Source organism: Electrona antarctica, assembly GCF_951216825.1.
Source record: "Electrona antarctica genome assembly, chromosome: 6".
NCBI classification, from domain to species: domain Eukaryota; kingdom Metazoa; phylum Chordata; class Actinopteri; order Myctophiformes; family Myctophidae; genus Electrona; species Electrona antarctica.
In genome coordinates, this window is record NC_136811.1 from 35,513,087 (window position 1) to 35,585,175 (window position 72,089).

Below are 72,089 nucleotides of genomic sequence, written 5' to 3' on the forward strand. Positions count from 1 at the left end.
CAGAATGTTATCAAGAATGAGTTAGTATATTGAACTCCAAGAGTGTAAAAAATGACCCATGAGTGAATTGGTACATGACAGCAATCAATCAACTATACAGTTATATATCAAACTCCCACTTTGAATTGTTCACGGCTGCAGTTTGGCTCCATTCCTCACATGACAGATATGTTCTGATTCAGAGATTTGACATTTAATCACTTTCAACCAGGTGCCCCTATTTTTGGCATGTCATAAACATTTCAAAGCATATATGAATATCAAACATTCAAAAACAAAATCTAAAATAGTAAAAAAGAACAGATCTATCAATGCAACACGTTGAGAGCTTGTAGATCGGCTATCTTTTAGTAAGTATATTGGGCTTAAGTGACCATTTGAGTAAACCTAAAGGGTGATTTATACTGCCAGTGCCACATCAGCTTGTAGATGTAGATCAGCTATTTTCCGTGCGAGACACGGCATGCAACCAAGTATAAATCAAGCACAACTTTCCAGTATTCAGCACCTGTACAAGTCTTTTGCAGAGCATGCATCCAGCCCTGTCATTCAGTTGCCATAGGCCTATTCAATAGACACCACCTTGATTTACAAGCCACCTGCGGCTGCTCACTATAAACAAAGGGTCAACGTGCATAATCTGTACATGCTCATGCTGTTGCCCTTCCTTGGTCCATATGGAGAATATTTGTCTAAGGACTATATGCTATATTTAATCTTGTTTAATACAGTATGTGCTTAATCATCGTCATCATCATCATCAACATCATTAGTCAAATACAGCAACAGCTAGCTTTTATAGGTATATTTGCTTTGAGTTACATGTCTTCTGCCATGGGCGGGAGCATGACAAAGGTGTATTGAAAATAGAAGGTTCTTGATTCTAGGACATGGGCAGGAATGGAAAACACACACACACACACACACACACACACACACACACACACACACACACACACACACACACACACACACACACACACACACACACACACTCTCTCTCACTCGTGGCTTTGCTCAAACAATGGTAAAAACAGATGTCGGGTCCTGGCACACTGTCAGACGTGGCCTGTGGCCTCGAAGACAGACAGAGACAGAAAGAGGGCATTGGGGGTGGGGGGTGCAGAATGACCTGGGAGGAAATACACGAGAGCTGAGTAAAGTCCGCCTCTATAGCTCTTGCTTCTACTCCAGAAACTGCCTCTTTCTGAATGACCTGGGAGGAAATACACGAGAGCTGAGTAAAGCAGTCCGCCTCTATAGCTCTTGCTTCTACTCCAGAAACTGCCTCTTTCTGCTTGTGTATTTTATAAACTCTTTGTCACAATACAATATTATTTTAACCTTCGTGTTCAGGTAAAACAAAATTAGGCTCAGTTTTATTGACCTTCCACCATCACCATTGCCCAGGGGTGGGTTTTCAGGTTTGACAAAATGTCCACCTAATTGGTTATGTCAAGCTACTGATTGCATGGCAGCTATAAATGTCACTTGATACAATGGTGAGCCATTTTCAAACACACAGCTGAGAGGCCAAAGGTTGACCTCAATGGAGGCTCTCAACTTTATAGGGGCAAAGAGGTCATCTCCTTCACGGAGAGTCTTTGGCCTCAGCTCGGGTTTCTTGTTGTCTTTCCCTCCCTTGTTTGTTTGTGACAGCATGTGTCAACTGTCCTGGCAAGCACAAACAAAATGCCCACTGTGACAACTATTTGGATAATCTCTCTTGCATGCAGATGAGTGTTTGTATAAAGCTTCATCCGCTCTATTTAGCAGTGGGTCCTTATAAATCACAGCTGTGATCGCTGACTCCACTGTCTGAGGCCAACCTGACACCACATGCACATTTGACATACTGTACGAAAGCAAGAACGTCAGGCATGCAACACGTCACCTTTTTTGCTTGAAAATCAGTGGTTTTTGGCGAGTGACACTGTGTACAACTTAGTATAAATTAAGGTTGAATCCCCCCCAAAAAATGAATCATATATATATTTTTTAAGTTTAAAATGAATTAATAATAAATGTATACTGAGCTCATTCTAATCCATAATATTGCCTGGGGATGTTGGTAAAAAATACTCTTTATAGTCTACTCTTTATGGCGTTCCTATCCAGAACATCTGTCAGGGTTATCTGGGAGGTTTAGTCTGTAAAATTGTCCTTATGTAGCTACAGTAGACAACTAGACATTGAGCAGCTGTCAGGTCAAGCATGACTGCAGCTTGAAATCTGGAAGATGTATCATCTGATCTCTGCATGCCAAGCCTTGGTCTGTCTCTTGAGGGGGCCTACAAGTAGGCCTATTCATTATTATGCAGTTAAAGGGATCTCCTGCGTAAATGCAATTGCCTGAATGTGAAGCAGTAGATTATGGGCCGAAAACTATTAATATATTAAAATAAATCACAAGTAAAAGTACAAAGTAAAAAGCTAAAAACTGCCATAGCCGTCATCACAAATGTGATGATGTCAGCACATTTGGGGAAGTGGCTATGGCCGTTTTAAGCCCAAGGAGTGTGTTTGTGCAAAACTAATGCTTGGAATGGATTCAGCATAATGAAAACCCCCTAGTTTGACATGTCACATGCTACCTAAAGCATGATGAAATGTTGAATGTTTTGCCTTCTATAGGCTGTTATGGTCACATATGCCAATTATGAAAATTGCTCAACAGTTTCTACCTGCTGGGAACCCATACTCAACATTTCTAACATAAAACCTTGGTGTACTCAACATGTCTGGGTTCACAATGGGGCTCTATGGGCTGGCAAGTAGACATATACCCAGTTTGCCCACTGCTCAAGAAGAGAACAGCTAGCGTTTGATTGTTGTTTATTATACTTTTTTACAATTATTCTTTCTCCCAGTGCTGATGTATCAGATATGTGGTCCAAAGTGTCGAATCCTACTTCATGTACAACATCCCATATGTGTCTCCAACATATCACATTTCTCAGTTTTACCTTTATATGAACCAATAGTATCTCCAGAAACATGCGAGACTAGTCACTGTTCAGTATGTGCTGCCATCTAGTGGCATTATCTTTGTTCTGCTCTTGTGTGGCTGTGCATGTGCAAATATTCATATTGAAAGGTAAAAGAGCCCTGCATGCAAATAAATACATATTTATATAGTCTCTTTGTATTATGCAGGATGTCTAACTATCGGATGTCTAACTGTATGTCCTTCCACCTGCTCCTTTGCCCACCCAACTCCCCTGCATGCTGATGAGGATCTCTAGTAGCAGTTGTAGCCAATTCAGTGGTCTGTACAAAACCCCCTCTTGGCTTCAAGATCATGCTCATGTATCTGGAACAGGAAATCCTAAGGAGAGGGAACATTTGGCAAAGTCAGCAAGTGTGTCAGTAGACTGTAAGGCTAATGAAAGTCATACTTGTCATACTTGTGTCCAGATTTCATCTGGGTCATGAGACCTGCTGAGACCTGTCTTCCAAAGCTCATTGCAGGTGACCATGCCACATGTTCTGTGTCGCCACATACAATGCACAACACTATACCAGACCGTCTAGTAGTGGATACAGGCATAGAAACCTGCTGTTTCCCCCCCCCCCACAGAAGTGGAGACCTGTATTGTACAGTTCCATATAGTCCTTGATTTTTATCTAACTAGCCTCTTTAGGACAACTCTGTTAGTGTCACAGAAAGAATAAAAACAGGTGCATCAGAATTAATTGTTACATAATTTTTATTGTTTTTCTTTTGCATTTTATTTCCTTTTACATGTCAAATACAAATTAATCACATACATGCACGCACACGCGCACGTGCACACACAGTCACGTCACACACAACGTCACACACACAGTCACACACACACACACACACACACACACACACACACACACACACACACACACACACACACACACACACACACACACACACACACACACACGCATGCATTCACGTGCAAGCACAAGTGCGCACGCCACAGATACACACACTATCACACACATACACACACTATCACACACTTCTTGTCATTCCTTTAATGAATCTCCATCAGAGCAGTTGAATCATTCTTGTGCCACTGGAGATTAGATGGGAAAACAAAGAGAATGATCAAGACACAGAACCGTTTGTGTTGGATGGTGAACCTGGGAGAGGACATGGACATTCTTTAAATCTCTACTCAGATATCTGTTGTGTAATAACTGCAATATACTGTTGTAATGTAATAATAAAGTGTATGAGGCACAATCAAATGTAAAGGTGTGTGTATTATATCATAACTTGAGAAAACAACATTCAAAAGACAAAGCTTAAAATAAACATTGTAGGCTAGTAACTTAGGCTACATGCACGTGTTTGTTTGTGAGCCACGGACATGAGTCTCTCTGAGTGTGTGGCCGCTGTGGGTTAGGTTTAGGTTATCTCAAGTTCATCACAGTCTATCAACTAACCTTTCTCAGCTTCATGGGCTGTTGGAGAAGGCGGGATCATGTGTGAGGTCTGACATAGGGGAGACCACTGGTTTGTGTATGTTGCTTGGTAGGGGAGAACAGGGGATTCCAGGGCTGTTTGCGAGAAGTTCCATTCTTATCCGACTTTGCCAGAGGCTTCAAATGGCAGGCTGAAACTATGTCCCTGTTAGACAGACAGGCAGGCAGGCAGGCAGGCAGGCAGGCAGGCATGGGAGGCAGGCAGGCAGGCAGGCAGGCAGCCAGGCAGGCAGGCAGGCAGACAGACAGACAGACAGACAGACAGACAGACAGTAGATAAATAATGACTAAGAAGTAAGAACCATGGCTGTGTCAACATTTATTTTGGATTTAATTCATGGAATATTATATTGTTGTTGGCGTTTCTGATTTTGAAATGGAGGGGCTGAAGTCGCCTACTGAAGCCAGTATGAGGACATTTGAATAGGCCTATGAAAATGTGTCAAAGAAAGGAAAAACTAAACAGATATGGAAAAACATATAACATATACATGTTAATGTCTTCTTTCATTGTTAATACTAGACTTGATTTTCTAATCTGTTGGCTATTTGCACTAATTGTTTCACTTGGTTTTGGCACGTTTAGGCCATATTACGTTTGTCGCTTCCAGTTCCAGCCCGCATCCTTGTTGTGGGGCAAGTAGGACTTTGCTAGAGTGACATGACGAGCTTGTAGCCTAAACAGTGACTTTTCGTCGTACTTTTGAAATAGTAAAGTTTCCTTGTCTATTCTTGATGTATGTCCATTCACCTGAACTCTTCATATGATCCCACTTTCTGGCTCACGGCTCGAAGTTTGGCGTCGTTCTCTCTACGGTATCTCCGGTCAGCCTCCACCGCCGAGGACAGCTCTCTCTCCAGCGCCGAGAAGTCAATCACATCGCCCTCCGACGTGTCCGACCTCTCCATCATCAGATTGAGCCTACTCAGCATAGCAGTGATGTTGTGTATTAGCCAAACTAATTAAGGATATCAAACCGTTACTTGGATCAGCTTTTGCGTCGCGGTTAAGTAATCAATAGCCGGGCCCCGATACGTTCCCTCAGTCCCTGCTCAGGGAACGTATCGAGGCTAGGTAATCAACAATATAGGCTACATTTGAAGTTTTGAACTGTACATAATTTACTTCCGTAGCCTAGGTCAGAAGAACGCTAGTCAGACACGACGGCCTAGCCTACTGATAATTAGGAAAATTAAATTAGGCTATTTTCCGGATTGCTTTCGCGTATTTTGTTATCTTATATTATTTGGGACGTGACATGACATGAGATTAAATGGGCACTTACTTGAATGCCGGTTCCTTGAACTGAGTGAACGGAGTTTGTTTGGAAATGTGTGAAGATGTCCGTCTTTGCCGAGGTAATAGAGAACAAACATGCACTTTGGGGTAGGCTACGCGTCTCCATGACAACAACAAGCACATAGGCTGCGCTACGCGTCCCGGCCGCGTGTACTGGAGTTAGTGCCCAGAGCAATGGCATTGTGTGAACAGAAGGTGGCGGTGCAGTTCCCATCTTGACACTGGCCTCCATGCCCATGATTAGCCTAGTGCCCACCTATAATCTATCCTGTCCATGCTATCCTGCTGCCAATAAACCTTTAGATTTTCACCAATTATACTATTGTAGGATTAGAATAGCCTATAGTTTCTAGATCGCTAAACATTTGTAATAGCTTTGTTAATTATAATAAGGGTAAGGGATGAATAAATATAAAGAGTGAAACACTAGAGATAATTTGACTGACACTATTCAGAGTGTATGCTGTAAATGTACTAACAACCACCCTCCAGTCCCCAGTTCTGGAATACACTTCTGGAGCTCTTACCAGCAACCCTGCCACTCCAAATATATCACCCCCGGCTTTGGAATTTATACTACTACATTTATATTCCTGTGAGCATTTTTCAGTATCTATTTACATTTGATTTAATCTAGTTTAAAACTTTGACATAGGCCCTAAATAAATCACGAAAGTTGTCCTACAAAGTACTCCACCGGTAAAAAATAAACTAAAGCAATGTATCTATCCACTCACTGTGGAAAACGAATAGACTATACTATAGTTACCGGTAATTCCCTGTTTGACCACATGCTATTCTTCCCTATTCTATATGTGACCAACCAATCTTTTGGTTTTTACCTTCTCAGTCACAAGTGGCCATGGTTTATGTTCAAATCCCAAGTTAAATCTAAATAGATTTGCATTGTAGCTGTACACAACTGCTGTAATCTTTTTTTCCAGGAGAAAATGTATATCTAAACAATTTCATTCACACGTTTTTGTTTGTTTGTTTGTTTGTTTTGTATTTTGTCCCTGCAGAGTAGGCTAATCACACAAACACACATACAACAAATCATGAATGAATGTTCTCAACAAGTTTGGAAAACAACCCAGTGTACTGGCATTCAGAGGGACACATTGTTCCACTGTTGCTAGGTTCCTGTCGAGAACCCTACTGTGCACGTGCTTAATCTTTATAAAGTTTATAGTGAAACTGGTCACCAAGCAACCCTTTTATTGCACTGGCCTTTTCTCTCCATGCTACTGCTGTGCTACTGAAAGAGGACGCATTTGTTAAACTGTACTCTAAACTCCAAATCTGAGATTTGGAGGAAAAGATTGGCCAACCAGTGAACAATTACCTTGAAATTAAAGGTAAGGACACATTATTGTTTGTTCACAAGTTTACTCCACAGATTAGCAAATCAGATTCTAGAGTTAATTTTAGCCTATGTATCAAGATGACTTCAGCAAGTCAGCTGCTGTCAACAGTCAGTTTTGACAGAAAAATGATGTTCTCTGCAAGACAGGATTTGGCCACCACAAAAAGCAAATGTTTTCTGATTCCTGTAAGCAATGACAAGGTTGATGTGTGGAGCATGAAGGCACCAGATTTCTCTTATAAACTGTACCAGTCTCTGGAAACCCCTCAAAGGAAGAGCAGAACTACATATCAGGCTGTATCTCAGCCCAGTGAAACACACAGGGAAATTAGAAAGGTTATTAATGAGGGTTTGATAACTGAAATTATCAACAAAAAGATAGAACCTCCTACATGCAAACCATACAGGCCACCTGATAATTTAGAGTCCAAGCTGATATTCGTCAAAACTGGGAAATATCCCTCTGGACCCTACAAGAATCCCAAACCGCACAACTTCAGACTGGTAAGGAACTAAATATTCTGTAAATATTTTACTTTAGTATTAATCTCTTGCAAGGTATATTTAGCACACAAGACGGATGCTAAATACAAGATTGCATAAGAAAGAAGGCATGCAATATCACTTAAGTATAGCCTTTTCTATTCTGCTTCTGTGTGCAGTTTGTAATTTCTGGCTTGCACACAAGATGGCATTGGCGATATACAAATATTATATATTTCTGACATTGCAATTAGCTGGAGGAAGACCTACCAAAGATAATAACTACACCTGACAAAGATACTGGAAAGCTGTACTTCAAATCACAGCACCTGAGTATCAGTAAGTAATTTGTTAATTTTGTCTTCTTATGAGATGCAAGATCCAAATGGCACCCGCAGGATTTCTTTCATGCATTATCTTTGTTTGAAAATGTTGGGCATGAGAGCTATCAGGGACATCATTTCTGTAGGCTATATGCCTATGTGCCAGAGTCAGCCAACTTGGCTAATGGCTTGACAGATGCTGACACCGTGATTGTTTTAATACCGTCCGTTTGATTCCAGTACAAACTTCTGCGTCTGAGACAGACTTTACTTCAAGAAACACGATGTTGGGGATGGACATATACAAACTAGCAGAACTCAGATGGGAGGCCAGGCTCATACTCCCAAAGCTACCCTGGCCTCCAAAGTCAGCTTCTTATACAGTGAGTGAATGACGCTGGTGGTACATCCATCAGAGGTGTCTAAACCCAGCATTTCTGCAAATGTCATGCTCAGTAGGCCTATCACCTGCAATTCTGTTCATGTAGGAATATCTTTTTACTCACCTCTTTCTCGCTTATTGTCTCCACCAGGCCGAAGGCATGGGGAGAGAGTATGTTTTGCACTCCGTCCGTCCGTCCGTGTGTGTGTGTGTGTGTGTGTCCGTCCGTCCGTCCTTCCGTCTGTGACCAGCTAATCTCCGGCACCGTTAACCCGGTCGATGCCAAATATTGCACACACACTCCCTGGAGGCCAACGATGAACCTCTGCCCCAAAATTTCCAGAACGGCCGGTTATAGCGCCACCAGGAGGCCGCTTTGTGCAAAACAAGTTTTTGGACAGTACACCTACAGATTTTGTCCAAACATCACGCAAATTGGTACACAGTCTCTCTAGAGCCATTCAACGAAACGGGTCTTTCAGATTTCTCAGACTCCATCCTGATTGGCTAAGATTGGCTTCCAAAGTTCGCAGGAGTGCTCAGTTTCAAAAAAATGCTGCAAATCATGAACACATCGTGTGATTTCCGTGAAATTGTGCACGCACATTCCCACTAGGCCGAGGAAGAAATGCCACATGAACATTTTCAACTCAGCCTCATGGTGGCGCTATAACTGGCCGAAAAGTGTTTTGACCTCTAACTGCACGGATCTGTGGATAACTTTGTATGCCAACTCCCTAGAGGCCAAGGAAAAACCTTTGCCTGGAATTTCTCACATCTGCTCTTTATAGCGCCACCAGGAGGCCGACATATGTAAAACACATTTTCTAATATTACTCCTTCAGAATTTATCCAAATTTCACGCAAGTCGGTACACATCTTCTTCATAGTCATGTAATCAAGACGGGTTTGTTTGATTTCTCATCATCCACCCTCATTGGCTACGATTGGCTTCTAAACTTTTCAGGAGTAGCCCGCTTTGTACCCGTTTTGTACAAATCGCCACAACTACTCAACACAGCGTCCGATTGTGGTGAAACTGTGCATGCATATTCCCACTAAGCTTTGGAAGAAATGCCACTTGACAGTTTTCAAATCAGCCTCATGGTGGCGCTACAACAGGCCAAGCCGTGTCACACACACGTTTATATTGCTCCTAAACATTTTGCCAAACATCACACACACACACTCCTATCCTCCTGGTGGAGACCTGTGCCCAGAAGGGCACTTTTTCTAGTTCATTTTGTTATTCTGTCTTGGATACATTCCCCCTTTTTTTAATTACATTTTTTATTGATTTTTTACGTTTTCACATAAAGATGAATCATAAATGTATACAGATAAAGTAAGACAAACTAGAAAGGTATAAATTAAAAGCACAATACAATAAAACAGACAAGAAAAACATAAAACACTAAAACTAAAATCCAATGAATCACTTCCTTTATAAATCAGAGTAGATAGATCCCTGGGAAAGTAATCTATCTGCCATATATTCATAAAGTTATTTTCTCTCTCTTTTAATTTGGCACTGAGCCTTTCCATTGGAAGTACTCTGTAGATTTCTCTATACCACTGAGTCACTGTTGGATACATTCCTGATAATTATAAATTAATTTTACAGAGGCACAGACGAAGGAGAGGAGCATACGATGCATTCATGGACAGGGTGGAGGAGAAGCTTTGTAGATCATGGAAATAGAATGCTCTCTCATGATCCACAGTCAGACAGCTGCACATAGCCTATATACCCTGAGAATTTCAACGATGTGATGCCAGCAATGTTTCTAAGCATAATAACTGACATAGTCCCATACAGTTTTGTGATTCATCTGCCCTGATCAACTGACACTGCAACTGGACATATGCTAAATATAGAATGTGTAATAAATGATTACATAGTTACAGTTATTACTAATAATCGAGTATTACTTTACCTAGGCCTATGTGTCATAAATAGCCTATAGTTTCTTATTATTTGTGACTTAAACACGTTTTTGTTTATAATTTGGTTTTTTCTCAAAAAAATAAAATGAAATAGCCTAACTTGAATCTTTGAATCTTTGTCACACAATGTCACCACCTATTAAAATGAATCCACATTACAATTATGTTCTTATTAGATTAAATAGTCTTACAAAATACACATAGACTTAATCTCCACAACATCAGTATAGGCGTATCTATTGTGTGTGTGTGTGTGTGTGTGTGTGTGTGTGTGTGTGTGTGTGTGTGTGTGTGTGTGTGTGTGTGTGTGTGTGTGTGTGTGTGTGTGTGTGCGTGCGTGGGTGTGTGTGTCACTAAACGGGAGACAAACAAATGTCGGAAGAATGTGTGTATGGCGCTAAACCTCGCGTCACCAACTTTTAGTTTTCATATGGTGCTTTTCTCTGCCCGTTGTCGACCAATCATTTCAAACATAAACACAAGGGTGCGTGCGGGGCGGTGCTGTGTCAGCTGCACAGACTGTCGCCTGGGAAAGCCACAGTCACAAGCACACTGAAAGGGAAAGCAAGCTGACCACCCGTGTTGAATCAACACAGTAAGTAAGTTACTATTTAACCTCCTCTAAAGACGATGTAGCTAGTCCTACACCATGTGACTGTGACTTGCTTTCTTCTAGATATTGTCGTAGGCTGCCTATATCCTCTTGAGTAGTGTTTTAAAATAGCCTACTGTAGGGCAGGCTAGTGTTTGATGGGGCTGCATTCACATTTTGCAGAGCATGTGGTAGCCTACACATCGTACACGTTACAACTACTACTGACGCCTGACGGGGAATTAAAAAAACGAGACGTGAGTAACAGGTGATGACCATTTGAACCAATCATTAGAACACAGAAATAACTTGGTTGTGAGGAATATGAACATCACCGGATAGAGAGCGACGTTTTCGGGATAGGCTATAATTTATGCACTGTGTAGGGTTCTTCAGACTGAAAGAGAGGGGGTTGTAAATTCCCACACAGGCGACTCTAACTGGTAGGCATTTTAATTAAATATAACGAAATGCATGTATGCTATATAGAGTACCCGCTTCTACAGGGATAATGATAATGTGGATAGTGGATAATTATGAGGAATGATGAGGAATGATGTTCCTAGTTGATTATAGGCAATAGCTGTCTTGACTTTAACCACTCAGGTAGCCTAATGCTGCTTTTTTGTGTGCAAATGAAATCCATCATATAAGCTGATTAAGATCATCAAGTAGTCCCCAACTCCCTGCTCTGGTGTTTGTTTGTTGTTAGTTTGTTAAATTGTTTGTTTGTACTATTTTAAATATATAGGCCTATCTATTTTCTATTCTACACCATCAATACAAAAAAAGGACATGCCACCACATATAGCTCATAATAACCAAACAGATCACACATAGGCACCCAAACACAACAAATGAGAAGTCATCTTCACATTTCCCAGGTCTTTTTCATAGTCTATCCAAGGGGAGGGTTCAAGCCCACCACATTGACCTTTTTAGAAGGATCAGAGAGATTTTGGTGGGAAAGTAATCTAGCAGTCGGGCCCACAATTTACAAAAGGAAGCTTTGTTGATTTTAGTATCTACTCTGTTATAAAACTCAGTTTTATAGCAACAATAGCCTAACTCAAATTAGTATTTGCCACAGATAATGCTTTTATGTGCTCCACAAAAATAACCTAATAACCTAGAACTGTGATTTCAGGTCGATGCTGCTGCCTTTCTGGAATATAAACTGGGAAGAACAATAGTTGGATCACATGTCTATCATCTATGCTTGCGCATGAGAAAACATGGGGAATGGATTATCAGAAAAACACAATGTCTTCTCAAGGATCCCATTCTTCAAGTCTTATCACATTGCCATCCTCGGCCTGGACTCTGCAGGGAAAACAACAGTCTTGTACAGGCTGCAGTTCAATGAGTTTGTCAACACTGTGCCCACCAAGGGCTTCAATGCAGAAAAGGTGAAAGTGTCATTGGGCGGACACAGGACTGTAACCTACCACTTCTGGGATGTTGGTGGCCAGGAGAAGCTACGTCCACTGTGGAAGTCTTACACACGCTGCACGGATGGTATCATATTTGTGGTGGACTCTGTGGACGCAGAACGCATGGAGGAAGCTAAAACGGAGCTCCACAAAATTGCTAAGACCTCAGAGAATCAGGGGGTGCCATTGCTGGTGGTGGCCAATAAGCAGGACTTGCGACACTCTTTGGGACTGAGTGAGATTGAGAAGTCACTTGCATTAAAAGAACTGGGCCCGGCAACACCCTGGCACTTACAGCCTACCTGTGCCATCATAGGAGATGGGCTCAAGGAGGGTATAGGAAAACTGCATGACATGATCCTAAAAAGGAGAAAGATGCTCCAGCAACAGAGGAAAAAGAGATAAATGAGCCATGCCTTTTATTGTTTTTTTTATGTGAAGGATTTATGGAGGATGTTCTCCTGAGTGAATACAGGTGTTGAATTGATACCAATGCAAGGCTCCAAGTCGATATACTGAGTTTTATCAGTCTAAATGTTGAGCTTTGGGATAGTTCAGATAGTGTTTTGGTGAGACTGTTTATCAGGATGTGCTATAAAGGAATCCAGTATGATGTAAAGAAGGAATTTTGAAATGTTTGAAAGTTAAATGGAAAGCTTATGGTTTTTAAAAAGGGGTGGCTGAGGAGGGCTTGAGGTCAGGAGAGGAGAAATAAGTTGTGTATGACTATGAGATTGATTATAATTCATGAATGGTCAATGGCTATTCCAAAATATTGCCAAAAAGGATTCACGAAAATGAAGATGCATTTGAAAGTTTGGGGATGAACTTGTCAATGAGTGAGTATTCTGATACCATATCATGATAACGACATGGGATGTGTTGGTAAAAGGACAACTATTTTGTCTCTTTTAATCTTGGAGATCTATTATCAAAAAAAACTTTCTGTGTGTATGTTATTTTGTTTGTTTTTACACTGTGCTTTCATTATGAAAGTGTTGACATGCATTGGTGTCATGAATTTACGTCTACTGTCTGATATCTGTTTGTTAAAAGCACTTTAGATTAAATAATAAGTTTGACCTTTTCTTATGGGGTTTACAGTGTTCCAATAGAGTTTATTGTGTTGGACTTAATATTTATGCCTAGCCTGAATGAAACAAGACAATGTAGGTGGCCCACCTTGGTGGCAATTATTAGAGAATTATGCATAATCTTTTCCTAAATAAAGCCTTATTTACATCAATTTGGACAATGACTATTATGGTTTGAATACATTTGTATTGAAACACACATACAGTGTGGGGTGATGGATGGGGGTTATGATTATTACTGTAACTACTTTTCTCGGCTTCATTAAGTGTTTAGACAACTTGACAGACAGCATGAACTTGGGAAGTACGTAAATCCAGGACATACAGGGGTGAAACAGTTTTTCTATTCTTGTTTTCTATTTCTATTCTTGTACGGAAGGATAAATTAATATATTCATGAATATTGAGGAACAGACATCAAAATATCTCTTCTGTTAAAGAGACAGGTTAAACACCTTTATATGCAATGCATAACAAGGAAAGAGGAAAACCATTGTCACAGCAGACAGGTCTGCCTTGTGGCATAGAAATGTGGTCAGGGCAGTCAGAGGAGAGCCGTACAGACCTAGTACAACAGGCTGAGGCAGGAGATTAGAGCTGGGGGTGTCCTGGGTATTTTTGGATAATGGACTGCTTATACTGGATGGAATCACGTGCCAAAAATAGCAGATCTACAACTTCACAAGTGGCGATGCAACTGTCATTATTGTGACAGAGTTTATGCCTGTTGCTCTTCCATTCCTTTGAAACAATTGGAAGCTGTAAGACCAACAGAGCAGCTATTACTAAAACACCTGAGCTCTTGTATGTGATCTACACAGTACTGTGCAGTTTTATCATCTTTCTTAGGATTGTGTTAGAGAAATGTACAGTATTAGCAATAATCACACAGAAAAGCCTATATGCTGCTTTGGAATTGCGAAAAGATACATGGCCCTTATCTGCACACTGCACAGTTTGTCACCTTGTTTGCCAAGGAAGGAAACTCAGATGGAATTGGCATAATTACACTTCTAATATTCTCCGGAATTCAAGTGATTAAATGAGAGAGATCACAAGACTGTCCTTTCTTCTCCCTCCTTTACCCAGCCCTCCATTTGAACAAAATGGTCTACCCCTTTATGTGAAACGCTTTGGCCAAAACACATTCTACCTTTTCTTGCTGTTGACTTCCCTCAGGGAAATGGTGAGGTTGGATAAGTTCAAACAGATTCCCTGTTCAACAGCATTCCTATAATCCATTAACTTCAGCTAGTTACTGCTTGGTAAGTGTACTTGTTTCCATTGTGGTCCAGGGCTTCAGTCTGTAGCTCTTAAAGAGACACTGACAATTTTCAAGATTAGTGTTGTAATAATAATCTTTATTGTCCCGAAGGATATTCGTCTTCACAGTCTGTTCAAACACCCACATGAAAAAAAACACATAGCACATAACAACAAGAAAATACAAAAACCTGAGGTCCCCACAGTATACAGAACCATCCTATCGGCGGGGCTAATGTTCCATTAGAAGCCATACAACTGAACTGTCCATCTCTGAAATACAGCTTGGGCTGAAAAGTGTACCGCCAGTTATGTGAAAATCTGAAAACTATAACCCTTTCTTTTTTTATGATTTGTACTTTATTAATTTTCTTTTGTATATAAGACATTGACATAGACATAGACAAAACACAACCAAAGAAATACATAACAAAACTAGAAAAAGTGCCCTTCTGGGCACAGGTCTCCACCAGGAGGATAGGAGTGTGTGTGTGATGTTTGGCAAAATGTTTAGGAAATAGGAGCTATATAAGTGTGTGTGTGTGTGTGTGTGTGTGTGTGTGTGTGTGTGTGTCTACTTGGCCTGTTGTAGCGCCACCATGAGGCTGATTTGAAAACTGTGGCATTTCTTCCAAAGCCTAGTGGGAATATGCATGCACAGTTTCACCACAATCGCTGCGTTGAGTAGTTGTGGCGATTTGTACAAAACGCGTACAAAGCAGGCTACTCCTGAAAAGTTTAGAATGTTATTGTAGCCAATGAGGGTGGATTATGATAAATCAAACAAACCCGTCTTGATCACATGGCTATGGAGAGCATGTGTACCGATTTGCGTGAAATTTGGATAAAATCTGAAGGAGTAATATTAGAAAATGTGTTTTACATATGTCGGCCTCCTGGTGGCGCTATAAAGAGCAGATGTGAAAAATTCCAGGCAAAGGTTTTTCCTTGGCCTCTAGGGAGTTGGCATACAAAGTTATGCACAGATCTGTGCAGTTCGAGGTAAAAACACTTTTCGGCCAGTTATAGCGCCACCATGAGGCTGAGTTGAAAATGTTCATGTGGCATTTCTTCCTCGGCCTGGGAATGTGCGTGCACAATTTCACGGAAATCACACGATGTGTTCATGATTTGTAGCATTTTGTTTGAAACTGAGCACTCCTGCGAACTTTGGAAGCCAATCTTAGCCAATCAGGATGGAGTCTGAGAAATCTGAAAGACCCGTTTCGTTGAATGGCTCTAGAGAGACTGTGTACCAATTTGCGTGATGTTTGGACAAAATCTGTAGGTGTACTGTCCAAAAATCTGTTTTGCACAAAGCGGCCTCCTGGTGGCGCTATAACAGGCCATTCTGGAAATTTTGGCATCCAGGGAGTGTGTGTGCAAAATTTGGCATCGACCGGGTTAACGGTGCCGGAGATTAGCTGTTCACAGACGGAAGGACGGACACACACACACACACACGGACACACGGACGGACGGACGGAGTGCAAAACATACTCTCTCCCCATGCCTTCGGCCTGGTGGAGACAACAAACACATAACAAAACAAAACAAAACAATATAACAGAGATGCACAGAAATATCCCGCAGTCCACCCCAGCCCCAATTCCAGACATATTCCTTCAGTGTATTTTTCCAAAGTTGCAGCCTGTTCAGAGCTCACTCAGAGCCAGAAACTAATCAGAGTCCTGATACGTGCATATGGTAAAAGCCCCATTTTAAGTCATAGTCGTCGCAGATGGAGCCTTCCAGTCCTTGACCAACAGTCGTCGCAGATGGAGCCTTCCAGTCCTTGACCAACAGCCTCCTACCTGACATAATGGCCGTTTGTATCCATTCAGCTAAAGGAGGAGCAACATGCCTCAATGTGGCAGGATCCCCCAGAATGAACAGACTGGGTGAAAAAGGAATGTGTAGGCCTGTTATTCTCTCCAGTCTTTCATGTATAGCAGTCCAATATTCCTGAATTTTGGGACAGCCCCAAAGCATGTGTAAAAGTGTACCGACTCTATCCTGGCACCTCCAGCATTCAGAACCATCAGTCAAGCCGACCCTAAACAATCTTGAATGGTGTCCAATATATTCTATTTATAATTTTGAATTGAATCAACCTTGTACGTAGTTCTCTTGACATTTTCCTTCCATTCCTAAGAATTCTAACCATCTGATACCATCTGATCACCATCTGATATTGTAAGTCCTAAATCCCTTTCCCATGGTAACTTGGATGTGAATTTACACTGGTCAGAGGCATCTAGGAGCATGGCATAGTATGTAGAAGCCTCATGACCCAATCCAAATATTTAAAAAAATAACCCTTACTTTTTGGTTTTAGGCAGCTAACTTCAGAAAATATAAATTATGTTTATGCAATGGGAGCCATAGACTGCATGGGCATCAAAACATGACAGTGTAACTTTGAGATAAAACACATTTGGAATCATTGCTGTAGCCAAATACAAAACTAATGTATAGCCACTGCACAGTTTTAGGTTACTCAAGCAACCCTATTTACGGAACTTTTACCATATTAAGCTCTGCCTCTGTGATTCTGCTGTTTTGAGATTTCCCATGTTGTGTATAACGAGAGAAGCAATATATGCATACTCCCTCCCAGCTTGGTTAATATGCAAGGTTATCATTGCAGGATTCATTTTTCTTCCTGCAGTGAGAGCAAGTGGCCTATTTACATGTGAATTCATCTCGTGTCCCTGCAGCCTCGCTTAAAGTCGCAAACGGGGCCACCTGCAATGGGAGACGATGGAGGTGGAGTAAGGCTAGCTAGAGAAGTGTACTGTAGGTTATTACTCCTGTTTTCCTTCGGTGTGGGGAAGCTCACTGTAATAAACCTGGAGATAATTGTTTTGTTATATATTATATTCTTGTCTGAAGCTTTGTTATTGTGTGAGAAGTTTGTTGACCATGTCAGTTTTGGCAACATCCTCAATATTCTGTTACCATATGTAGTTGTACAACATCTGTCAAAGCATTAGCATTATATTTTATATCTGCATTCTAGTCAAAGATTCAAATAATAACTGTATGCCTCTAATAAGCTACTGACTGAGTACTGTGCGATTCTGTGCAGCAGTGTTTAGGCATGGATGGCTGACTGTTCATGTGATGGCATTCCATGGATCAGCCTGTGTGAAAGACTCATTGTCAAGGTGATGATTGCTCTTTCACCTCTGCCTCTGTCTGACAGAGCATGAACTTCAGCAGCTGTGGGGTGAATGGGAACTCTCTCTCTCTCTCTCTGTGTGTGTGTGTGTGTGTGTGTGTGTGTGTGTGTGTGTGTGTGTGTGTGTGTGTGCGTGTGTGCGTGTGTGCGTGTGTGCGCGTGTGCACGCGTGCGTGCGTGCACGGCTGCGTGCGCGGCTGCGTGCGCGGCTGCGTGCAGATTCCTTTTTCATTCTCTGTACCATTTTGACCTTGAACTCTCGGGTAGACTGTTACACCCACACGGTGCATCCATATCCAGAGTCAAAATGTGCCACAGATTGACCACACAAAAAAGCGTGTCCTCTGCAGTCTGGGTATTGTGAGGCACAAGCCTGTGAAATCTGTCTTTGGTCTTGTTTGGGCATGAAGGATTAGGGTAGTGGCAGGCCGAGGTCCCCAAAGCTCTATGTTCTCCCATTGTCTGACAGGAAAAGTCAGCAAAAGCAGTGGGCTGGAAAAAAAAGGTGGATCAAGTATCTTTGATAGTAGAACAAAATAGATCGGATTTGGCGAACTCAGCATTCAAACATTTTACTATAAAGATACAGCAGCGTAGTTACGAAACACAATACTGAAGCCCTCTTCCATTTGCCACAAACATGAACTTCAGATGTAAAATGATAAGAGTGATTTATATTTTGTCATACTTATTTATCTTTCTCAATAATTCCTTCACATTAAATCAAAATGAAAATCAATTGGACCATAAACTAATGTTTGTCTCTAGTGTTCAATGAAAGCTGAACAACTAAGCCTCAAACAAGAATGCCATAGTGTTTCAACTACTAGCTCAGGAGGTATAGTAGAGTAAAGTGTCCTTGCGCAAGACACAGAAGCCCTGGGTCCCAATAAGCAGGTTTGTGCCTTACATGGTTGCCTCTACTGTTGGTGTGTGATGAATGTGAAATACACTGTTTGTTAAGTGCTTTGGATAAATGCAGTCAATTTAATGAAACTAGATTCACCTAACCTTCTCATGGAAACACAGCATGGCACTCCTAATCAGCAGCAGCCACCCCATAAAGGGCTCTTCATAAACCCACTGTGAGTAGTTAATTAACAGCAAAGAATGATGAGGTTGGATAATAGATAAGGGACCAGGCCATTTTAGGACAGATGAAGGGGTCATGTTTCCCAAAATGGTAAATGGTGCATACTGCATTTATATAGCGCTTTTATCCAAAGCGCTTTATAGATTACATTCCCCCATTCACACACACATTCATACACCAATAGCGGAGGAAACCATGCAAGGCACCAACCTGCACATTGGGATCAATAGGGGCTCAGAGTCTTGCTCAAGGACATTTCGACAGTAACTCTGGGGCAGCCCGGGATCGAACTGGGAACCTCACGGTTCATCCCGGTCGCCTCGGAACGGTCGCCACCAGGTATTCCTAAACATAACCTTACCTCAGTAAAACTATGAATGTGTTTTGGAGCAAGTGTTCCGGTTATCCTCGCTGACCAGGGGTTGTCAGTCTGTCTCAATTTCCATGGCAATCAGGTCCAACCTTTCACAGTATGAGCCCATATCTTTCTGGCTCATGTCATGAGCTCTGCATGCCCAGTTACAATGATGCCCCCAAAGCTGCATACAAGTCAGAGACAAGAGAAGATTCATTGGGTATGGTGTATGCACCGGAGTCTGTGTACTGTGCAAGCATGCTTCCTCGTCTGTCTTCTGGAGTCACCCCAGGGCCCAGGCACCAGGTTGCCTATTTTATTCAGTTCAATGAAATCCCCTTGTGCGAGCAGAGCGCAAGTACTGTTTTCGGCTGCGTATGTCGGTGACTCCCTCGGCCAATCAGGGATTGTGTATTTTTGGTGCCCCCCTTGGCCAATCAGGAACCACCGTTTTTACATAAACATACAAGTTAAGTCTTCAGTCAATCCCTGATTGGCCGAGTGACAGCACCAACATACGGAGCCATTCCAATTGGCCAAGGGGGCCACCGACATACGCAGCGGCAGCGCTCTGATTGGCCGAGCAACGCCACGGAAAATGCACAATCCCTGATTGGCCGAGCGACGCCACCAAAAATACACCATCCCTGATTGGCCGAGCGACAACACCGTCACCATGTGGATGATGTAACCAAATTGAGTTTCAAACTTATATATAGGACACTTAAAACATTTAGAACCATTGTAGTGGATATTTTGAACGGCATTCATATACATGTAGACATATAACTCAGATGTTTCAATAACTTGATTGGAGTCTGCTTATGGCAAATTATATTGATTTGACATAAGTTAAAAAGTCCATGGATGCTGATACTGTCTGTTTTTATTTGCCCATTTGCCAAAGAAGCTTGCAATTTACAATGGGAAAGAGAATATACATAAGCAAGACATCCTCGCACGTTGGGTGGTCTAGAATAGACCAGGGGTGTCAAACTGGTGGCAGAAGTGGGGGAGGGACGGTAAGTTGACAAGAGTCAGAGGTAGGTTGTGCGCTCTGCTCGTGCACAAGTAGGCCATTCATGGCCAACTTGTGTGCAGAGCTGAAGTTGGCAGCTCGACAGAGTGCATTTCTAGTTTGTACTGCAAAGAAAGGTCTAAATAATATACAAATACAGTGTAAAACTATGGAGATAATAATATACAAATACAAATGTAAAACTATGGAGATGTGCATTCCCAGTCAGGTAATAGTAGTGCAATATTCCTAGGGGTAGTGAAGTATGGCCTAGTTAGAAACAATTCAGGTCATAACTTGACCACACTAGACACACAGTATAGTGCAGAATATAACCATAACAATCGTTCAGTTTGTGATAAAAGCATGCAATTTGGTACACATATAGCCAAAGGCATCCCAAACATAATTGGATGTGGAGGCATCCTGCATTTTCAACATGGCACCCATGGCACCCATTCAAAATGCCACCATTGACATAAGGCAATATTTTCTAAATTTCCTTATGCTTTAAGTAGCATGTGACATATCAAACTAGGGGATTTTCATGATGCTGTATCCATTCCAAGCATTAGTTTGGCCATAGCAACTTCCCCAAATGTGCACATCAGCACATTTGGGCAAGTTGCTATGGCCAAATTTAGCCCAATGAGCATCATCATGAAAACCCCCTAGTTTGATATGTCACATGCTACTTAAAGCATAAGGAAATTTAGAAAATATTGCCTTATAATAGGATGACAATGGTGGCATTTTGAAAAATGGCTGCCATGGGTGCCATGTTGAAAATTCAGGATGCCTCCACATCCAATTATGTTCGGGATGCCTTTATGTGTACCAAATGTCATGCTTTTATCACAAACTGAAGAACGATTCCTTTATATATTGGAGCTAAGCAGCTGGACTAGTAGCATTGTTCATAATGTATAGTTGCAGACACATAGTGTTATCATTGTCAAATTTTAAATTTGTTTTATTTTGTACAAAATATGATCTACCTCAGCAGGTAACTTACACACGGTATGGAAATTCTCACTATTCTCACAAGCCTACAGTATGTTTGTAGTTTAAGTGGCTGCTTACTTTTCAAAGCCATTAGTCATCATGTGACTGGCTGAAGAAAAGGTTAATTTGTTTCCCTGCTTCAACATCAGGCAGAGTGATGGTGCAGGTTTGATACAAGAAGCAGACACAAGACTCCCTCCCTACTCCACTCAAGTAAAACTCACGAGGGGGTGGGGTTATGCCCTCTGGCCCTTTGCGCTATAAATCAAAATAAATTAAAGTCACAAAATCCTAGTCCATCTGGTGCACTTGGTAACAGGGCATTTGACCTGATTTACAAGTTTCGTTAAAATCCAAGCCAGTATTGTGGAGAGAGAGAGAGAGAGAGAGAGAGAGAGAGAGAGAGAGAGAGAGAGAGAGAGAGAGAGAGAGAGAGAGAGAGAGAGAGAGAGAGAGAGAGAGAGAGAGAGAGAGAGAGAGAGAGAGAGAGGGAAAATATAAAATGTAAAATATATCATTTTGATTTGATCACCTTTTGAAATAATTGGAAGATCACAACATTTATTTTATTTTCATTTAAACTGGTTTGCTGTGGTCTTTATTCATTACCATCTCTCTCTGAAGTGTCAGCTCTTATTTAAGATTTTACAATTGGAAAGTTGTTTCTGAGACTCAATGGTTATACTATCCAGACAGGGGAAAAACAGATCACAGGGTTAGGGATTATTGGACATATTCAATATTCAGCCCTAAACTACGACAAACTAGATACGGTTCTTATCAGGATGATTAGCTGCAACCAGCAATAAGCCACTCTGTCTGTCTGTCTGTCTGTCTGTCTGTCTGTCTGTCTGTCTGTCTGTCTGTCACCAGTGGTCCTTGAGGGGGTTCCAGGTGGTCCCCAGCTAAATGGTGCAGAGTTGGTAACCAAATGGACCCTTATAGATCTTTAACTCTTGAGAGTGTAAAATGAAACCAAATGGACCCGTATTAAACATCTGCATTACTCAAGAAGTCTACACAATTAGAGAATGAAGAAGAATTGTTATTTTTGATCAATGTTTGCCTGTTATCTATGGTACATAGAGCCTGGATGGACAATATTGTAAGTTTGGGGTCTGCAAGGCGTTTTATTTGTTGCAGTGGAATCACTGGTTCGGCTGGTGTGAAGTTGTGAACGTGCATCCGAACTCTACAAAAATAAATAATTCAATTTCAAGACAAATTAAGGCCTATTCATAGTCTGGATTTTCGGTGGTGAGGTGACCACCGCTCTGGTGGTGAGCTGACCACCGGAGCTGAAATAACGTTGAGCGGTGGTGAGTAAAAACAGAGAGAAGGGCTGGAGCGGTGGCGGTGGTTTGCTCTTCACCGCGGCTCGTGACGTCATGTTGTAGTTCGGTGGTCACCTAACCACCGGAAATCCAGACTATGTATGAGCCTTTATCCAGCACAGTCAGCCAACTATCCAAACCTGTTTCCAACATTTTGTCATTTGATATTATTGTGAAGTATTGTTGTGCTTCGTTTGTAGTGTCTAGAGAGTGATATGATATGATATAGTACTTTATTGTCAGTTCACACTGAAATTTGTCTTGCGACACAGCAGCCAAGTATGCAGAACACATTATACGTACACACATTTGACATAACACAAAGAACAAGACAATTTACATACATAAAGACATGAAGACAAGAGCAATATCCACCGCTTAGATTATCCTGTGGCTACTACGACTCCTGATTAAGCCTCAAGGTCGACTGGTGGACAAAGGACCTCTTTAGTCTGACCTTATTGTATGCTGGTACACCATATCTCCTTCCTGAAGGTAGCAACCTATATTCTCCATACAACACATGCTTAGTATTAGAGGTGATATTCCTTGCTAACCTTAGGATGCTGTTATCATACGTGGATGTATACAGTTTCTGAAGTTGTTGTCCAACAATCTTTGAACAAATGTTCAGTTATTGCAGCATTTGTGACTTTAGGGCTGCAGACAAACATCCATACCAGGTGGTACTACAGTACTGAAGAACACTCATAATAACAGAAGTGAAAAACAAAAGAAGAATCCATCTACTAGCACCGAAGGATCTTAGACGGCGAAGGAAGTAGATTCTTTGCTTTGTTTTCTTACACACTGAATCAATCTGATCGTTCCATGACAATAGATGGTCTATTACTACTCCTAGGTATTTGTACGAACATACCTGGTTGATCGGTTCACCATGAATAGTAATGGGGGATCTGTGTATGTCTGGTGGTGTACCAAAAACAATCTCTTCTGTCTTTTTTGTGTTAATGATGAGAGCGTTGTTATCACTCCATTCAACCACCTTATTTACTCTGTGTTGGTGCAGTCCAGGATCACTGGAACTATCTAGGAGAGAAATCAAAACTGTATCATCTGAGTATTTTAGAATGTATTGGTCTGGTGTGTCAGTGCGACATTCAGACAGGCCTTCCTCAATACGACAGCTGTCAGTATAAAGGGTGAAAAGTACAGCTGAGCTCACACACCCCTGGGGAGCACCAACATTGGTAGTTAATGCTGATGAGAGGGTTGTGTTCACTTTCACCCTCTGTACTGTACTCTGTTAGTAAGAAAAGAAGCATACCAGTGAATTAAGTATGGATTCAGTTCCAACTGTACCATTTTTGACACTAGTATATCAGACTGTATTGTATTGAAAGCTGAAGAAAAGTCTAAGAATAGCACTCTCGCATGATTCTTATTTGACTTATCTAGGTGTTTTGTAATGAAGTTTGACCAGTGTCACAACCGCATCCTCTGTACCGCAACCCTTTTTATAGGCAAACTGACTGGGGTCGAATTTTTCTTTGGTTATACTAACAAGATGTTGTAACAGTATTCTTTCAAGTGATTTCATAATCACTGAAGTGAGAGCTATGGGTCTATAATCCTTATGTTCTTTTGGACATTGGATTGTGGGTAGTGGTTTTATGTGTGAGGTTTTCCAAGACAGGGGAATTGTGTGTGTGTCTACAGAGGTTTGGAATATTAGATATATAGAGTAATTATTTCCAGTTCAACAACAGGTTGTTCCCATACTGTTTCCTTGTAATAATAGAAGGCTTCCCAAGTTTGGAACATATGTCACCTTAAATAATACAAATTCAACAGTATAGTAAGTAAGTACAATTACAAAAGTTGCAGAAGTGCTGGCTAAAAGCAGGGACATTTTATACCAAACAGGTGTCACTTCCAGCTACATCTGTATTGTCAACACTGTATCTCATTTAAGATATAATTTAGTAGTAATTGCTTACGGACTATACTGACGAATGTTTCTAAAAAGGGGAAATCAATAGCATTGTTTGCTGGCCAGCCTGGCTGGCCAGCAAACAGAGGGAATACGAGACTGCTCGCCCCTTTACCAACTCGCCCCGGGCGTACAGCCGGCGGAACAGCACGGCCTGGTATTCCTAAAGTAATCTAAGTAAATTATGCTTAAACGGTTAAACCTAACCTTATTCCTAACCTCAACATCAGTAAAACAATGTCTAAACCTGACCCTATTCCTAAACTTAACCCCAGTAAAACTATGTCTAACCCTAAACTTATTTCTAACCTTATTCTCAGTAAAACAAAATAAAGAATACAAGAGCTGTCGGCGTGAGGTCGGCGGAAAAAAGCTGGGGCGAGATGGAATTGGGGCGACCTGACCTGTTACCACCAGAGGTATGACACCACCATATCTTCAAAGTCTGAAGTCTGATCCAACCCAAATCCAAACTCTTTTCCCCTGCCCCCCCCCCCCCCCCCCCCCCCCCCCCACACACACACACACCGAATGTTAGCTGAAACCTTAGACTAAGGTCCCAAAGCCAGATCTGAGCTCATTACAAATATATCTTTGTGCCCATGAAAAAACAAGGTACCTTTGTCTTTGGGCAGTCTTTGATATGCTACAGTGGCGCTACTGAGCTCAGAAAAATAGGACTGAAAGGAGAGACTTCAAAAGAGGACAGGCTCCAACCCCACCTTTTTCTGAAACAAGAGAGGATGAAGTCTATCTGTCATCCTTCACATCAGGAGACATTACTGTACATTTCAAAAACACAACTACATTTGTATGATACTAAAATCATTAGTGTCCTAATGCATGAAACACACATACACACAGCCAACATGTGGCACAAATCCAGACTCTAAAAGCTGCCATTTGGTCATGGTCCAACATCGCTGAAGACATTTCAGTCAGGGGAATTTAGGGGAAGTTTTGCTTTCTCCCAGCTGTGGTTTGCCATGCCTGTCATGGTGTTTGATGGCTAAATGCTAAGCATGGCCTCTTCCTCCTTGCAGCACAATAGATTTTGTAGGTGCATGGAAAATCTGTACTGAGGGGAAAAGTCACTGACGTAGAAACCAAAATAAAAAGAGCAAGGGGGAAATACTCAGTAATGTAAGGCAATTAGGCAACAGTTGCCTTAAAACTGAACTTGCTGCCATTATAATATGTCTCGATTGATTCACTTTATTATTATGACTTAGATGCTTGAGATCAGCAATTTCACAGTCTGAATATTGCTTCCAAGATGAAAAAGGAAGTAGGCTAATATCTAAACTGTGGAATATTACGGTACTTTCCATTTCCATAGTAATATTCCACAGTTTGCACTATTACAAATGAAAAGGAACTACCGTAAATTATATGTCAACAAATTACATTTGTTGAGTGTTATTAAAGGCAAAAGTCTTCCCTGTTCCAACAATAGGAGCCTCCATTGGGACAGGTTTGTATGACGTTGGCAGCGCAGTGAGTGATTTAGGCTCACAGTGCTGAAGACCTGTTCCACAAGAGCAGGTGCATCCGTCAGGCAGGAAGTCACTGCTGCATGCATGCCCCTCACACTCTCAGAAGAGCAAACACGTGGGTAGTGGGGTTTCTGGGAAGGAAAACATGTGAGCGCACGAACCCTCATCAGCTATTGTCAATGGCAGTGTTCTTTTTGTTGTTGTTGAAGGCCTAATGTGATATAATGCCTGGAGAATTTCACACCATATATATTGGAAGGGCACAGAACATCACATTTGTCTGAAGTCTAATATGCTCTGAATGCCTGTCTGGGAATGTTGATTCCAATTTCATATATTTTGTTCTGTAGTTAGTTGGCTTTTCCACAAGTCGTAGAGTTGATAATGCAAGCTATTTGCAAGCTATTTGTAATTATAATACAACACACCTCGATAAAACACCCATAAACAACTTGGCATTGGTCTGATAAAGAATTCTTCATCTCTTGTACAACATTAACGACTGGAGTCCCTTTGACTCCTTTATACAACCCCATCATTTAATTTAACTTCAAACCATTATTTATGCTCGAAAGGCGTTGAGGTTACCCTCATTTACAGTGACGACGAACAAACAATCAGTTGAATTTCACATTGCCTGCTGTAGAATTGCAACAGTGACACATGTCTATAGCTTTAAAGATGGAGTGCCGTGATTTTTTCCCACCCTAAAACATGATCATCAGGTCTTATTGTTATATAAGGAGGTATACTTTTTTTCCAAAAAGTGTACAGTATTTCTTAAAATACTGTACACTGAAGCCGCACCCACAGCTGTAGTTGTATGATAAAGGGGGAGGGGTTAGGGGAGGGGCTGATAGTGTGACCCAGGGAAACCCTAAATACAAAGTTAATACACCATTGCACACAAAACGACTCCAGGGTGTCTAATGAAGTCACCTCATAGACACATGAAAAACTGGAAAAATTGTGGCACTCCCTCTTTAATCATTGCACATACTTATGGATGACAGTGTTCTATTTGTGTGCTGCTGATGGAGGGGAGTGAGAATAATGTTGGCTGGTTATGTTGCAGCATGTTTGCCCTCAGCTGTCCTGTCTCATAGCAGGAGGCATACCGCCGTTCCCCCTTTTACTTTCATACCCCCTATGTACGCCTTTCTTTTTCACGTTGCCCTCACAGACAGAGACAAGTGGGACTCGGCTAGGCAAGTAGGTCAACCTCCAACCATTAAACCCTTGTGTCCATGTTGGGACATCAGGACAAATGGATCCTACTTAAACTCAGACAAAAACTAAAGGAATTCTGGTCTGTGGGGACCTCAGCCACTTGCATCTTAATGAGGTAACAGTGGAGAGTTACCAGTATGCTTGTTCAGAAAAACAAAAACAAACAAACAACCAACAATGGGCTACAATGATTAAGTTAACCTCTTATCAGACATACTGTACCACAGAAGAACCACCTTAACATTAATTAATAATTAGTACTCGTTACTCACATGTCTGTTTAATTAAGGTTCCTTTATAGATTAACTATTAGATCGATAGATTACACTGATAGGTTTAGGTCTTATAGGAAATGTTAGATATCTGTGTTTTAGAACAAACAAAAAGGTAGGAGCGCACACCAGTAGTGGGGATGTGCTGACCGCTAGCCTAATATCACCAATGGCTGATTCGCGTCTGGCTTTAGCCAGGCTAGCTGACCGCAGGAGACAAAACTTTGACAAAGAAAGAAAAGGGGCCGCCGCACAGCTCGTAGTCACGATGCTAGAAATTGTTCAGGTAGATATCTGTGTTTAGCAGTGCCCCTCTACAAATTGGGTAACTGACCTGTCTAATCATGGAGTGGACCTATAGCAGGAGAATGTGATTACACTGTGCAACATCTGGGTTCTTCTGAACAAGATTGTATGATGTGCAAACCTTCCACCAAAGTTTAAGATATAGATATAGTTGAATCAGACTTTGAAGATATGGTGGTGCCATACCTTTGGTTGCTTTGTAGGCCAGGCTGGCCAGCATCAGTGTTTTGTACTCTGCGGGCAGCAACTGGGAGCCAATGGAGGGAGCGACATTTATAATACGTTGAAAAAAACAAAACAGAAAAGGGCCTTTATATTGTAGAGGCCTACAATGTAACAGCTTAACCTGTCCACTTCACCTTAAGCAAACAAATCTCCATTCGTCACTGTATAACCTACTATGATGTCACTGAGCAAACACAGTAACAAAAGCTAAGAGACTAAAATAATAAAGTGCTTCCTGGACCACAGATTGTTGATGTTCTCCCTACCAGGTGCTGTGTGCTCACTCTGTGGGCTACAAAGTGTAACTCAAAACCCAATATTATGTGCTGTGGAGTCTGGCAACAACATGCATTAGTGTTATGTTTGTCTGGTGGTCTGTCAGAGGTAGGCTGGCCAACAGTGGTTGCACTTTTACCATTTTGCATTGTGTTCGGTGACACATGAATGAGTAAACATGTGGCTGATGAGTGGTGATTTGTCACTGACACACATTCTTGCATTTGCAGGTACGCACGCACGCACGCACGCACGCACGCACGCACTCACGCACGCACGCACGCACGCAGACACACACAATTTTAAATCACACCCGTGTGAACTGAGCGGTGCAGGCTGCTCAACAACACCGCTGGCTGCTCAGTGTGAATGGCCCTTTCAGGCTGATCAACAGTGCCACTTTAGATCACCCAGCGGTATTGCAGCTTTTCATACCCAGAAGAGACAGACAGACAGACAGACACCTGCCTAGGCTATAACCCTGCATATAAATATTTTTGGAAATCTCTATGGGGAAATGTAATCTAAATGAGAAACACTGTGATGTGGGCACATAGAATCAACAGCTATTCACACCAAATAGCTGCTTTTGTCTCGGTTGCCAAAGTGGTCATAGTGCATTAGCTATTATACATGAGAACACACACCATAATGACTGCACTTTTGTTATATGCAGTTATTAGTGTTACTACTGTAGGTCATTTTCAAAAGTCTTTTTTTTTGTTTTGTTTTGTTTGCATGCAGCTTTGGAATAGCTGAATTGACTTAAATTACATTTGAACTTCATGTACTGTAGGCCAGAAGTTGACTGCATGTTTCCATAAGACAGTGAAGCCAGGTATACAACAAACCTGTAGTACTTGTAGTACAGGTTGGCAGGTAGTACATTGGTTCAACATGCTGTTGCACTCAAAGTTGACATACATTATTTAGATACAGATGTGAACACATTAATGACTTCTCTAATTGGCCTGGTATGAATAGCCTTCAACCTTTTCATTTGGAGAATAGGCTAGAAGTGTGGCAAATTGAGACTTAACTTATACCATCCTGTGGGATATGAGGACTCCCCCATTACCTTGAGGGTATTTTGGTTTATGTGTAATGTCAAATTAGTGTCAAGCTATCTGTATCTGCATTCCAGTGCGGATAGGAGAGAGACATAGATGGGGTGAAGGGGAGAAAGAAGTAGATGGATACATTTAGAGAGCTGAAGGAGGGTAAACCGTGGCATATTGTGACTGGTACAGTCAATAATGTGGTGGACCTTTGAACACAGCATTACACAGTCAAATGTACAGGTCAGTATAGTCAGTGTAATACAATTTATAGCCTAAAACATTAATAATGTCAAGGTAAGGGTTCCGACTCGCACTAGGGCGTCCCACGCTTATGTGCACAATCTGCACATGGTACGTGGTACGGTAAGGAGCATTACTGTAGATAAAAGCATCCACCAAATGGCTTTACATCATGTCGTGTCAGAACTGGGTGACTTTGAAATATACAAATAAAGCAAAGCAAAGTAATGTAAATTCACAATTATCTGTCACTTGGCATGCTTGCACTAGAGAATTTGAATTATATGTGCATGTGTATGCCTACATGTTGGAGGTATTCATTTCCATACAGTAAAAATAAATAAATATCCCACTTTATTTTTTTTAACATATTTCCAGCTTCCTAACTTATTTCCCCTCAAATTGACCTGCCTTCATGCGATTTTAATACAAAGAGAAACACATATTTGAGACAATTCCCCACAGAATACATTTAGGAAACAAACCTTTGCATGTTGCTATTTCCACATTAGGTGTGGCCAGAAACCCCCGACCATTAACGTTATGCATAATTTATCATTGCATAAAAGAGCCAATTAGAACATGTGTGCTTTTCACCAGACTGGGGCTGTAGGACTAACATTATAACTACATTAAACAGGACACAAATAGAACCCTTTCATATTAATTCACTTGGGGGTTGAAGATGGCAGCAACATCAACAGTGCCACAGTGTGTAGGCTATAGGAATTTTTAATTCCCCAATTACAGCTAAGATCCATAGTTGTTTATATATATGTGTGTCTAGAGGGAATTCTCATAGTGTGAGGAAATGGAAGCCAGGAGGGTGTGGGTGGGTATGTACATGCAAGTGTACAGTGTGTGTGTGTGTGTGTGTGTGTGTGTGTGTGTGTGTGTGTGTGTGTGTGTGTGTGTGTGTGTGTGAGAAACAGGAGTCACTAAATTCTTAGACCCGTGGGGGAGAAACAGACCTAAGTGCTGGGAGATGTCGATATTCTTTGTTGAAATTTGTTTTGGTGAGTGACTCCCATTGCCCTCTGGGCCTCAGAGCTCTTCTGTAAGTTCTGCTAAGTGAGTGTGTGTGTGTGTGTGTGTGTGTGTGTGTGTGTGTGTGTGTGTGTGTGTGTGTGTGTGTGTGTGTGTGTGTGTGTGTGTGTGTGCGTGCCCTGTTGTTTAAACACTTACTTATGTCCAGTGCTGGACTGGTGGTGCCCGGCACCACCAGAACTCAACGTTAAGGACATAAGTCTAACGACATAACTATCCTGGATATTCTATTGCAGCCAGGTGGGGCATGTGTATGTTGTAATGGTGGTAGTAGTAATGGCAGTCACGGGTGGAGCTCATACCTCATACCGGGCGAGCTCATTCTGTTTTTGAGTGGTGCAACCACTCCCTTACGGAGCTATGTGTGTGGGTGGGTGGGTCTGAGCACGAAAACAGCATGGTTATTTTTCACCACCTGTGCGCAACCTAACACACACACACACAAGCACACACGTACATATTAACTAGGTATATATGATGATTTCGGGTGTTCCAGTACAGTACAGTGACAGTACAGTACAGTAGAGTAGAGGGTACAGTAGAGGGACGGGACCTCTGTCATTTCTCAACCGTTTCGGACGCGGGGCGGCACGTTGGAACCGGACCGGCCCCCTGGGTGCGTTCCTGTGGGTCTGGAACTCCCCCCTCCCCCCGCAGACCCCCACACGGAGTTGCACCACTCATTTCACACAGGTGTGATTTTTCAAACGGTATACCATTTTAAAAGTGGTATGAACCACTTTTTCAAAACGTTATACCATTTCGAAAAACAGTATACCATTTTTTGTAGAGTGGTGTATACCACATACCACTTTTGGAGCTCGCCCCTTCCTCCAATCTTCTGGCAGTCCTGTCCTCCTCTAGCCTGTGAGTTTTGTCTATAGGCAGGGCTGACGCCACGAGTCGCAGTCAGTCTCAAGGTCTTCAGGCCTGATCTGATCCTGCACTTCCTCGATGAGGTCTTCAGCTTGTCCTTATACCTCTTCTTGGATTCACCTGCCAGGCGCCGAGGACCATGGTATAACTGGCCATACAGTACTCTGTGGGGCAGTCAGTCTTGGGGCATCCAGATGGACCGGATCACATGTCCGAGCCAGCGCAGTTGGTGCTGGGAACTCATGGCCTCAATACTCCTGCAGTTGGTGTTGCCAAGTATTTCACTATGAGGCACATTATTACGCCAGGTGAGTCCAAGGAAGGATGCATGCACTGAAGGAATCCGATATGGGAGCACTCCAGGGACTTGGTGTGACGGCTGTACTCTATGTAGTCCGTGCTTCAAGGTGATGATGCAGACAGCCTGGTAGACCGTGATGGAGGTTGTTGTTCCAGAAGACCTGACGCTGTATAGTCTCCCAAAGACACACTGATGCCCAGGTAGGCTACTTGAAGGGTTGCGTTATTGTTAGTGGCTTATGGTCAATAGTCAAAGCAAGGACTTATTTAGGAAAATTATGATTTTGTGCAACATGTCACATGCACACGCGCGCACACACACACACACACACACACACACACACACACACACACACACACACACACACACACACACACACACACACACACACACACACACACACACACACACACACACACACACACACACACACTCTCTCTCTCTCTCTCTCTCTCTCTCTCTCTCTCTCACACACACAATGAAATGGTCCAATCTACTTAACACTACTCGCTGTTGTTTGCTGCCATCTGGTGTACAAATGTGTTTATGAAGTTTAAGTGTATGACTTTGTACTCTGTACTTGTACTCTGAATACTTGCTTTACTATTATATGCTCAATTACTTCAAATGAACATGCATGATATAATAATTCAAATTTAAGTCAGTTTGTTTTTGAAGTAATTTGTAAGGTATGCGGGTACTGATATTGAGGGCAAAGCCGCACTGATTGTAACGTTATCTGCTATAGGCTACCTCATTCGTGTTCTTGGGTACCCTTCTTTAAACCAGTGACTACCATGCTGAGTGTGTATGATAGTTGGTACAAATATTGGTGTCATGAAATATGGCCTCAGCTGCCTGACTCAGTGACAAAACATTTATCTGCATTAGCATATTGATAACCATGACATGATACAGTCAGTCCGACTGTACAGTATGTGCAATTTGATATGAGATGTATGTGTGTTCCTGCTCATTCTGTTCCATTCCAGTTTGTTTCCATAATCTGTTAGGAACATCATAGATCCACTGTTCTTATACTGTATATATTTCTCTGTGTGTGTAATAAACTCCAGAAGATATGTGTAATACTTCGCTGTGTTGGCATAATGTTCTCCGCACTTGCGACTCGACGGATTCCTCACCCACCACCCCTTGGTTTAGATGGAGACTTCTAGAGCATGGTTCCCAAAGTGAGGTCCGGGGACCCCCAGAGGTCATTGAGGGAGTTCCAGGGTGTCCCCAGCTAAATGATAGTTTGGTCTGTAACTCTGAGAGTGTACAAATGGAACCAAATGGACCCGTTCCATTTGTAAACTCTCAGAGTTGAATTAACATTGATTTTACAATATAAATTGGGGGTCCAGAGATAGAAATGTCATTAAACGGGGGTTCGTAGTCTAATTCAGGTCAAACCTGGGGGTCCTTGAAATTAAAATAGTTGAAAATCACTGCTAGAGCTGTAAAAATCCTCTAATCCTCTAATGGGGGCATATATTTTCAAACCACTGTTCTAGAGACCATTCAGATGGTCAACCTAAATCACAACAATTGGTAATGAATAATGATTTATTTAATCTATACTTATAGCCTATACTGTATTGAATAGTATAGCCTACTACAACTAACTATAAATGCGCCACATCTCTGTATGTCTGTATGTCTGTACGTGTGTACGTCTGTAATGCACATAACTCGAGAATCATTCACCCCACAACTTCAAATTCGACACGTGCCTTCCACACCCCCACAGGGAGTGCAGTGCCCGGTGTCGAGTCACTCCATATGGACATGTGTACGTCTGTAATCCACATAACTCGAGAACCATTCGCTCTACCGACTTCAAATTCGACACACACGTTCCACACCCCCACAGGGAGTGCAGTGCCCGAGTCGGACCCACGGTTGTCCAGAACCGCCACAAACAGCCTCTGCTCAGGCTCTGGACAAGGCCCCATGCCCAGGCTCCATAATGGAGCTGGCCTGTTCTGACATCACTCTATATTTTGTTACCGACTCGGTGCTCTACAGCCGGGCACCTAGTATATGTAAAAATCACCCTTTAACGTTAACCCCTTACCCCTAAATGTATTACTTCAGTGAACTTAAAATCAGGGTTTTATTTGATGGCCTTCCTGCCCTGGCTTTTGGCCTTTGTGCCCTCAAGTGCACACATACACTGCCACATCCCTGCACTCCCTATATCACCCTCTATTATATTGTATATTTGTCATCATGTGATCATTAATGCAACTGTCTGCCTGGTGTTGTTTTATTCTACACATTACAATGGAGTTAATGAGGACACCTGAGCAAGACAATGAGTGTTTGTGTACACACAAGCACGTACACGCACGCACGCACGCACGCACGCACGCACGCACGCACGCACGCACACGCACACACACACACACACACACACACACACACACACACACACACACACACACACACACACACACACACACACACGCATGTTGGTGTTTGTGCACAGTATGCTATATGCCAGGGTATAATTCCACTATTACACACAGTAGGCTACTAGGATGTTTCCTGCCATGCATTAGGTTATTATTGTAAGCAAAGGAGGTGGGCCTACTTCTTTTGCTACTGGTACTTCAAGGCCTTCCTCAGTTTTCTGATTCAAGATGTGCATTATTTTCGATGTATCACCTGCTTTGCATCTACAGCGTCTACAGCCATATGCTTTAAAGTTCCAACAATCTTAGAAACAATCATGATTTGTTTTTTTTGTCTGTTATGTTGTCTCCATGAGGTTGACTTTAACGGTACAACTTAAACCCTGCATACTTCCCCATGGGGTCTATACAGTTTACCTCTACACCAAATCTCTTTGGTGAAAATATATCTACAAGCAAACAGCAACGTGTTGTGTTGTGACATGTTGTGAGCTTGTAGATCAGCTATTTTCACTGAATGGTTCATGCGGTAAGAAAATATTCCAAATGATTTTAAACTGTTTACTCAAAACAATAGTTAATCAGTTTCTGCTGCTGCTGAAACTGATCCTCATCCTTCAATTTCCTATAATCTTTCTTCTTTGTCGTATTCAAGTTCCTCTCCACAAGTCCTCAGAAGAGGGAGCTATTGTTACTCTGATGAACACAACAGTACACATCAATGTCTACTTTGTGAGTTCGTTGATCAACTAGTGGACTGGACTCATTATTATGGAGCTTTAATATATGTTCACATATGAATTTGTTTCTTTGTTTTCAAGTGAGATGTTTCGTACTTGTTTTTCTCTCTCAAATGCATAACTCAGACCTTGCATAAATTATATATTCAAGCAATTCCTTGTTTTTGTTTTTTTCCCCCATTGTGTGAATAATAGTTTGTGTTACATTTCAGTTACACATTTTATAAATTGAGATATCTAGTAGGTATAAATGTATACATGAACATTGATCATTTTAATGTGTAAAAGAAAACAAATACTGGTGTATCTTGCTACATAACAAGGTATAGGGAGTGTACCGTAGCCTATGTGTAAATGTGAAATGTTATAAAATGGATATATCTAGGGTATAAATGGATAAAGGAACATTGAGGATTTTACTGTGTAAAATAATACAAATAGCCTACTGGTTTAATTGCTACAAAACAAAATAGCAAGTGTATACTGTAGCCCATGTGTATACATGTGAAAGGATAAGGATTATTATATATAGGCCTATACTGTATTTTTATAATGAAAAATATTGTCAAAGATGTATGTATTTATGTGAAACCCACAGCAAAATGCATGACACAAAGGCATCCATGCATGAACATGTTTCAAATTGTTGGGAGAAGAATTTATCTTCCTTTAGCATAAGTGTTAATTTTAGGTGATTTAATTAAGAATTCACATTCTTTATACACATTTTCCAATCAACATTACTAAGCCCAATGCAGCAACTAATGCAACTTTCATCTGTGCCTGTCCTATAAGCTTATGTGAAAGGCTGCTGCAAGCCTGCAACTTACTTAGTTTACTTACTTATTCTATCGATTACTTTTTCAATTCATAGAATAATGGATTAAGTAGCTCCTAAAGCGTCATATTATAGGCCTATATCTACAAGCCCACAGTGCCTTACCAGCTATAGTAGATACGCTATTTTCTCATTTATTTTAATCCTTTGAGACATTGCCTATATATAATGACATGGCCAAAATTGGGATAGAATATTTTATTAACTTATCGATTAGACTATTGATTATTTTTCTTTAAAAAATATAATAAAATATAATATATATGTATATAATATACACAATCAATTAATAGTTATGCAATTATGCAGCCCTAAATCAGATCGTTTTTTTTTTTTCCATCTTGCTCAATGTTGAACACACACACACACACACGCACGGTAACACTTTGCCACTCTCCCATCTCCTCACAAGCAATCAGAAACAAGTTCAATGCCTTCATGGACGGTAAGAGCATTCACGGCTGCGGTATGCACACTCACTTTTGCACGCCGGGCCGTCGTTATATGAGAGCAGTGTGATTAATTAGCTTAGAGTTCATAACCCCCCAAATTAGCGCCGGAGCACTCGGGCTAATGAGCTGACTGTGATACGGAGGTTACAATAACCAATGCAGCTCATCTGTCAAGACTCAAGACCTTAGAGTAGGGCAGGCCTCCAAGCAGGAATTCTATGAATGGTGCATGCCGTGAATGTGGGTAGCCTATAGGCTACTGGGTAAGTATGTGGATAGGTAGCCTAGCTGGGTAGTAGGGGTGGGACGATATGGGTTCCTCATGATACGATATATATCGCGATATTAGGCCCTCGATAACGATAATATCACGATATTCGATATATTGCGATATTTGCGATATATCGATATATTGTATGAAATTTCATCAACGATATATCACGATATCTGCAACTACAAAATACTTGGAACTGAAAAAATGCAGCCTTTTGTATTCCCACAAAGCTGTTTGGAGACTTTGGACAAATCACCATCCAGTAATTCAGTACTTCTGGTTGCTGTGGAATCTGTGGATTTGCTTTATTTTAGCTGTCATTTCCTCCTTTTCTAAACATGTTGTTCATCACTTCATTATGAACAACATTTCAAATTAATAAAAAAAAAAGAAAAGAAAAAAAAAAAGGATATATCGATATTTTAATAATCAATATCGATTATTTATCGCGGGAGGACATATCGATATATATCGCCATATCGATATTTCAGCACACCCCTACTGGGTAGGTAATGGTATAGGTATGTAGTTCTGCATGGGTAAGTACAGAATGTGGGTACTGGTGTAGGTATGAGTTGTATGCTGTGCAACTAATGCCTTAGCCTATTAGTCCACTCACTGACTATAACTGCCACGTTCTATACAGTTTTATTCATCCGAGTGTGAAAAATAATTACAAATTATGCAAATACTAATAATTATGCTGGCAGACAAAGTTTATTCATACCTGCATTTAAATTTATTGCCAACAATCTAAGGAGTTCTATATGGTGAAACACAGCTCTGGGTGTGTACAAAGGCAATCAACCCACAATGCAACACACCAGGAAATGGGGAAATGTTTGGTTTTCCTTTAACTCTCATTGAGGTTTGACCCACTTGGCCAGCATGGGCTGTGTGGTCCGGTCCAGTGCTGCCAGCTGCAGTTGCCGCGGGTGATGATGAAGATGTTGGCACAGGCGGCGACTCAGGTGCGATCTCCAAGGGGACCAGCGGGGCTGTGACAATCTGATCAGCTCTGCGGCGACTGACACCTGACCGCCCACCCACCTGGAATGGCTAACACCACCAGCTCTCCCCAACAGGCCTGAATCACATAGACTCCGAGGCTTATGAATGGCATGTGATCTAATGTGACATGCCACAAAAGGTTGTAAGTAGGTCATAACTGGAAATGGACAATATAGGGACAAAGGGTATCAAAAGACGGTGATTGGGCTATAACAGTGACTGATGAATATAACTTTAGGCGCTTGCTGAATATAAAATGTTAGCTTGTAATATTTTTTTAATTTAGTTAATTGTTCATTGTTAATGCAATTATGTGTGTTATTGTTACGCTGTAGGATGATGATACTATATAACAAAGTTTTCCAAGTCGAGTGGAAATATAGCCTGTTCGGCTCTTGGGTAGCTCAATCAAGTTAATTAGACTGCAATCAAGGCTTTATCATTATTTAACATTTTCCCCCTTTGATGTTGATGTTTTGGGTTCATTGCTCTGAGCAAGACACACATACACACGTACACACAGACACACACACACAAACGCAAACGCAAACGCACGCACGCACGCACACACACACACACACACACACACACACACACACACACACACACACACACACACACACACACACACACACACACACACAGGCATGCACACACACACACACACACACACACACACACACACACACACACACACACACACACACACACACACACAGGCATGCACACACACACACACACACACACACACACACACACACACACACACACACACACACACACACACACACACACACACACACACACACACACACACACACACACACACACACACACAGGCATGCACACAAACTCCATCCAGCACTTTGAAATTAGGTGATTTGTCCCCCAGGATCTATTAGGCAGAATTTAAAATTGTACCTTTCTCATATCTTTAACTTAATTAACTTAAAGAAGAAATGAAAAAAAGAATGCAATGTAATTTCATTTGAAGATGTGGCATTTTGTGTGTCTGTGCGTAGGGGAGTTAGCTATAAGAAATGATTTAAGAAATGTCAAAAGCACAATTGTGTGTGCATCACCCCTAGCCCTCATTAGTAAATGTGCCTTTTTTGATTTGTCATTGGTTCATGTGATAACCAACCAGGTTGATTTTAATTGGATGAGGCACTCATCAGAGTTTCCTCTCATTGGTGCACAGGCCATCCAGAGTGCTTCCTCCTCGGCCACCTTACTTCTTGTCCCACAGGACACTATTAATCGCTGCCAGGTCCGAGCCTGTTCGTTAAACCATGTCACGCTGTGCACGCTGCCGCAGACAACAGCACAGAGAGAGCGAGAGAGAGAGACACACACACATACACAGAGACAGAGGGAGACCGAGATTTTAAACTCCCTCTTTACAACTGTAATGCTATATTTATAAGTTGGTATTTATAAACACATTTGCATATATCAAGATGAAAAAGTTGTTTGAATTGGAGGGCAATTTGCATTTGGTGAAACATATGGCAGAGCCGCGGAAGCCATGGGCCATGCCTTCATTACCCGATCTCCGTTTCATCAGCTCCTCGCTCCCCCACTGAGCCTCCCCACGGCGGAGCCTTCTGTCCCCGAGGTTTCAGTGACAGGGGACAATATGTCCCCAAGGTGAGGAGCAGGGGGAAAGCCGCACGCACACCACTCCTCCAATGATTATTTAATCAGACTCTTCACTCTGGATCTAACAGAGGAGAGAGGTACAAAGTGGTGCTTATTACCCATTTGTTCAATGCAGGGAGAAGAGAGGGAGTAGGGGTGAGGGGAGAGGATTGTCTGGAGTGGCAGAGCAGTTAACGGGACTGAGGGATGGGACGAGATGGTACAGGAGACAGGAGTATATGGGATCGAGGAGACAATTAACACTACAGAGGAACAGTGAAAAGGGAAAGTCGCAAAAGAGACCACAAAAAAGAGAAAACATAAAGAAAGACCAGATGTAAATGACAATAGAAAACAAGAACAAGGAACTAAGAGAGGCAACAGAAAATAGAGAAGCGCGTACCTTAAATGTATTGAAGTAAGTTAAAATTATGTGTGTGTGTGTGTGTGTGTGTGTGTGTGTGTGTGTGTGTGTGGGGGGGGGGGCATCGGTGTATAGGTGAGAGTTCAGCTAAGCACGCTCTCTTCTGCATGGGCTAGCTGCTGCTCCGTGTACACTCAGACACATGCCCTATTTGCATGTGCAAAAAAGCCTTGAGTACATGTGCCATAGTGGTAGCCTCTATATCCCCTTGGCTCTACCTCCTATGAGCATGTGTGGTCTTCCTGTTGGCAGTTTGTTTAAATGCTTACAAAAACTCCTCATTCCCAGCATCTCACGTTGTGCCCTGATCAGTGGTGGTCAGTAACAGACAGAGTACATTTACTTGAGTACTGTAGGCTACTTAAGTACATTTTTTGAGTATCTGTACTTTACTAATTAAGTAATTATATTGTTGATACCTGTGACTTTCACTCAGGTATACATTTCAAAGGCTTACAGTATGTTGTGCGTTTGTCTACACTACATTTCAGGGGAAGTGAAAAGTACATAATTTGACTGAGCTTGTAAATTTGATATCAGCCTATATTAAAAATAAAATGTACTTTGTAATGTGTACTTTTGAATAGCAACTACTCCAGAACTTTTACTTGTAGAGTAATATTTGATCAGAAGTATCTATACACTTGTCTTACTAAAGTACTGGGGTTGAGTACTCTGAGTCTGCTGGCTGTGTCTTTTCCAGACTCACTCCATGTTATTTCCAGGTGCTATCTGTAGCACTAAGTGCATGGGGAGGGGCAGAAAATAGCACGTGGGCCACTGGGCGGCTGAGCCACAGCTGTCTGTCACGGTTTCTGCCCTCAATGTTTGTCTTGCTATTTCCATAGTCCATTCCATTTGGATGGTGCTGAATTTAGAGCCAGGTGGTTGTTTTTTGAAGGTCATGCCGGTTATTTCGAGAGTACCTGTCCACAAATGTACACCTGGGAGTCTAATTTTAGGCAAATAAGCAGGTTTAAAACCTGTTTTGTAGGTCCTGTTTTTGACAGTTTCACACGAATAGACAACAATTATTACATTACTGGGTTGTGGCCTGTAGCCCTGTATAAAGAGTAACCAAATTCAAGTAACTGTTCATAAAGAAGTATTCTTTTTATGCTTTAGCAAACAGTTTTTCCACTTCAGGAGGTATATGTTATTATCCTTATCTACTACTCTAATATTAATATTCAACAAACAATTACTGCCATAACACATTAAATACAATCAAAGTAAATACATTGGCTTTTGGCCTTGTTTGTTGTTCAAGTGAAGTGAATCATGCAGGGTTCAAAGCATCAACAGGCCAATGCCTGAAGAACCTGGGTTAGTACGCCCGGCACAGACAAAAACACATTACTCAGCTATGTACATACCCAATTCAAAATACTGGTTTAATTAATCTCCCTTTATGATAATAATTTAATGTGAGCCAATAAATAGTAATTTTTGCTCAGTATTTCTCAGCACTCAAAAACTCTAATGTTTAAAGTGAAATGGGGGGGGGCAAACAGGATGGGTGCGTCGTTAATGCCACAAGACTGTACGACTGGGGACAAAAAGCATCCAGTCTTTTAATAAGTAATGACTGCCCAAGATCACAGGAACCTTACACTACAACAAAACAAGTTAAGAAAAAGCTTTGATAATGGCTGTTAATAATTAAATATGTGTAATTATTCTTTTACAGGAAAAGCACAATGGTGGTGGCTCGCAGTAGGGGTCATGTCATGGTAGCAATTAGAGCAAGAGATCAGGGTCAATAGATCAAGGGAGGTGTAGGTAACTTGTTGAGCAGAACATTACATTACATATTATATTGTTGACTGCATCAAAGGTGTTGCAGAGATGCTGCCAAGAGTTGAATAAACTGGATCGTCCTCAAACACACAATATATAAATAAATGGGGCCTAAAGTATAGTTTTTTTGTATTGACCGTTATTGTCTTGCACATTTAAACATTATTGCTTTAGCTCTTTCAATTGCTTGGCATACGTAGCTTTCCGTAGCTCTTTGTTGCATGGGTGTGTCTTTTAAAATATTTGAAAGATCTGTTTCCCACAACTTCCTCATATTTTGTTTCCCCATTGTCCCCAAGCCCTTGATTCACACAAGCCAAATGTCGAGGTTACACATTTGCAACTCAAAACTAGCCAGATCATTGGTGAAGCTAATCATTCTATTTGTCATCACCAAATTTGAATTTCATCAGGATGTTTTTCTTTTCTTTTTTTTTAAGACTGGCTGTTGAAATCAATGTCTTTCAATGCCCTTTCTCTCCTATTTGACAGGAAAGGCCATTCATATGCATTTGGCGGCCATTGTTGGCAGCAAAATGACTAATCATAACATCATTGACATGTAAAAGAAATACTACACGACAGTGCCATTGACAACCTTTGCTCCTATCCAGAGTGAGAGTTAATTTGATCATGATGACACCAGCCTTTTTCAAGCCCCTTTTCAGGCCAACAGCAGCTGGAGCTGGAAGAGCAACCGAACGGCTACACAGAGTGAGGGGGAGAAAATAACAAGTAGAGTCATTATTACATCTCCATTTTGGGCCTACGAGAGGTTTCTGAATTGCCCTGGATTGCACTCACGCGTTAGCTCATTCCAGCGCTAGCTAACGTAGCGATAGGCCCCTCAGAGCAGCAATTGGGCCTTAGGCCAGTATTAAGCACTGGAGCTGGAGCAAGAATAAGATCACAATTGCATTTAAAGCCCAAAGAGGCAAAGAGAGGCGGCAGAGTGTGCACGGGAGAAAGAGGGAGCCTATGAGCCCTAATTGCCAGATGGTGAATATTTTCACTCCCTTTCAACAGTGCATTAATTGCAGGGCTGCCCGGGGGTTGAGACATACTGATCAGTGTGGCAGAGGATCCTGACCCTGATTATCCCCCCATCCCAAGACTCCCCCCACTACAGCGAGAGAGGGGTGTTGGTGTTTGGGGCGGGTGGGGTGTGGGGGGGTTGCAACAGTTACTCACCCAATCATTTGCCCATTGAGCCACCTGGGCCTTGACACTTTTGGGTTGTGAGTTTGGATGGATGGAGGGAGGGTTGGAGGGTCTCTTTTAGGAGGGAGGAGGCAAGAGGAGGGGAAGGCTTGGGGGTGTGGCACAACTGTGATGTGAAGGGGGAGGGTTTACCGCTCGGACCACCCCCTGTTCTCTCATCTCCCATCGTTATTCACCTTCCATCCCCCTGTACCAGTATGCCCATCCCATCCTCCGGTATAAACCTGACACCCCCCTGTGCCCCAAGCTCCTCGTTTACATATCTCCCAAAGATGTAATTGAATTAAATAAAGCTTTCCTCGGGGGCAGCTGCCACAGCTGCTGTTTGTGGCATGTCAAAAGGCCCGCCACTTTAAGAGCACTTTACATATGCTGCAAATTAGCAGGTCAGATAGGCGGGTGCTCAATGACAGGGCTGAGGCTGCCAGCGCGACAAGGGGGCCCACAGCTGTGAGCAATTCAGTGCTGGAGAGAGGGCTTGTTCAGACCCCTGATTATGAAGGGCAATAGCATACTTGTAAATGCACATTCATGGGCATTTGAGCAGACAACTGCGCATGCTCACATACCGTACGTACATGTGAGCATACACTCCGTCTCCTATGCACACAGACACAGGTTTCTGTAATGTTTTAGTGGTGCTATAGGCACTCCAATGAACAGCTATGTGTGTCTGTCCCTATGCATGTCAAAATGAGTACGGAAATAGCGCTGCTTGACCACCAAGTGTCACTGTTGAGCAGCCTAACACACGTGTCACAGCCAACACAGGGAATGTTCCCTTTTTAATCAATGTAGGGCTCCATTGCCGACGGTTGCGTTTGGACAGCGTCACCAATCGCCCCTTTTAATTTTTTGACGCCGTCCAAACACAACGCAAAGCACTCAGTGGAGCCCCGGCGTTAAAATCCTCTCCAACTTTTAGTACTGTACGTATTATTGTGCAAGCGTTAGAAGAAGGAATGTTTTTGGCACAGGACTGATCGAGTAAAAATGTTCCTTCAATTCAGTCCATTTTTAGGCTGTTGGCTTTGTCAGTCATCTGTGTCGTGGCTGATGACTCTGTTGCTATGTGAATCGGTTTCCTGAAATCTTGTCACCAGTTTACCTTGGTTATGCATGGTGTGAGATGTGCCTGTCATATAGTAATCAGCTGTTGTGAACAATTATCTAATGACTTGTCACTCAAGGTCTGTCTGGCAATTATGCTCCATTTGCATGGCAGTGAATGGCGCTTATGACAAATGATCCATTCTATAATTGCTTGTCTGTTTTCCTTTAGATGTTTACTGCTGATAAGATGTGATTAGCTGTATGTGAGACTGACACAGTAGACTGACTCTAATTTAGCATACCGTTCTTATTCCATAAACAATAGTGTCTTTAAGTGCTAGTTGAGTAAGTTTGTATTTGCTACAATCACAGAATTGATGCATTAGGATGAATTAAGTTTCAGTGGCATGAAATTAATAAAATGTTAGCATAACTGGATTACTGAGCCAACTGTCAGTAGCCTTGTTCATTGATAAGACTACAAAAGCCATAAACTAGAGTAAGTTGTAATAATGTAAAAGAAGTTTTGTTGGATGATATCGCAACACAAATAACCGTATTTTTCACATTATCCTTTCAGTTACTCATACATAAATCAAGGCCTGAAGAAAGAGTGACCCCCCCCATTTGAAAAGGTGTTGTGCCAGGGACCCCCATAAGAGAACATCTGTCAAAACATTTTTCCAATAGCAGATTGTTAAAAACATTGTCGAGAAATAAAATAAGTGTTAAAATAAGGCTTAAGTGTTTGTTTTAAACTGTTCCTCATTCTGCTATGGAACCCCTGAAACCCACTCAAAGAACTCTTTGGGTCCCCGGACCCCACTTGGAGAACGAGTGGTTTTAGAGAGCTACTGAACACTATTTTCTTTACAGTATATTTCCAGTTAGACCCTGATACATTAATGGTGCCATCTTTTTCGGTGGTGTTTGCGAAAGGTCGTTTTTGTGTGGAGTTTGCATGTTCACCCCATGTCCCTATAGGGTAGGTACCCTCACAAAAACATTACAACAGTAATCTTGGTCTCTATACTGCCTCCCTATGGTCAGCCTGATGGAGGGGAAAGGAACTGGTTGGAATAACATGTTCATTCATACTCCCCTCTGTCAGGCCTGCTCACTCCTCATGCATTGAAGGAAGCATGAGCTCCGTTCGGGGCTCTCCCAAGGTTGGCAGAGGGAGAGTAGTGCCCAGGATTACAGTTTAGGCAATTGGCACTGGGTGAAAAACGGGTTACAAAATCATGAGAATAAAAAAAACTAAACAAATGGTGCCATATCTTAAGCCCAAACCACACCAATGATTCGCCATGCAACTCCTTGCAACATGCAACTTGCAACCGATATCCCCAATGGCAGTTGCAAGGAGTTGGTGTGTGTGTGTGTGTGTGTGTGTGTGTGTGTGTGTGTGTGTGTGTGTGTGTGTGTGTGTGTGTGTGTGTGTGTGTGTGTGTGTGTGTGTGTGTGTGTGTGTGTGTGTGTATGTCTGTGTTATGCAGTGCTCATATATGGAGCTCTCTGTGTCTGTCTGTCTCCCCTGATGTCAACAACATGACGTATTGACCTCTATACCGGCCTCCAAGTAATATCATAATGGGTGCTGCACTCTGTCTGAAGGCGGGTACAGCAGTTACTCCACAACGGGTACAATGGGTATTGCATAACCAGAGTGATGTTCCTGTACAGGCATTGTTCTCAATGAGCATTGTTTCCAATGGGCATTATGGCCTAGTTAGTAAACTAAATTGGACCACCGCCCCTCATTCATGTTCTCACCACTGCGTCAAGTACAGCATGGTCTTTATGGCCAACATTTCCAGTGACATTTTAATTGGTTGTCAGTCTAGTTTTGAAATCAAAATTATTCTTGACCATATGGTTCTGGGCTGTTTTATGTCTGACACCTGGAATTGGAAGGCAATATGGTTATTGTTGTCCTGTGGTGTGCAGAAAGGCTGTGACTCAGCTGTTTACGTGCAGCTCCGGCGAAATAATGGATGTGAAGACACACCAAACAGGCCCTTGAAAAATGCATGAGTACCCCCCGCTCCCACCCGCTCCCACCCCCCAGAATAGAGCTATCACTGGTGCCTGTTATCTCGCTGAACCCCCAGGTAGAAAATGGTAATGATACCGCTTAACATCGCGGCACATATGGAGGGAAAATGGAAATGCCAACAGCACCTCAACTATAAAGCAAATCAAATTGAAATATTAATCCGCTGATTAATATAACATTATGAGAGCCCATTCTCTTTGTTGTTAAACAACAAAGGGTTGCAAAATAAGCAACTGCCTAAGAGGTAAGGGGTTTAAAAGAGTCCCACAGAGGTGCTAAAGCCCCCTTTCAAACATCATTACTGTGCATAATGTATTCCCTTCCACAGTGCTGAGATTTGATATTGATGTTTACTCATTTATTTTTTAATTAACGTTCGTTGTTAATGAATTCTTTGATGAGAGGCATTTTGTAAATCATTATCCTTGGAAGAGGAGAAAAGGGTTCTACTCCTTATAGTTGTGACAGAAAAAAAATTGCTAGGTGTAAGGGGAAAAAGTTGACGATGAGAAGTGGGGTCATTGTTGAAAGTTTGTTTTTTGATGCGTCGATTTTTCCATCTCTCCTGTGTTGTTTGGTGTGTTTGTGATTGCAACTTCTAGCCACACGGGGATGTGCATAAGAAGACACCAGGGATCTGAGCAGGGGCTTCAAGAGAGCCAATGTAGATACTTAGCTAATTACAGGAATATAACTCAAGGCTTTCAATGAGTTGTTCCAATACGGGGAGCGCATGCAGTTGTATCAACAGAGCCCTTGGTGGAGCTCTGTCCTTCCCCTCTTAAATATTGATCAGTAGGGATCTCATGGAGGACACAAAGTAGACATGGAAGCAAACAGCAGGAGTTTGTTGGCTTAACTGTTTACGCAATCTTAAGCATGACAAACATTGAATAGTTTTACAATAATTTGATATAATTTTCATTTAGCTGCATTTGCATTCTGTATCATAACCTGTGCTCTGTCTTTGTATGATGCCCAACTTGTACTATATTTCAATTTGACAATATTTCACCAAAAGTGTTGCCTCTCATTTGAGAGGCAAGGGCCTCATGTGACAGCTTGGGCGGGGGTCATATTCAATTCGATAGAGCATTAGTTTCCCACCTTTGCACAATTGAAAGACTATGTCCTGTAGTAATAGCACGTTAAAACATGCTCTCAAAGTGTGGGGAGAGCAGTGGCGTGCACAGACATTTAGAGGGGCAGGTGCTCAAGTTAAAAAAGGGCACCTTGTGCAGCGCGTGGAACCGGCCGGTTGCCTTAATCCATTTTGGGCGGGAACCCCTTTTGGTGTTAGCATTATGTTATGCTTTAGCTATTGAAAAATAGCAGATCTACAAGCTCGTAGCGCGCCACCGAGTGGCGCGCTACGAGCTTGTAGGTCTGCTATTTTTGAAAAATCTAAAAAAAAAAGAGAAAAAAATGTTGTTTTTTTTTGTTTTGTTTTTTCAAAAGGGCACATTGCCAAAAGGGCAGGGGGGGTGCTCTAGCACCCCCTAGTGTCTATCTGTGCACGCCACTGGGGGAGAGGACAGGAAATTTCCTTCCATTGGATTGTAGAATATTGTCTAATGACTCTATGCTACTATAGGCAATCTCAGTGTGAGGTTTAGACCAGTTGGCCATGGTTGAGTCTCAATCCCCCAACCCATCTGGAGCCATCTTGAAGATGAAGCCAAAACCTGGAGCTTGTCCATCTCTTGGCAGGGCCAGCATTATGTCCCTACACATACAACGCTGATCATCTCTAATCCTACCAAAGAATTAATTGCTTAATTGGATCAATTAGGTGTCCCAATAGGTCCTGATGATTTGCTGTAGGTGCATCAAATAATTATGATTTTGTGTTTGAATCAAATAAGTAAAGAAATGTAGTGCTGCAGGATGTTGATCACCGTGACGTGTTTGCCTTTACATGACATCAACTCACAAACATTCTTGATCATTCTAGGCAACCATTTCCACACCTTATTTAACAAGCCTTGACTCTTGACACAAAGATTTGGATCTTATTCGACTGCTATCATGTGAACACGTTTTCAAGTTTGTAAGCTTGCCGACATTATGCAGTGCTCGCTTTTGAGACAGAAGAACTATTTTCATGACTTATGGCATTTGCAGTATCTCAAAGATCACATTGCTATTTTTCTTCCTTCAAGCCAGTTTCAAATGAACCAAACCACACAGCTTTAAAGGCACATTCATCAAAACCCGAATGCGAGCGTTGTGCAGATGCTGCCACTTTCTAAAAAAGAAAAAAAAAAGCAAGCAAGCAAGTAGAATTATGGCTTTTCATCAGCCGATAAATTTCACTTGTGATTAATTGCAACACTCACTTTTAGGATCATTTCTAAACAAAAGAGCATTTCTGCTTTGTAAAATTCATATAAAAGAAATGCAAATCAATGGTGTTCTTGGCACCAAACATATGCTGCCACAATGCCAACAAGCCTGCCCCTGACAACCCCAGCTGGAGGCTTGTAAGACTTGCTCTTGGCAAAAGATGTTTTTTCCACCCGCTTTGCAAATGATCACCAATTAATACGAACAGCATCCAATTCTAATCTTGCACCTGGTAAGATTGCTGAATATAATCTAAAGGTCTTCAAAGCTATGGAATGCAATTTTTTTTTTAATATATATATTTTTTCTTTGTTTCCAGGCATAAAAACAATAGCGAACGCCAACTTACTAACAGTAACATATTTCAGGTAATACTTCAGGTAGTAAAAAATAAATATTTACAAGATCTGGAGGCTGATGCTGTGATCCGGCTTTATCATTGGAGAAGAACACCTGAACTTGTCAAGTACAGTAACCCTGAGAGAGAGAGAGAGAGAGAGAGAGAGAGAGAGAGAGAGAGAGAGAGAGAGAGAGAATAACAGAAGAACAGTGAATGAAAATATGGTCTCTGGGATTAACGTGTTTTCAAGAATTACTAGCTGTAAATACAATAAAATGTACCTAGTTTTTTTTATTTCATTTTTGACTGATGCAAGAAAGAAAAGAAAAATGGTCATTTGTTAGACAGAAGAAGCATCAGTGATTTCAATTATGTTTTATTTAACAAAGAAATAAAACACAATCTAGAGGAGTTCTTGGCATCTTTTACAGTTTCCCTCTTTCTGTCTGTCTGTCTGACTGACTGTCTTTCTTTCTCTCTCTCTCTCTCTCTCTCTCTCTCCCTCTCTCTCAAACTGATACTCGCCATACGAGTTATGATGGATAGGAAGCTTTAATGAGCTCTTACAAACAATTAAGTAATCAGGGATCCCTGCTGCTCAGTGCTGGAGCTAGCAAGAGCAGTGACAAACGGAGGCCCATCAGTACCGTAATCAGCACAGGACACAGTGAACCCCCGCTCTCGGCTCCCTGACAATGACATCCAACCAAGGGCAGCAATGGGCCAAGCAGCAGGCTCCATCTGATGTTATTGTTGCATCTGCCAACAGGTTCTGAACTTTCTGACCTATCAATGTGCTCCGGCTGAAGTCATATGGCAGGCTCTCAGCTCAGAGAACTTTACTGCATCACAGTGTCATAGAGTACACAGAGGTTGGGTGTTTGGATAAAAGTAAAGACCATCATTCCAAAATGCCAATATACAGCTACTTTTAACAAGGTTATTGTAAAAAATGCATTTTAGTTTTAACTAACCTACACAGACATAGCGTTTTGGAATCAAACTATTAAAGTCACTCACAGACTAAAGCTGTGTGTCTCTTAACTTTTCTTTTTCCTTTTTGTTTAAAGAAACAATTCTATATTTCCGTACAATTGTGTGCAGCCGGCACACATAGGTTATAAATCTCCTCAATTCATGTTGTGACAAGGAAAATGAAATCTAATTGCAAGACTTGGCATGCTCAGCTCGCTGCTCGCCTGGGGCTTATGTGTTGGTGTGCTCCACATTCTCAACTCCACGTTCTCACCCACCCAAGGCATGTTGAGCACCCCAGGGTGGTGTGACACCTCTCCCACACTCCCAACTTCCCTGAATAATTCAGCCCCAACTGTACATCTCATGTCTCTGCTGCAGGTATCATGCCGTTTTAGAGCCTGAGACAATACATTTCACATTGAAAATCAAATATGTTGCTTATTAATAGGGAGGCTTTGGTGAATGCTACCTGGAGAAATGCCTGGAGAAATGAAAGGGGGGACGAGGGCGTCCATAGTGTAATTCGCTTTTTCTATCTTGTGTGTGTAATGTGTATGAGGGGAAATTAGCTGAGGCTGCATATTTCTCAATGCTAAACTTGCACAGTTGATATAGACACACGCATGAGTGCTGCGTGCATACGCATACGCACACACACACACACACACACACACACACACACACACACACACACACACACACACACACACACACACACACACACACACACACACACACACACACACACACACACACACACACACACACACACACACACACACACACACACACACACACACACACACACACACACACACACACACACACACACACACACACACACACAGAGAGAGTATGGAAATAAAAGGGCCAGAGTGAGTTAACCAGTCATGCATGAACGGTCAGTCATGCACAGAGCTTGGTGTGTAAGCAGAGTGAGAAAGAGAATGAGAGAGACAGACAGACAGACAGACAGACAGACAGACAGACAGACAGACAGACAGACAGACAGAGGACAAAGAATAGGCTCTGAGCCTGCAAGCCGCTCCAACCCGCACTTGACCTCTTGCTTCGAGTCAAGGCAGGAGAAAAACACTGCACAGCACACACACGCTACAGTATGACTACCAAAACAACACATGATGTCTGGGTGGCAACACAATCACAATAAAACACTGGGCTTGTTATGTTTTTGTTAGCTACAGTACCATCTGGTCCAATCCCACATGGATTGTATTCCTTCCAATTCAAATTGGCACAAAAGATGGACTCATGATATAAGAAGAATATAAGAATCTTCTCATATACCATGCACTTCATTACATTCACCATCACGCTGAAAGTGCCAAAAAGTGTAAGTTGCTCTGTTAGCTTCAATCATGAAGCCCAACTGAAAGAGGCTGTTTTGCAAACATCAAGGCTGTCGTGCATCACAGACACAAACGGAGAGTGAGCTCTGTTGCGCTGCTAACTTGGCGTCATTTCCTCGGATTCCGTACAGATTGCACCAGCTAATTATGATCTAATAAGTGGCAGACTGTCTGTCTCAATATTATTACAGGAAGAAGAGGTTAAATGAATAGCTCATCATCTTCCCTCTGTATCAGTCATGTTGTTTTAATGATCATAATTCCGCCATTAAATCTTAATAATATGTCAAGATATTAAGGGAGGCATGTCAATTTGCAGCTTCAATGAGAATTAAGCCAAGTATTGTTGAAGTTCGGCCTGTTTTTCCAAAGGGACTTTATTTTGTTACCAACGTACACAGTCCCAGAACAGACGCAGGAGAACAAGATTCCCTCTGAGTCAATGTGATATTCAAGGAATTAATATCTAATCCCCGATTAATGAGTTGACGAATCACAGGATGGGTCAGGATAATTGTTTTAACCACTTAGGCTATGCCCTATTTTATCCATTATCTGATGTACAGGCTCACAACGTGTTGCATTGTGGTGCACTGTGGGCTTCAAGATCTGCTATTTTCTTAACATTTAGAAAAATGGGACAAATTTAGAAGGATTAATAAACAATTGGGAGATGTGGGACACCAGGGTGAAAGTGGTTAACCTTACTCAAAGATAATTAGACATGCTCAAAAAACTTTAAGGCAAGCAAATATCAGTCATGCTGTGCACTACATCCGCTTATACCATAAAAAAGTCACACTACTGACACAACACATACACGTACATTAATTGTACCTGAGAAACATCTCATCACACTCCTTTTTGCGGCATCCTCAACTTGCAGTGGATTTGAACATCTAACACTGTTTACAGTAACCATGTAAACCCTGTTTTCAAAATGTTTCCTTTTATCTAAATAAATAAATCATTGCATCGTAGATCAACTATTTTCAAAAACTTCCAAAATTGTAACCCAAAATAGCGACTCTAGCATGTGCGTAGTTTTCTGTTTTTCACGTTTTAGAATAAGTACTGTTTGGTGGCAGTGGTAGTGTTGTAGCAATAATTCAAGACCACTTTAGGATATTGGGATTGCAGATTGCAGTCCACTTAATGTCCCTTATTACGTGAAATCACGAGATGTAAAAGGAGATAGCCCTTATTTTTTTACATAATAGGCTACTGCCTGTCAGATTATCTCAGAAACTTAAATGACAGCCCATTTGGTGCTTGAACGTCATGTCAAACCTTGAAAGGACTCCAATGACCTGCAATAACAAAATATGGCATATTTGGCTGGACGTCTAGAAGAGAAAATCGCTATTAATCACTGCTTAGAGGTATAATCGTATATTCTAATCATTGTTCCCTACAGGGTTTTTGTTGATGAGGGTGAAGCAGTCACTGCATACAGCTCCCAGCTAAAAATAGCTGTAGGATATGGAGCAAGTAGAGAGAGAGGGAGACAGAGAGAGAGAGACAGAGAGAGAGAGAGAGAGAGAGAGAGAGAGAGAGAGAGAGAGAGAGAGAGAGAGAGAGAGAGAGAGAGAGAGAGACAGAGAGAGAGAGAGAGAGAGAGAGAATTAGAAAGGGAAAATAGTGGCAGAGAGACAGAGGGAGACAGGAAGAGGAACAATGAGTAAAGTGAGAGAAAAATGGGGGAAGGGACAATAACAAACAAATTAGTAATATAACCATGTATATCATATACTAGCCTGCCCTATACCAAGACATCGGAGACACATACTTCCCACAGATTACACACACCCAAAGTGAGTTTGAAATTATGACCAATGACAAAAAACTCCCATACCTATTGGAAGAAATACAATAATGTGCAAACACAGCAGCAAGATTTGTGAGCTGTTGCGACAAAAGAAGGATAGCCAATGGAATACAACCACCCTATCTGTACCACGTAGACCTACTACACAATAGTACACATGTAAACAGAGCTGCAACCTTTAAACACATCTTAAATCAGAGTTTTTGAGGGGCGATAGCCCTTCCTATGTGTAATCTGGCTCAATTATTGGTCCTCTATTGTTCTCCCTTTACATATTGCGAGAACTTATTACGAATCACGGAGTGAATTTCCATTTATATGCAGATGATACCCAACTATATCTTTCTGTAGCTCCAGATGATCCCTGTGCTTTAGACCCGTTGTTGACCTGTCTGTCTAGCATCAAATGCTGGATGAGTGAGAACTTTCTCAAGCTAAATGAGGATAAGACAGAAGTTCTCATAATCGGTTCTAGTGAGCAGAAAGAATCAATAATAAGCAGACTTGGTAGTCAGGGAATATTATCAGTATAATGTCAAATCTGGGAATACATTTTTTACCAAGAATTTTCTTCACCAATGTGTTTGTAAAGGTGTCTACTAACATATCACACATTGGTTTCTATTCAACCACCCTAGGGGAAGTTTTCACAGTTGCTGAAAGTTGGGGTGCCATACAACCATTATAAGGCAAAATGTTCTAAATTTAGTAGCATGTGACGTGTCAAACTAGGGTATTTTCATGATTCTGAACCCATTCCAGGCATTCGTTTTGCACGAAAAACACTCCTTGGGCTAAATTAGGCCATAGCCACTTGCCCAAATGTGCCCTAATGTGCCAGAATGTGCTGACCTCATCACATTTGTGATGACTGCTATGGCCATTTTTAGCCCAAGGATTGTTTTTCGAGAATAACGAATGCTTGGAATGGATTCAGAATCATAAAAACACCCTAGTTTGACACGTCCACATGCTACTTAAAGCATAATGAAATTTAGAACATTTGCCTTATAATGGTTGTAGGTACCCCAACTTTCAGCACTCAGCAGCTGTCAAAACTTCCTCTAGGGTTGGTTGAACAGAAACCAATGTGGGATATGTTAGTAGACACCTTTACAAACACATTGGTGAAGAAAAGTCTTGGTAAGAAATGTATTCCCAGATTGTACTAATATCCCCTGACTATTGGCAACCTGCCTGTAGAAAGTAACAGTACAGTAAAGAACTTGGGGGTCATTATTGATTCTGAATTGAATTTTAATTCACACATTAATCATGTTACCAAGATTGCCTTTTTTCACCTTAGACATATTGCACGAATCAGAGCCTTTTTCTCGGCTTGGTTACGGCAATGCACTTTTTTCTGGACTGCCAAAGAAAACAACTGACAGATTACAACTTCCAAAATGCGGCAGCTAGAGTTTAAACTAAAACAAAGATGAGAAAACATATTACTATCAGTTTTAGCTTCACTGCATTGGCTTCCGGTTGTTTTTAGGATTGATTTTACATTTATTTTTCTTTATTGGTTTCTCAATGGTCTCGCACCTTCCTACCTACATGACTGTCTGCCTAAATATCAGCGACGGCTCCAGAAAATTTATATAATATAATATAATATAATATAATATAATATAATATAATATAATATAATATAATATAATATAATATAATATAATATAATATAATAATAAAATCCATCCCATCCATCCCAGGGGGGGGCTAATGAATCTTGGTTTACATAGAAGTCAGTCAATTTGGCTTGTTTGGAGGGGGGGCTTAAGCCTCCACCAGAGGGGGCTGAAGCCCCCCCTTGCCCCCCATGGAGCCGTCCCTGCTAAATATGTCCCAAACCACCCCCTCAGGTCTTCCACTGCTGGCCTGCTCGCTGTGCCTAAAACAATGGCAACTAAAAAACACGGTGAAGCAGCTTCCTGCTTCTACGGGCCGACGGCATGGAATGGAACAAACTTTTAAAGCACAGCTCAAGACCTACTTCTACACTCTTGCTTTTAATTGATCTTTTAAATTATTTGTTATTCATGTACTCACTGTACTGCATTACTGATATTATTTTAATATTTTATGCCTTTTGCATTTTTTCATGCATTTCATGTCATGAAAGGTGCTATACAAATAAAGTTTTATTGTTATTATTTGGTGTGTGTAACCCAAATTTTGTCCTAACACAAATGCCATTCACAATGAATGGACAAGTTTGATTGTTTGTGTAAACACAAACATTGTGAAACACAAACATTGAAGACGAAGGTGAAGACGCAAACTCTGATTGGCCGGAATGAGATGATGTATGATAATGTACGATGATAAGAGCGCCCTTCACTTCACACGGGTGTGATTTTTTTGATCTTGAGAAAAAATGCTATTTGTCCCAAAGTGACTGCAAGAAATGCTGCTATTTGTTTCAAACAAGCTTTATACCCTGTATAACATGTAGATAATGATGCAATGTGACATAGCTCTGTTTACAAAATGCTGTACCCCTCCAACTTTATATACTGTCCCCATTTTCAACTGTTTTTAGTGTATTTTGACACTTGCTTTAGCAATGTAAACGTATGTTTTCTCATGCCAATAAAGCTCATTTGAATTGAATTGAACGAAAGGAAAGAAGAGGAGGTAAGGCAACCTGAGAGAACAGCTCTGTCAAAGAGTCAGATACAGTAAACATCATCAATGCCATCCGGTTGTGACTGGGCCTGGCTCGGAACTAAACCTGGCACTGGAGTGGTGATGGGACGACCACAGGGAGATCAATCTAAATCAATCAAGTGTCTGGGGGCTGAGCTGGGCGGTAGCAGGGTGGTAACAGGGTGTACCCTGCCCCAGGGTCAATGCTATGGTCACAGGGAGGGGGGAAGAAGTGTGTGTGTGTGTGTGTGTGTGTGTGTGTTAGAGAGCATATGTATAGTGCTTGTTTGCTGTACAATGTGTGTGTCAATTAATCTATTGAAGGATAGCCTCATGCAGTTAATAAAAGAGTACTGTACGTTGCAGGCATCTGTGTGTGTGTGTGTGTGTGTGTGTGTGTGTGTGTGTGTGTGTGTATGCGCTCGCGCACTTGTGCACGTGTGTGTCTCATATGTGCAGGCCAGGCAACTAGAAGGGGGGGCGCCATGGCCGGCCGACCAACTGTGGTTCTAAAAGGGGAACAGACAGATACAGACACAGTACAACGGGTACTCTGACAGGACGCGACAGAGTGTGGTTATTGCTTTTTTGTACAATGGGTATTGCATAAGCAGATGATTTCCAACCTGAATTTGTTCCTGACTTTGATTGTTCCCGAGTAGGCTAGACCAGGGGTGATTTTGACCCAGGGACCACCATCCTGACTAAAGCTCAAACCACACCAAAGGGTCGGGTTGGGACAAAACGGTTTTAAAGGTAGACCACACCAATGCAACACATTGCAACTCAATGAGTTGCATTGGTGTGGTTTTGTCCCAACCTGACCCTTTGGTGTGGTTTGGGCTTTAGAGAGCAACCTGGGGACCATATATTGTGTAGTGTCGGGTGGGTCCATCATAGACACACCTGACACAAACAATAGTGGTGGGGGTTCATGCACCCTTCCATGGGTTAAGAAATTAGGGTTTTCTTCTTCCTTATTGTTACTCACTAATCACACTATCACAGGCTACATTCACGAGCTGGACAAAAATAATAGTTTTCAAAGGCAAAAACATTTTTAGAAATGTCCTATACCGAGGTCGAAACATGTCGGTTTAATAAAGTTTTCCTCCTTTTTAACTATTAAGTGTGCCCGGATCTCTTTTTTCTATAGTTGTGTTATCCCGATTGATCCTAGGAGCACCTTTTCACAATTTTTATATCTTGTATACCTGCAAAATCTCCTGAGCACCTGGTTGCTTCCTTGCCTTTGGCACAACATTTTTGTTGGATACATGGCCACATTTGAATGAATCAACTATTTAAGTATTTTTCCCTGGACCAAACGGGCCACCCCAAGTCCTCTCTCAAAATATTGAGAGAAGAAACAAGAGTAGCAAATGAAAGCACACTTTTGTGAAGTGAGGGGTGCCCACCTTTTTTTGAGGGGCGCTAGCCCCTCCTGCAGGTTTAATGTTTGTCTTTAGTTCAATGTTTGTTTTGTAAAACGCCATTGACAATGAAGGAAGAATTTACGTCATAATGTGCCTCATTACGTCATATTGTCTCTTTATTGTTAATGCTGTTTAATGTTTGTGTTGGCACCGTTTGTTTTACATCACCATTACATCACCTAATCAACATGAGTTAGACTTTAATATATTAGCGCCCCTCACTTCACACGGGTGTGTTTTTTTCCCCACTTCAAAACATCACAGTCACACGAAGCTCGTAAGATCTATTCAACTAAACTTCACTCCTCTCAACTAAGCTGCATTGCAGGCCTTACTGGGTTCATTGGAATGTCAAGTTGACGTGTTCTAACATTTGGAAACAGAAGAACATGTTCTGTGCAGTGCTGGAGTCTCCCCCACACTCAGGGGACTCCATTCATCAACACATCTGTATGTTGAAATAAATCTGAGGCAAATCAATCAGGGGGGCAACAGAAACAAGCCTGATCAATGACAAAAAAGAAAGAAAGAAAGAAAGAAAGAAAGAAAGAAAGAAAGAAAGAAATGAACCCTGTCCACAACACAACAAAACACAACACAAGTTACACAACACACATAACCTACTGTATCAGTCTTCAATTGAAAATTAACATTTGGAATTGATGGCTGTTATAAAGCCCAAAACCTCTAACTCGAACCAAAAGGAAATAGCTAATTCACTCATAGGATTATTGAAGTGATCAAGAGCCACATACACATACTGTAGTGTATACTGTTCCCTGTTACAACTCAACTCAACCTTCAAGGCAGATACAACACAACATACAAACTGTAGATTCACATCGGCCCTAGAATGTCTGTGATGTTGTATATATTTCATATATTCCACAATACATTACACACCATATAACTCTTCTATAGACTCACGGTTAGCAATGGCAGAGTGGCGGCATACATTTTGGCATAAATTGACAGGTGCGTTTTGAATGGTGCTGGGTAATTAATCACACCACCTGTCAGTTGTGTGCCCAAAACATTAATGCTTCCATAGTCAATTTGTGGTGACGTTTGTGGCGATCAACAGAAGTTTGGGTAAATTCAGTCCAGCTGTCATTCCAGGCCCCTCACCCGGAGTGAAAGAATGTCCGTGTGCAGCTTGTGAGAAAGTGGAGATATTTGACTAAACAAATGAAACAGAACTTTCACGTGGATATGAAAGTAGAGGACCATATCTGAACTCCAAGTCTTTGGAATTATTTATTGAGCGAGTACACACGGAGCGCCGACCACATTTACGCCACCGTTCTGCCGCTGCTAACCTTAAGTCTATAGAAGAGTTCTATAGCTGTGTATTGTGGAATATATGTATGTATATATGTAACATCAGACATTCTAAGGCTAGATTCACATCAACATTCAATTCCAGAGCCAGAAACAGTCACTGAACATGTTTCATTGCCACCCAGTCATCGGGTCCCAAAATGACAGCAGCAGCAAAGAAGCAAATAAACAAAGTTAGTACCTAGAGCCGTCTTCTACTTGACTTCATCAGTTATATAAGTGATGCCAAGGTCAAACTTTGGAACCCAGAGACAGAAATTTGCCTCCGGCTCTCTCTTTAGTTCATGATGAGCCCTCCAACAGCGTCTCCAACCATCTCCATCCTCCATACATCCAGCATTCACAGCATGTCACAGGAGAATGGACTCAGGGCTGAAAAGAAGCTGAGCTTGGGGGTCTGGGCCTGGGGTCATCACCCTGGCTCGTGTACCTAGTAGGCTGTGGAGCAGGTTGAGAGAGACACCATAAGCTTTGAGTTTAAGTAAATAAGTATGGTAGAAAGAAAGTTAGCTGACCAAGAGCCACATACACAGTAGCCTACACACTGTACCCTGTCACAACAACTCACTAGCAACAGCAGACAAACATACACAGCCTGTATACATATACTGCATCCTTCCGGTTACAAGTTACAACAGCCCAGTAGTAGGAGGCAGACGCCTTATCAGACGACGTCACACTGATAAGAAACGGCATGCGCGCGCATAAAGGCAGCAGAAGAACACCACCTCTCATAAGATGCAATGGAAAAGTTCTAACTGCACTCACGTGTAAAAAATGCCCCATCAAACTTTCAGATGCTGTTTTTCTCCCAGTGTGGAGGAAGAATGATTAGGATTTTTATTGTGATCTCTCGCCCTTGAAATATATAATCCTTGGTTTCTGTTGTGTTTGAACAATAATAGCAATTCAAAACAGTTGTCCTCAAAACCACACCTCCAGTCGCTGTCATAAGAACGGGAGGTGCGCTCATGAACACGGCAGCAGTGCCTATTTGTGCACGGCTGCACGCGCACCTGCAGCCCATCAAGTATAATGTATGCTTCGTCCCGCGATGGTGTCGCGCACGCAGACCTCTACGCTCACAACAGTCGCATCTGCGATGCGATGTGAGCTTGTATATCAGCTGTTCTCTGTGCGCAATACTGTTGGGCTTTGAAGTATAAATGTATCCTAGGGTGCATCTCACTAGCCAACTCACAAGAGGAGGTTGAATGGACTGAAACCAGCGCTCCCCAAAACAACAGGTTTGGAGATCTGTTGGGAATTGATTACATGAAACAGTCACCCGTGCGCCCAGTCCCAATGTTTGTAAACAAATAATTGGTCTTATAGCCTACCGGTATTATATCCTGACAGGATAATCCTGTCACAACATACACAGCCTAGTATACGACGTAATGTTAGTTTCATATCGGATTAATAATACATTTTAGGAAGGAAGCTGTGCAGACTTTGGACATGCCTGGACTAGGGCGTAAATTGCACGCTGCGTTCATGATTTGAGGCTTTTTGTTAAAAACGGGCCAATCCTGCAAACTTTGAAAGCCAATGTTAGCCAATTAGGATGGAATATGAAATATCGGACAGATCCGTCTTGAACACATAGAGGGTATGCGCATGCTTAAAGTGAATGGCACATCGAGTGGCAAAGCAACAGGCAAAGTGAGTTTAACATTGTTTATGTTGTTTAATGCAATCAGATAGGACTTTTCTGTTTGGATGCATGGGCTGTCAAGGCCAGAAAGTAGTTTTTTGAAAATAATTGTTTTTCAAAAGTTTGCCTCCTGGTGGTGCTATAACAGGCCGTTCTGGAAAATTTGGGGCAGAGGTTCATCGTTGGCATCCAGGGAGTGTGTGTGCAAAATTTGGTAACAGATGGACGGACGGATGGACGCACACACACACACACACACACACACACACACACACACACACGGAGTGCAAAACATACTCTCTCTCCCCATATCTTCGGCGTGTCGGAGACAATGAACAAACAAAGGTGCTGCAGGCATCTAGGGCAGGGCATCTAGTTTTACACTCACTCACTCACTCACAGACGAACGCACGCATGCAATGTAGCTAACTCACTAGCCCCTTTCTGAATTACTACTACTATTACTATTACTACTGTCTGTTCACAGAAACCTGCGTGGTCGCTTGAGTGTTGGTGTTGCCGTTAAGTATTTTTAGTACTTTTTTTTTAAATTTTGCTACGCTGAACTTCTCTCTCCTCTCTCTTCAGTGACTTCCTTGTTGACTTCCCATTGTACCGCCTCCCGCACCGAGACTGGCTAGCTGCACCCATAGATATATATAAACTCTAGATAGCTCACCTGCGCTGTTGGCCAATGGAGAGCGACGTCGTTACGTGGCGGCCATCTTACCTCGGGACACATAACATTGTGTCTATGGGGCATGTACTCTTAAATGACCATAACTTGCTCAATTTTCAACCGATTTTCAAACGGTTTGGTTTGTTATAAACGTCAGAGACGTCCGCATACGTATATGATTTTATACGACGTTCATATAAAAAACATAAATTAAGCAGATAAGCGTCCTGAATCATAGCCACGTTGACAACGTTTGTAATAAACCAACCCGTTTGTAAATCCGTCAAGATTTGAGCGAGTTATGACTGTTTCTGTTTGAGCTGCCATTGAACATATTGTACTGTAGCCCCGAAGTAAGATGGCTGCCGGGTGAACGACGTCAGAAACTCCGCCTTGAGCCATCTAGTGTTTATATATATCTATGGCTGCACCTCCTAGTTACTGCATCTGATTGGCCGACCACGTACATGCAGGATGTTTATAATGCTGTTGTGTCGTGGGAGGCGGGACATGGGAAGTGAGGAAGAGATAATTTCAGCGAAGCAAAATTTTAAAAAAAGCCGCTTCGCACACGTTTCCGTTGTCTCCTAAAGCAGTTGTATGCATCTTTGAAACATCTCACCAACACTCAAGCGACCGCGCAGGTCTCCGTGAACAGACAGTAGGTAAATCTGCGTCCTATGGAGGGTGGAAAAACCTAAGAGGGACCCTAGTGTACCGCCATCCAAAATTCAGAAAAGGTAACTGAGAGTTCCGAAAGGGGCTAAAACTAACCCCTGCTGTGGGTTAAAAATCACACCCGTGTGAAGTGAGGGGGGCTAATATATTAAAGTCTAACTCATGTTGATTAGGTGATGTAATGGTGATATAAAACAAACGGTGCTGACACAAACATAACAAAGAGAAAATTTGACATAAATGACACAGTATGACATAAATGTTCCCTTCATTGTTTACAAAACAAACATTAAACTAAAGACAAACATTAAACCTGTGTATAGGAGGGCCTCAAAAAACTGTTGTACCTGGCTACAACACAATCCCTCTCTTGGGCAAGACTGCCATCATCATTATGAGGTCCCACGATCCCACGATTTTGCAACCCATTTTTTCACCCAGTGTCAATTATCTAATGTAATCGTGGGCGCTACACTTCCTCTGCCAACGTAGGGGGGACCTCATGCTTCCTTCTATATATGCATAAGGAGAAGGAGGGGAGTTTCCCCGGCCGGACGTAGCGCACGGAAGGAACACGTTATTCTGACTGGTTCCTTTCCCCTCCATCAGGCGTCCCGGCTGGCCAGAGGGAGGCAGTTTTTTTGTGAGGCTACCTACCCTAGGGGACACGGGGAGAACAGGCAAACTCCACACAGAAAGGCCCTTTCGCCAACCCCACCTTGGGTATGGGCACTGATGACGTGGAGGAGAGAATACGCCCACAGCGTCCCCAGTGGGAATCGAACCCAGGACTTTCTGTGAGGCCATCAGGTCGCAGATTACTATGAAAACCTGCAAAATCTGTCAGTCCATCGATCTGTCCTCCACGCCTCCATATATGGTTGTCAGTCCATCACGCCTTGTGACATGTCATGCCACCATATATGGTCGTCAGTCCGTCACGACTCGCGACACGCTCCATATATCGTCTACATATATGATGATCACGACACTGACCTCATCATACCCTGGATACATTGAGAAGACTGGAACATCACCTAGATCTGCATACATGTAGCCGGCCAGCAACTCTACATCTGACCTCAAACCTCAAACCCTTTGATCTCCATACAGTATAATGAGTATATGGAGCTGACCTGGTCTGACATTCCATATGTTGATCTGACCTCATCAAACCCCAAGACACACTCCATATATGGCCAGTACAGAATTCATTCAATATGTTGATCTGACCCCCATGCCAAAGTGCCAGCGCTCGCCCAGCAGTCTGCCGTCACTCAGGCGAATGCGTGCTCTTCACTCAGGCGTCTTACTGGTATAATATGTACGGAATCAGCTTTGTTCGCATTTGTTTGTGCTGAAACTGTGATTTTGAGACCTTTCAAAATGCCTTTTTCACCATACAATGTAACCACTACTCCAGAACACAGAGACAACACATAGCCTACGTGTATATATACAGGATGTTACACTGAATATATCATACAGTATTGTGCCACAAAAAAAGAAAAGAAACAAGACATAAAGATGATTGACAATTTCATCCAATCAGTAGAGAGAACTCATACATCATACAGGATAAACAAGTGCAATTCCAAGTGATGAAAAAAAGAATAAAATAAATGAAATAGCTAACAAAATTGAAACTGGAACACCAACATTGAAGCTGTTAAATGGTTTCTCTCCTGATTGGATAAAATTGGCTTTACTGTTTCTGTGCTGGAGAGATGGTGAGACTCCTACTGCAAACAATGATTACTATTGCTATTACTTTGTCCAGCATATCAATGCCCTGATATACATATATATATATATATATATATATATATATATATATATATATATATATATATATATATACACAGTAGTTATCATTTTGTATATATATATATATATATATATCAGGGCATTGATATGCTGAACAAAGTAACTGAACAATAAGGTTCCAAGTTGGTACGGGTTCAGAATGAACAGAACTAGAGGCTGTGACAAAAAAACAGCAATTGAATCCTCTTTCTCTTATGTCAGACCCTCAATTAAAAAGAAAACAATACAGTCAACACAACCGATGAAATGGACACTAAAATAGAGTCTGGTCAAAATAACAATGTCGACATGCTCTAAGGCCAGCTGATCAATTGTAATTACTTACCTGTGATCCTGGCTAGTGGAGCTTCTTGGGCCCCTGAGGGGCTAGGGCAGACAGCACAGTCCCAGGTAACTCTGTAGGCCAGAGCTTTTAATTGCTTTGTTCACTGTGAGTAATTGAGGGTTGTAGTGTGTTTGCCACGAGGAGTGTGACTTCACTTGGCCTCCTTCTAATTAATCCAGTCACACAAGCCTTCTGCCTTTAATTTTCACTTGGCACACAGCATTGCGAGGTGCGAATGCAACTGGAAATATATAGGTTGGTAACTGTATACTGCATGCTGAGACAGATGCACCACAAATGCAACTTTATATGGATTAGGAGGGAGAAGAAGAGATTCTGTTTTCTTTCTTTTTCCCCCCCTTCTTTTTCTGATTCTTTATTCTTATCGCAGGTTTTTACCAGCTGCGGAGCAGAGCTGGTCTATTTTCTCTCGGTTGGTAGTGGCCACCTATCTTTCTCATTAGCTGCCGTAGTTGGTAGTGACAACCTATGTTTCTCATTGGCTGCCGTAGTGACAACCTATCATCCTGATTGGCTGTCTCGTCTCTAGGCAACCAGACACTTTTTGCCTCTAGCTGGCCTCTCAGCCAATGGGATAGCATTGCAGCCAGAAAGTTAGGCAACCAGACACTTTTTGCCCATAGAGTTATAAAGGATAGATTAGATTAGATTAGATTAGATTAGATTTATTGTCACTGCACAGAGTATACAAATACTTTGAGAGGGAGGACTGGAGCGACAGCCCTGCCCCCCCCCGCTATTCATTTCAATAGAAGTTACTCAGTGGCGTTTTGAAGCACCCGGAAGACTGCCGGAAGTACCATTATAACTCAATGGCTCGAGCGAGCGGAAGAGCAGCCCGGATCTCAAATTTGAGGTCCCTGATGACGCACGTTACGCACATGACGTCACTGAACGTCCGCCCACCTCCATGAAAGAGCTGCAGTTCCACTTTTCGCCAGTAGGTAGTGGCAGCTTCAACGTTGGATAGCCTTACTGGGGGCTTGTTTTTGCCTCTAGCCGACTTCTCAGCCAATGGGATAGCATTGCAGCCAGCAAGTTGCAACAACAACCCACTAGTCTTCATCACGTAGCGTGCCAATGTTATTTCACCAAGGGAATCTAGTCTGCGGCTACCTCGCCGACCTCCCCAGGACCCCCGCTGTACCCGCGGACCCCCACGCAGACTACCGCAGGACTTCTTTATACCTGCCAAGCCAATGTCAACACTACAACCGGTGCGATATATGATGGTTTGGAGAATGGGCTACCTGAGAGTGTACAAATACAACCAAATGGACCCCTAACAGTCCATTTGTACAGTCTCAGAGTTTATTGTTATAAAAGGGTCATTTGGTTCCATTTGTAGTAAGCTACACTCTCAGAGTTACAGAGTCACCTGGACAGATCCTGTTGTTGTTTCCACACACACACACACACACACACACACACACACACACACACACAACACACACACATACACACACACACACACACACACACACACACACACACACACACACACACACACACACACACAAATACAGATACACAGATATTTACATTTCATAGCACAATTCTTATTCTACAGATATAATAACACAGCTGGTAATTATGACTATGTCATCAGTTCTTGTTTATATTTTTTATATTCTGGTATACTTTACTTTACTTTACTTTACTTTACTTTACTTTACTTTGTAGAGAGAGAGGGGGGAGAGAAAGAGGGAGAGGGAGAGAGGGGGGAGATAGAGAGGGGGAGAGGAGGTAGAGATGCACAGAGAGAGAGAAGGGGGGTGAGAGAGAGAGGGAGGGGAGCAAGAGAGAGAAAAAGAGAGAGAGAAGGGGGAGAGAGAGAGAGAGCAGAGGGGAGAGAGAGAGACGTGAGTACCGCGTAGCATGGATGTGAAGGCCTAGGTTGCAGCTTTAAGTAAAGCAAATCAGAGTATTTTCATGACTACTTTCATTGACGCAGCTTGTCCCATGCTCGGCCTTACAGAAGTGAAGTGGTTGCCTGGGCTATGAGGCTGGTGCTGGCACTGCCTGGCATGGGTGGCCATGCAACAGTATCTGCAGGCTGCCATCCTTCTGTTCGCAGAGCATCTGAAGAAAGCAAACTGCACTGTTGCTCGCACTCCCCGATCCCGTTGTTGTCATTGGCCAGCAGCCACCAATAGCGCGCCAACTGAGTTAACAGACACTTCCGCTCGGCACATAAGGAACCATCTGTTTTAAAAGCTAAAAAGAAATAAATAAAGAGCTCTCTCCTTCTATAGCATATCCGTTCTCTCTCTCACTCAACATTGTCCTTCTACCACAAAGATATTTTGAAAAGCTTAATCTTAGTTAGTTAGTCATTATTTGCAATTTGTTGTTGTCATCTCCTGACATTATTTTTGTATTACTGCATTTCGCAACTGGCCTTCCTCATTATGTTCCAGATTGAGTAGTACTTTTGTTTGCTTAGCTAAATTATTTATGCTGTCTGTTCAGCTGCACTATATATATACACACATACACACACACACACACACACACACACATATATATATTTTTCTTTTCTTTTATCTTACGTGGAGTAGGTCTTCTGTTAATACGGTGTTAAAACAGAAACACAAATGACTTATTCTTAATATATTTGACTGTGTGAATATCATAGTTTATTCAAGCCTGATGTTTGAAATGTGTAGAAAATCATGGTTCCATGAAACTCTTGGCTGTGCAGAATGCTGCAGACATGCCAGCTTGTAGCTAAATAAATATTGGCTGAGGGGCATTTGAAAAAACATATTGTCCTGGATCAGCACTCAATCCCCCTGCCCTCTGTTGCCAAAACAAGACAACGGGGGTCCAGAGCACAATTCATCCTCACATGAATGGTTTTGAACTGGTCAACTCTGTGCCCCTACCTCGCTCATGTGGGCTTTGTTTCTATGCTTGCGAGACTTGAAATGTACGGCGTTTACATGGTTTTACATCATGTGGTTTGCGGAGGGTTCTGGAAGTGTGCCATTTGTGCTATCACACTACGCCTTTGTTCCCCACGTGGTTAACAAGAAGGGTGTACTTGTCTCGTGTGTTTTGCAGGTTTTGTGAAATTCTGAGATATCTTTGTCACTCCTATTTATGACATGTTTTGAGATACATCTCTAAATATGACTGTCTCCATGCAGTCCACACAGGTTTATTTTTTGGCATTATTTAAATACTTAAATAAGGACAGTTATTTCCTTGTTTTACTTCATAGACGTGTAGAGTACTCCCTGCTGCTGTAGACTACAGTATATGGACATTTATTAGAACCATGTTTGGTCCAGCTTTATTAACATTAGTCTTTAATGTTAAACCTTTGTGAAAAAGAATAACTTTAACAAAGATATGACTAAAACATTAACACCTGCATTCAATCTCAGAGGTGAATATCCCATGAATTCTGGTCTTTAAGAAATTAAGGTGTATCGTAATAAGTGCATTATTCAGTAGATTTGACATGGCTGCCATGTGGTCCTACACAGAATTAATACGCCTGTGGAAACTAAGGGAAGACATCTACTGGAAATAATTAATTCTCAGCCTATTTCTAGTTCTCCTCTTAAGCATATTTAAAGCGCATTAGGTATTATGAATGTGAGGTAGTCTAAATTTACCCTTGTATCAGTCTTCATCTGACTACATTAGTATACTTTCCAAAGCTCTGCTTGAACCTCACTCGTCACTCCCTATTTAAGTCCTTACATGATTCTGTAATCCAGACTCATCTTTTGTCCTTTTTACGGTACTGAAAATTTACTTTTTAATCGCTTGATCAGGTTTGCAGCACCTGCGATCAACTGTACACACCTGAAGAGTATGCAAAAGTGACTGTATACTAGTAAACAGGATGTTAGGCATGCTGTAAGTGACTCAACGAATGAATTATGTATACATTAAATTAAGTCATTTGAGGAAATCACCAGGATAAACAGCAGTCCATTTTGTGTCTGTTAGGGGCCCTCTTGGAGGTACAGTTGCAAAGCTAATGGGCCCGAGGAGGAGGTCGGGTGGTGGGGGTGGGGTGCGACATGGGAGAAACAGGGAGGGAAGGTTGAGCCCTTTGCCGCTGAGGTCTCTGGGCTTGGCGACAGATGGTTAGCCACCTCACTGGGTACGTGGTTGTGGCTAATAGAAGTTCTGTTGTGAGGCTGATCCACAGCGTTGACAGCATATAGCAAGAGATCAAACGACATTGTGGAAGGTGAAGAGACGCGTGGCGTGCCAGCCTGGTGGTGTGACGCCCAGAGGAGGAGAGACGGGATCGCTGTGGCTGCTTGGGTTTGACAGACGTCTGTTTGGGCATACTGTATGCAATGGCTGTAGGCTACAGCCACACGCTGGCCAGCAACGTAGCGTGTGGCTGTAGCAACGTAGCGTGTGCCACCTGGTGAATTATCAGTGGTGGAAAAAGCACTCAATTGTTTTACTTAAGTAAAAGTATCACTACTTACTGCAATGTAGAGCTTCGGCATCAAAATGTAGGCCTACTTAAAGGGGAATTCCACTCATTTTCAACATTTTACTGTCATTAAAATATATTTAAAAAAAAAATCATTAACATGGTGCAACACATCTTGATGATCATCAAGATGTGATTCACCATGTTAATGATTTTTTTCAGACCTCCAGTTCTAGGAAACACAGAATGGGGGGACTTTTTTATTATTTCCACACAACAGCTCTAAGGTATATTAATGACATAGTAAAATGTTGAAAATGAGTGGTAATCCCCTTTAAAAGGCCACTTCACCCCTTTTGCAATCAGATCTTATTTTAATGATGTTTGGGAGACAAGAAATACTTTCCTGGCGTTTTTACATATGGGTAATATGTGTTTTTAGATATTTCAGTATTTCAAAGTGTCCATGGGCTCCATGATGTCATGGACACTGGGCTCACTTATTTCCTGGACTACATCAAGGAAATGGAGGTAAAGTCACCAACGTAATTTTCGCTATCACGCAATTCCAGACGGCAGATTCGTCGCACCATGGGAGCCAAACTGCACCCGGAAGTTCGGCAGAATGCACTGGAGTCAATGAGAGCTCAGTGACCAGCTCATGAACATGAGTAACACAAACAATATTTCTGAATGACTGATATCTTTTGTAAAGTAATCGCTTCTGGCAAAAAACAGAAGACATATAACACATTATTGTCTGCTGTGTTGCTTTTCGATGTGTACACTGTGTAATTTTATAGAGGTATCTAAAGAGCAAAAAGTACGTTTCTGAACGTGCCAAGTATCGCAAGACTGTCCACCGTTTCCTGTCTGGCAGCCAAATCTCGCGATACCCCCGGAACAGAAACGATACCTGCTGCTGTTTAAATCCTCAAATAAAATGATGTACTGTGCACTCTGTGCACATCGAAAAGCAAGTGATTAGAAAACAAACTGTGATATGTCTTCTTTTATATGCCTGAACCGATTATATAACACAGGTCTCAATGGTTCATAAATAATGTTTGTTAGGAGCTGGTCAAGCTTGCTCCATTTACTGCTTTGTATTCATGTAACTTCCGGTGCGAGATTTGGCTCCCATGAAAGTGTCATGGCGCAGCACAATCACGTGACCATGTCACTTCCTTCTCTAATCTTCCTTGCTTGGACTACATGTTGTCTCAGTAAGGGTCTGAGCACACTTTAGATTCCATGCGCGGACAGAAGAAGCTGTGTTTTGTGTCATTTCCGTTTTTTCAGACAGCTGGTGGATGGAAAAGAAGCTCCACCCCGGCGGCAGCTTGCCCCAGCGGAATTCTGCCGCGTGGGTGGAGCTTCTTTTCCATCCACCAGCTGTCTAAAAAAACGGAAATTACGCAAAACACAGCTTCTTCTGTCATGGAAGTTCAAGTGTGCCCAGGCTGACTAAGACAGCCCTCCCCCTATCCACAAGGAGGAGCAGTGGACCAAAGCATTATGGGAATTGTAGTCCAGGAAGGACGTGAGCTTCCTGTTTGTTTGTTGGCTGCCTCAACAAAACTGAAAACAACATGCTTGATAAATCCTGATTCCAAATAAATTCCACACCACCAATACCGAACACATCGGGCCCAGAGGATATAGAGGACCCTCAGGTGATTAACCCCATTTTACATTCCCAATGATCGGATTAGACTATTCCCACTGTCTAGTCTGAAACTACTCTCAACCGGGAGCTCCAGAGAGCATCTCAATATACAATTTCACAGCTTTCTAAACCTGGATCGGGGAGGCTATTTATTACTGTCATAGACTCTGTGTTAATTGGGTTGGGTGGGTTGCTCTCTGCTCCGCAGAATGATGATCAACAAGACAGCAGGGACATGAGTGTAGACCAGTGGCATTGCCTGCAACCCCTGAAACAGCAGCTTTCTAAATTAGTATACACTGCCTTTTTTCAGCTTATCCATGGCTTTAATCAGTGACGGATCAACCCCTTCCAGGGCCGTGGCACTACACTAAATCTGAGTGCATACATTTGTTAGACATACTAACAGTCCGGCAGGCATTAGACAACACAGTCGCTCCCGACGTGGTCATACAACTAACCCGTGCTGTGGGTTAAAACTCACCGTGGCTCCTGACAGGCGCGGCAGGTTACATGTGGCTCCCGACATGCGTGGTAGGTTACAACTAACCCGTGGCAGGTTAAAACTAACCCGTGGCTTCCTGTGAGGTTAGGTTTAGGGTTGGGTTTTTGGTAGGGTGTCGGACTCATGAGTCATGACTGTAGGACTGTTAGTACGTCGAACCAAACACATGCACCCCACCAAATCAAAGGGCCCCATGGATTCATGCGTGCGTAACAATCAAGAACGACACTTTTTGAGTCTCCTCCCACCGAGCGGTTAAGAAACTGTTGGATGACCAAAAACACCTGTGTTGCGTTACATTGAAATCGGTGACCTATGAATATGGTTTTGACGGAAGCAACAGCTGTACGTCTACCTGAAATAGTCTTGCACAAGGCCCTGCAGACTGCGGCACCACTAAATTCCATTGTTAATCCGGGCCTGCCTTTGATCCACTATACATTATAGGCTATTGCCGACCATTGCATGCATGATACTACGACTACCACATAAAGTACTGTGTAGTTTAGAGCAGCAGATGATACAAGTGTCCCAAATAATAAGATGGCATGTTTCACATAGCTGATCTACAGGCTCACAACGCATCGCAGCGCGACGCGTTGTGAGCTTGTAGATCGGCTCACACAAGTCACCTCAGTTTTCATTACAATGACTGAGCAAAGCGTTGTTTGTCATTACAAAGCTACAGGTCTTGGTTTGTTTATGAAAATAGTGAATGTGCTCAAAATTGTGTTCCAAAGAAATACACTTCAGTGTGTCATTTTGTGCAGAACGGAATTTGTGCCAGTTGACTAGTCAAGTGTGGGGCTAAAATTGAGCCCCATAGACAATAAAGCCATTTACAGAGACTGTCTTAGTGGAGCTCTGTAATAGGCCCTCCATTATAGAGCCTTCATTATTTCCCTGCTTTTTCCTCTTAGAGCCACTGTTGTTCCTCTGGATTACCCCTGAATGATTTATGCTCACTGGTCCGGCCACTGATAGACCCTGGCAACACAGATAGAAACACACTCAGGGCTTTTTGGTGTGTAAACACACTACATTAAAAGCCAACTTGTTTCAAACAGCCAAACACATTTACTGCGGCGGGGACCACATGGTGTCATTTCACTTGTCAAATACCACAGTGTCACTACCAATCTGGGGGCTCCATGGGCAACATAAGCCATTTAACCTGAGCAAACACTGTGTCACAAGGCCCGAGGACAGCTTAAGAGCCTCAGCAAACAGTGGCGAGGACCATCGGGCACGAATCAAGGCGGCCCGGGTGAGGACGAGTCACTCTCGTAATGGGTTTGTGATGACTCAAGATCGAACGGCCATCTGTTTGTTACAGTGGGGGAGGACCACGATCACAGTTCAGATACCCAGAATATTAGCCTGGCCAGGAGCACAGTGAACAGGAGGGGTTTGGCAAGTGGCACAGGATGTAAAGGGGAAAGACCATAAAAGGAGAGTTCTTATAGCTGAGGCTGGGAATCATTGAACAGAGGCCAGATAATAGGATTTGCATGCCGATTTTCAGCTTTGATACAAGGGCATTACAAGTTTGAAACCGATAAGCTCCCTTTCTGTAATGTATGAGGTTAAAATAAAATAGCATACTAGTCTTGCATGTTAGCAAGTCCTTCAATTTCTCTGATGACATGAAAGCTCACCACATATTTAAAGCACAAGAGAATTTTGCATGGGATTTCAATAAGAAAGTTTGAATAAACCACAGTCATTTGTATCCGGTCTGTAACCGTGACGATCATTTGTACAGCGAAAGTCAACCACAGCCTTAGACACCAACCAAACCCCTCACACCTGACAAGAGACACCTGAGTCTCTCCCAATGAAAACAATGTTTTCTCACTGTATAGGTCTATGAGAAATGTGATTTAAATCTGGGCTATAATTTTCCACACACGTTTTTACTACATATCCTTTGTCCATCATTGTGAACATAATATGTTAGCTGATTAACTAACCACTTCTACACTATTCAATTTTTCAGCTATAGTCAATTGTTGCGTACTTGAAATAGTACACACAATAATTTCCTAATAGCTAACACACGTATACATTAAATTGTCCTTATAGGTGTCACTTTCATCTGAATGAGGTGCCAAAAGTTTTAGTGCTATTCTCAATTTCTCATGTCGGATTAGATGTTAAATGCCTTAGG

The 72,089-nt window shown here is 42.0% G+C and overlaps 3 protein-coding genes across 6 annotated transcripts; 2 read left to right on the plus strand and 1 right to left on the minus strand.

The window, feature by feature from the left end:
- Positions 1 to 3,980: 3,980 nt before the first annotated feature.
- dnaaf19 (dynein axonemal assembly factor 19) lies at positions 3,981 to 31,629 on the minus strand. The gene is made up of 4 exons (XM_079504151.1): positions 31,556 to 31,629; positions 5,219 to 5,389; positions 4,425 to 4,612; positions 3,981 to 4,122 (listed from the first exon to the last, which is right to left on the minus strand). The coding sequence occupies exons 2-3, from the start codon at positions 5,377 to 5,379 to the stop codon at positions 4,465 to 4,467; spliced, it is 309 nt and encodes a 102-aa protein (XP_079360277.1). The 5' UTR covers positions 5,380 to 5,389; positions 31,556 to 31,629; the 3' UTR covers positions 3,981 to 4,122; positions 4,425 to 4,464.
- On the plus strand, positions 7,350 to 10,023 carry cUnh7orf78 (chromosome Un C7orf78 homolog; the record flags this gene model as incomplete). Its single annotated transcript, XM_079503736.1, has 4 exons — positions 7,350 to 7,637; positions 7,871 to 7,955; positions 8,180 to 8,322; positions 9,946 to 10,023. 4 exons carry the CDS (start codon positions 7,350 to 7,352, stop codon positions 10,021 to 10,023), a joined length of 594 nt encoding a protein of 197 aa, XP_079359862.1.
- arl4aa (ADP-ribosylation factor-like 4aa) lies at positions 10,688 to 14,019 on the plus strand. Of its 4 annotated transcripts, none has more exons than XM_079502658.1 (2): positions 10,688 to 10,867; positions 12,008 to 14,019. In XM_079502658.1, the coding sequence occupies exon 2, from the start codon at positions 12,096 to 12,098 to the stop codon at positions 12,696 to 12,698; it is 603 nt and encodes a 200-aa protein (XP_079358784.1). In that variant the 5' UTR covers positions 10,688 to 10,867; positions 12,008 to 12,095; the 3' UTR covers positions 12,699 to 14,019. The 4 variants fall into 4 exon arrangements, with proteins under 4 accessions (XP_079358784.1, XP_079358785.1, XP_079358787.1 ...); XM_079502659.1 differs by having other exon boundaries at positions 10,688 to 10,863; XM_079502661.1 differs by lacking the exon at positions 10,688 to 10,867 and adding an exon at positions 10,916 to 11,117.
- Positions 31,630 to 72,089: the final 40,460 nt, after the last annotated feature.

Bases quoted from the DNA above. Each gene is read 5' to 3' on its own strand.
- dnaaf19 (XM_079504151.1), bottom strand. From the start codon at position 5,379: ATGATGGAGAGGTCGGACACGTCGGAGGGCGATGTGATTGACTTCTCG. The intron at 4,613-5,218 runs GTGAATGGACAT...TCTGTCTAACAG, and splicing joins GGATCATATGAAGAGTTCAG to GGACATAGTTTCAGCCTGCC.
- arl4aa (XM_079502658.1), top strand. From the start codon at position 12,096: ATGGGGAATGGATTATCAGAAAAACACAATGTCTTCTCAAGGATCCCA.